Below are 62,589 nucleotides of genomic sequence, written 5' to 3' on the forward strand. Positions count from 1 at the left end.
AAAATGGAATCTTATAATGATTGTGTGTAAGAGTAATGATTGAGTGTAAGAGAAAGTACTAAAGTAGTGAAGGAAAGTAATAGAGAAATGAAGGATAGAGAAGGTATTTTTAATAAAGTAATAAAATATCATAAAAGTGGGGTTGGGTGGGTGAATGAAGAAATGTGAATGAATTAAATAAGGGATGGTGGATAAATTTATGGTAAAAAGTCATGTCCAAAAATAGAAACGGGAAGAACATTTAGGAACGCCCGAAATAGAAATGGGAAGAACAAAAAGGAATGAAGGGAGTAGTTTGGTTATTGAATACTCTATTTGTCCCGTAATACTCGCATCGTTTTGACTTTTTGCATTATTCACATAAGTCACTTTGACTCTATTTTATTTCTACTATATGGAAACAAATGTTAGTATATAATATATTGTTGGCTTCATCTTAATACTCCCTCCGTATTTTTTTAAGAGATACACTTGCCTTTTCCGGCCGTATTTTTTTAAGAGATACACTTACCATTTTTGGTAACTTATCAACCCCACCATCTAATTAAATAATATATCTACTACACTTTATGACCCACCATCCAATTAAAAAATAATTTTACAACTACACCCACCCCACCCCCCCTCCACTTGTTCAAATGGTCCCCAATGTACTTATTTATTAAAATATCTACCCCAACCCCACTTCTTTTATTCTTCTTAAAACCCGTGCCCAACCAAGTGTATCTTTTAAAAAAATACGGAGGGAGTATATATTCTCAAATATTAATATTTTATAAGTTTTTATAATATATTGTTAAAGATATTGATGGTCAAAGTTGTGCAATGGCAAACGTGTCCAATCAAAACGGTGCGTGTATTCCGGGACGGAGGGAGTATGACCTTTAGCTGGATTTCGAGCAAACAATAAAGACTTATATTTTAATATATGTTCTTTGGATTTGAACTATATGTTCATTTACTATGTTCTTTATATTTGAACTAAATGTTCATTTAAAAACAGGATGCACAGTGAATGAGCATTGTACACTCAGGTACATAAACCACATTTTGACTTACGCATGATGGTACTATAAGATCAAAAACAAAGAAAACAACAGCTTGTACACTGTAATACCAGCATAACTCATACCAGAATATATTACATTGTTTACATTGTAATGTTGCTCCATCCAAATTTCCCAAAGAGTTACCTACCTCTGCCTGGTATCGGTCTCAAATATGTCAACTGATGCATGAATTTTGTCATCTCTACTTACAGTCTTGACCAAAAGAATCTTCAGAGATCGACTTGATGGTCTTTGTGCGCAGCACTACATTGAGAGACTTTGATGGTCTCAGACAATCAGTTTACATTTTACAACACATGTGGCCAGATATATTTACACACAAACACAGCCATCTACCTACCCTCCTAGTGTTGCATAGCAGGTAGCAGCCCGTGAAGCAACTGATATCGGTCATCTAAATGACAAGTTCAGACTTTAGAAACTTCAAATATGAAAACCCTTCACTAAACTGTCTGGTTTCCTTCACATAAATTGACTTCTCTTTATTCACTTTGAGTTTAATTAAACAAATACTACACATTTAAGCAAGCCCCTTTAATACACGACGATTAGATTGTGCAAAACTTAGTGTAGTTATGTTAAAGTTAATCAATCGTTCACTTAGTTAAAGTGAAAAGAACCAGAATAAATTGCCATTGCTTATCCATTTGCCTTGATGTCACCAACAAAATCACGAAGCAGCTTCTAAAATTGAACTCCATCAAGATGTAATCAGGAAATAATGATGCAGAACAAGTACTTATTACTAATGAAATTTATTAAATAGAAACCTAAATCAAAACCTTTCTGTCAACTTCTGCCAAAAATTTACACAAGAATATGTTCAATGTGAAATTGTGACTTGCAAATGAATAACCTTATTCTTATTGTCCTGCTAATATTATCATGTAAAGTATGAGAGAAAATCAGTACCTCATCTTCAAGTCTTCAACCCCATTTTCTTTTTCTGGCGGGCCTTAGTCCCTTGGATTCAGTCGTTTCAACTAATTTATCAACTTCAGGTTTAGAATCACAATCCTTATCCTCTTTCACAAGCATGGGTTCCTTACACGGCTCCTTAAAGCGCTCCCTTCTCTTCTCCATCTTTGCCTTCGTCTCAAGTATTCGACTCTCATCATATGCACATCCACCATTCTGACTCTTAAGTTTCTGACTATGTGGTATTGTTTCATTCATAATGTCTCTCTTTACCTTGACAAATTCAGTTTTGGGTTGTTCTGTTGGTATTTGACCGTCTTCTAGATCAGCAGCATTGCCCTGGTGGTTTATGAAAGGTAGCTTATCCGGCAATGCTTCAGTATTTACAGCTTTGTTCTCCATCTTATTTTCAGGGAAAGCTTCAGATATTTCTTGTTGCCTTTTGCACTGCTTCTGGAACCTCCCGGCAACATGTACACAAGCATCATCATTTGGTAGACTTCTTCCAGCTTTTGAAAACACTCCAGTTGACTGCAGGGTTTAGCATAAGGTAAAAATGTCACAAGATCAGGTATGTATTACCCCTTCACTGTCGAATGGGGCTATTAAAAACATGCATCATAAAAATGCAAAAGAAGCAGCTAGCAACAGATGGTGAAAAACACATCTGGTGATTGATCTTAAAATGAAGGACAGAGGAAGACTAGCTCATATGAGTTATACTTCCAATCTGCAAGCAACAGCAAAAACATTTAGACAGTGAAAAACACTAAAAGCTACTTCAACTAGCCTAATATCCAAACATATTCTTTGACAATAAAAGCTTGTCTGTGAACCTATTTCAACGTAAATTTCTCCATCTCCATGACACTTGCCAGTCTCAACCTTTCCAGCCCTATAACTGCTCCACAAATAAGAAACACAGGCTGCTGTATACCACTTACCAATTGAAAAGGGAGGGGGGCCGAAATAGATTATCTCGATTTCCATCTATGCTAGCTATCCTCTTGACATATATCCTGAATTTAGTATACATACCTGATACTTATAAAATCCCACCACCACAAGGTTCAACATGCCATCCCCCTCCACAACCAACCCAAAGAGGAATCAACAGGAGGGAGAAAATATCAAAATAGGGGAAAAGGAGTAAGTTAAGCATCTTCACAGCCCAACAACAGGGAAGAATAAATACATAAAAAGACAAGACATTCTGGGTTTTCCAAGAATGAAAGATATGTGCGGCTGCTAATGATAATAGCATTACACAACCGTCTTTGCTACAGCTCAACCTCATCAGCAAATGAGAAAAAACCATATACCAACTAGGGCATCTACTACCTAACCAATAAAATGTCAAGCATCATTACTAAATATTATAATATCACAAGGCTAACCTCCATGCTAGGAACTCCATTAGCAGACACTTTGACGCAGTGGCAAGAACATGCATGCATAATTACAATTACAAGGAGACAATGACCAACAAAACCAATCAAAGGAATCATACAAACAAATTTAAGACCAAGGTAGCCGATTATCTCACACCAAACAAATCCTTTCGAATTATAACTGACAGGAAGCTACAGACAGAATATGAGAACATAATGCGATCTAAGATTCTTGGAAATCAACCTACAGAAGACACTGTAAATTAGCTGAACCTCCAGCAGAAACATATTTCAAGTCAACAAATCACCTCCTGAATGTGGATGGGCATCTTACTTAATTTAACAAAGCAATTATCATTTCAACACCGTACAGCATTAATAAAAACAATTAAAACCTGAAAGCAGGGCCAACCCCAAAGAAACAAAAACTACATTTATATATAAGGATCCACAGTCTTCCAGGCCCTTTGCAAATTGAAGCAAAAGTCTTGCAAAATAGAAATGCTAAATTACGAATAACACATAATATTATAAAAAAAGTATTAAGAAAAATATGCACACAAATCCTCTTTTTTATCTGATTCTCCCACTCTAATAGCTCTTTTCTACCTAAACCCTTCAAGAGTAGTTAATACCAAAGTGTTCCAAACTCCAAAGAAGAGTTACTTTTACATATATCACTTCAAGAAGCCTGGTAATGAAACGTTAGAAATGCAAGATTCAATTTGTGTACAAAATATGGGAAAGGCCTATACGAATAGTCTTCGTGGTAGGTATTTAAGAATCACTACAAGGTATATTATGAATTTTCTCTACCACTGAGCTGCTGAGAAACAGGAGATTTCAACTCATAGATTCCATTCAGTTTTTGGACCATCAACGATATGCGCTCATGTTGCAGAAACTGCTAGCAGTATATACGTTTCAGATTAAATCTTACATACAGCTCTAGTATGAGAGGCAATCTTCAATTTCACATTTCTATCTGGCATAAAATTGCATGAAATGGAGACAGCATTTGACAGGAATCCTAAAGCCATCATCCTCAACAAAGTTCCTATTTTTAGAAAATAAAGCATGAAATGGAGATAGCATTCGACCCAGTGACTTCCCCCTTATTCTAACAACCAGCAATACAAAAAGTCTAAGAAAAGGAAATTTTCAAGTAATAATCTAGTTTTTATAGCAGGGAGCATCGTCGCCAGCTTTTTCAGATCTTCACTTCATTGCATTTATACAGACAAATAATGAGCAAGCATGCATCAACTTTTTGATGAGCATAGCACGATAAAGCAGACTAAAGAAAAGTTCTGATGACACTTATCCTAACACTATCACAAAAGACAAGATAATCAAACATTCATGGTCACAGAAATCTCAAATAGCTCAGTAATGAAGTTGTAAAAACCAGATGCACCTGAGCAATTCTACAGCAAGACTAAACAAAGTTCTTAATTGGGAAGGAAGTTATTGCTCTAAATTAACAACTTTTATCAAACAGGAAATAGCGAGCAATAAATATTCAATTGGAATTATCATGAGTATAAAAGAAAATCCAATTAAACTTCAGCAAATGCTGCAGGGAAACTTCAAACACCACCTTTCATAGTCAGACTAGTGACCTAGCAAGCAATGAAGACTTCTGTTGGTACTATAAGATAGAAAACAATGGAAAAAATGACATTTGAGTAGCTTGTACGTTTATACCAACATAAAACGAACTGCAAAGGTACATTTAGTGTTATGCTCATAAATCTGATAACGAGAAAGCACAATAGAAAAGTTAAAATCAAAGATGCAGTTAAAACTTTACTCAAACCAGTTCACATCACGTATTAACATGATATTATCCTTGCATCTTTGACACAATTTTAGACAAAGGCTAAAAATCAAAACGTTACCTAAGTTCCCTGCCTTAATAACAGCAAGAGACAAGCAATCCATACACTATCATCAGACCATCAGAGCAACAAGTTGCAGTAACATTGAGTTTGGTTTAGTGAATTATCTTACACTGTCAAATTTCCAAGGGGGGAAAGTACACAAGTTTTTCATTAAAAAAAAAAGGATTTTAGGGTCAAAATGTATCATGTCAATCAGAAGATCTAAAACAAAACTTGAACCATCGGTGAAAATACAAATATACATGAAGTTATATACAAACTAAAGGGAAGATATTGAGGCTCTGCTCTCCTCACCTAATTTTCACTTATTCCAAGTCTAATAAGTTAATATAAGTTCAATGCTAATAAGTTCGGATAAGATAGGTTTAGGGATAATAAGTTTGGATAAGATGAGTTCAAATCTAATAAGTTCAAATAGATATGTTCTGTCTAATAAGTTCAGATAATAGAAGTTCATGACTTATATGTTCAGATAAGATAAGTGAAATTTAGATGAAGAGAACAATACCTTAATGGTCTATGTAACTTACCCGTGTTGGAAACTTTGACAGCTCCGAAAAAGATATGGAACACTAACTTGACACTTCAATTTTCATAGACACTACCAATTTTGAGCCACATTTTCATAGAGACACTTGGGTGACTAATCTGACTATCATCTAAAGAGCACTTCCTCGTTAGAAAATATGAAGTACCCTACACGGTGGTTTCTTTTTGAAAGCCTCAATTATAAGAATGAGTAAGCCTTACGCAAAGGCCCCTCAAACTTTCCTCGTTAGCCATAAAAATGTCCAGATCTCCCTAAATCAAGGTACTTTTTCCACAGTTGTGATTATTAACTCGCCAGCATTCTTATCTTGGTATGTTATAAACTTATAACTATGATTTAGGTTAAGGTCTTCACAAAAACCACCTAAGTATTAGTCAATTCGAGAGTGTGCAAGTTGTAACGTACTCCTCAGTACCTAAAAAAGGTTACAGGTGTATATAACTAACTGGTGAAGTCACAAGCATAAAGTTTTCACTCCAACATAAGTCAATACAGAAGAACTATGCTTTAAATGAAACATAAAAAGACATACTTCTCTTATACTGGGATAAACATCAGCAGAAGGGAAGTCAGATATCATTCAGGATAAAATAATCCTATACATGCCTGACCTTGAATACTATATACTCTGTAGTTCTTTTAATTCGTACAACCAAATTTAATAATTTGATCACTGGAAGAAAAAAAATGTATAGCTAAAGCTAAGAGGGAACTCCAAATGCATTTCACCTATAGTGAGATAGCACAATCTAATGCATAGTGCACTTAAAGAGATGTCCATAGTTCTAAATGGTCCTTTGGAGGACTCTTATATTATAGAAAAGTCTGCCAAGTTCCATTTCATCCAACTAAGACCCTAAATTTGTCCTCAGTGCACAAAATAGAAGGAATTGGTGAGGGGGCTGTGTGCTAAATTTTCAAAACAGAATAATTGATGCATGTTGACAAAGAAATTATGGGCAACATCAAAACATGAGAAAGATTGGACAAGCAAATACAGAAACATGTCCAATTAGCACCATATAAGTGGATATTACTCACCTCATAAAACACAACACTAAGATCCAAGAACGATATTTTGAGCCATGCTTGTGATGATAGAAAAAATAATGGCACTATTAACCGTGACAGAACACATGAAAAAACGCTCAGAAAAAGAAATTCTCCAATTCAACATGTGCAATTCACTAAAGTACCCGAAGATATTATCTTAGTCCATGCATGAATACAACAAACATCCATGGAAATGTCCTGGTGACACAGAGAAATCGTTGGCAATACAAAACATGTGAAAGAATCTCAATCAAAGCATCGGTCAAGAACCTATGAAGAATGGATTGTTTTGGTGTGTGCACTAATGGTGTGTGCAACTTGAAGTGAGGTGCACTTAAAAATTGTGTGCCTCATTGAAATTGCTTTGCCTATACAAGAAAACCCTCAGCGCCTAGGGGCACATTTTTAACACGGGTGTGCACTTGGTTAGATGGAACAGAACTAAGAGACAGATCCTTGAGCATCAGAAAATAAATCTAAAAGAAGTTGTCACAGGCTAATCAGGAAGAAATCCTGAATAACCAGTTACATGGAAATTGAGAACATGAAAATCCACAGTTCAAAACAACCTTAAGGCATCTAAACAAATCATCCACGGTAGCAAACTTATCCCTGACACAACTCAGGTTAAAAGTAGAGATATGAGAGAATAGAGCTCAACTACATAATGTAAGTATGTAACAATGTTACAAAGAACCATGAGTTCAAAACGATTATCAAGAAATCCAGCCATCAGAATATTGCAAATAGTTACATTCCTACGTTTACAAGAAGCTTCAAATGGGAAAAACTACATTTATAACTGACCTTATATGCAAACACACCGTAAGACTATAGGGAAACAAATAAATAACAAAGAAGAAGGTAACAGATGCTAATAGCAGGAAAAAAAAAATGTTTCCCCAAATATATAAGCACTGACTTGCACAACAAAAGGCAACACTTGGTCGTTTGCTTTTGAGACTCCAAATAAGAACACATTTAAAAGTTGGGAGTATAATCAATATAAGAAACAAAATAAGGAATGTAGTTAATCCAAGCGAAAAACAAAACTGGTGACAAAGAATATATCAATAAGCACTTGATTAAAAGCAGTTCATTTATTTTCATTTTTTAAAAAAAGTAAAGAACCTTGTTACAGAGCTTTGAACAAAATTTTAACTAATATTCATCAATGAAGAAATGGTATCTAAAGTTTGTTTCCACTTTCGTCGACAAGGCAATACATTCAAAATTGAGAATCTTGCACTGTTCGCATGCCCAAGAAAACAATACTCTGAACTTTCTACACTGTAATAAAATCCGTCCCTTATTGTTTGCCTCGGTTTCCTTTTTGGGTGATACCTTTGACTTTGCCCCATACTACTATCATAGGGATCACTACATTTGGTGCCACTACTTTTATCACTCATCCACTCCTCCCAACCAAAAATTAAAAAAGTGACTTCACTCCAATGGAGCAACCGGGGACCGGGGGGAGTCTTCAGGTATGTTTGACAATGGACAAGAACGGGCAGGTACCAATAGGTGAAGACAAGAAATCGGAAATCTATATAGGTCTTTTTAGATTCCAACAGTTTAATCAAGTTTATTTATTTGCATAGAATTTGTTTTCCAATTTTCTTCTACAGTGGTGCTGCCGCCAGTCCACCATAGCATAGACGGAACAAGAATATGAACACACTTTAATTTTTCATTTAAAGAGATCATGAAGAAGAAAATACAAGATAAAAAGCAATTGAAAAAAGGCATGCAAAATGCATTAACAAAAATGATTCGCCCCAAACTTAGGGGAGATATCACCGGTACAAGTACACCAATATAGAATATTAACCATAGTTTCCCCAACTTTACCTTTCTTTTCCTAACAGTATTGTGCATTTCCAACGAATTCCTGCCCCATAGCCCGTTCTCCTCGTGTTTACCTTTTGTTGACATCTTGGAATAATATTTACCGCCTACATCACTTGCAACTGCAAGTCTACCTTTCATCATCTGTGAATGCATAGTCATTCTACCAGGCACATTATTATGCATAACCCCGTGCCATTTATGTCTTGGAATAACTTCAAAAGAATCAATGTTAACACCGCAAAGATCATCATCAAAACGTTCATCAAAAAGTGTATCTTCTGCCCCACTACAACCCTTAGACTGGAAAGCATTTTGCCTTTCCTCGACATAGTCATCCTCATCAAGATATTTGGCAGCTTCCTGTCTATTGTAAAAATCACTGTGATCATAAATCTGCCTACTATCTGTGCCCTTGTCGGCCAAAACAGACCTACTATGCCTTTCATATCTCTGATACATTTGAGGATCATCCATATCATCTCTACAGAGGATGTGGTGATGTCTTCTTTCACCATAAGTACGAAATTCATCTTGATAGTCGTGAGTAGATGTGGAAGTTTTTCCATTCCTACATTCATCAACATCATGATATCGCGGATAATCCACATCAAATGGACTTTCAAAATATTCATCCTCTCTGCCAGATGTTGCTACTTCTACTCCAGGATGCCATCTGTGTCTTTCATGTCTAATCTCCGAATCTAAATACTTGCTTTGCCTATCATCCAAGGGACTGGACCTCATATATCTATTGTGCTCAGTTCCATCAGAATATCTGTATTGTAATGACCGGTAATGTTTACTTTTTCCATCAAAGTGGGGCTCGTCATATTCCCTTTGTTGTTCAAACAAATTAAATTCATGGGAAGAAGAAAACTCTGACAGTAAGTGCTGCTGGTTACGAAAAGAAGGTTTTTCATCCCTGATTAAACATTCTCTTTCCTGAAGATGCCAATCGTTTTGAACAATTACACCTCTCATTCTCCTCATTCTCCTCATTCTTCTGTCAGAAAACCATTGCTCTTCATCCCACTCTCTTTGAGAATTCAAATCCACTTCACCTCTTGATCCCCAATGATCTCGTCGATCAAATTTTCTTTTGCCTTTTTCTTGGAATCTGTTTTCAGTCAATCTTTTATCATAACAGCCAAAGGAGGATTCATTCTCCCTATAACTACACCAATATTCATCATCAGAAGCAGAGGTAAGGCACCATTCATCACTTCTACGATGCTCCGCCCTTGAGCGAACCACGCCGTATTTACGGTCTGCAGTGCCAATCCGGTTTTCATTATCTTTACCACTGTGGCTCTCCGAATACAAATTTCTCCGAACCCTCCGGTCATTGTGCTTCAGGTCTTCTTCAGTGGAATTTCTGACTCTGATATGATACCTACCACCACTTTCTTTCACTTTCTTATCATCCCTTTTGTTCCTCGAGCGATGATAATCAACTTTTTCCACTTGGTGGCTTTTCTTTTTGGAATCCAATGGTGATCTTCTCAAATCTCGATTTCTCCTTGAATCACAATGATCATCCTCTTTTGATGCCTCATGCCAGGCATTATTAGAATAAGATGGAGAAAGGCTAGTGCACCCATGATCATCAAATGACAAGTCTATTCCTGCCACACATGGGTTTGTGTCAGCGGTATTGCTACCATTATCAACATCCTCCATTGAGCTATTGAATGTTTTGCTAGCTCTCAGATTTTCTCCAGAAGAAGTATTTGCTTCTTCAGAAGGTTGGATGTCCAACTCTGAGTTCTGATCTTTTCCTGGGCCGTTAGAATCCTGAAGCATATGACTGGATACTGCTGCAGACTTGTATGATCTGATCAGACACATATGACGGCATAAATGCTTTAGACTGGATTTGTAGTAGGCAAATTTGCGAAAAACAACCTTTTATAACCACTTTTTTGCGAAAGACAACCTTTTATAATTTTTTTTGCGAAAACAGACCTTAAACTAAATTAAATTTGCGAAAGACAACCTAAATGGATTTTCAGGCGTTGACCCAACATTTACCGGCTTGACTTGCCCGGTTTTGCTATTTACACCCTCTTTCCCTCCCTTTTTCCACTTTAAAAATAACTTAGAGCCAAAAATCAAAAAAAATCCCCCAAAGTTTCTTTCTCTTCTGTGTTCTTCCTTCCCCAAATTTCTTTTCGCCCAATCTTCCTGCTGAATAATTGGGATGAAATTACTGCAATTGCTTCTCAATTAACTGTTTTTCGACACTCTACAACTACATTTCGGTAAGTTTTGTTCATTAATTTTGATGAAGAAAAGTTAGGGTTTTTTCCCCAAATTTGTGAATTGTTGGAAAAAAGTGGCGTTGGGCTCTAAGCATATGTCATTTTTCAATGGAAGTACTGATATAAACAGCACCATGTTCATTTTCAATGATATTACAGATATTCATGATGGTCTGTATTTTTCTTCATTGAAGCTTCTGTTCTTGTGAAACCAACATCAGCAAATAGTCAAAACTTCCCCAAAACATCTCCACTATTTCACACAAAAGACAGGTTGCTTAATTTTACTAATTCTAGAAAAAAAAATTGGTTGAACTTTTGGGGGTGAAAAATTGGAAAATTTTGGGTTACTGTTACAAAATAGTGAATAAATTTGGAGGGTTTTGTGATAGATTGAAAATTGTGGGTACCCATTTGGAGATCTTTGCATGAAATTGCAAAATTATTAAGGGTTTATTTCAAGTGAAGTGAATATTGTTGAGTAGAGAGAACTGAGAAGTGGGGTTTTTAATTAAGGAGAGAGAAAATGAGTGGGCAACAACAGAAAAGAGAGAAGAGTGAAAAGAGTTCATCTGTAGGTGTTGAGAAGGTAATGGTTGTTGTGAAAGCTTCAAAGGAAATCCCAAAGGCAGCTCTTGTTCGGGCTTTGAGTCATTTTGTTCAACCTGGTGATTGCATCACTCTCATTGTGGTTCTCCCTCCTCCCAGTTCAGATCTGAATTCCCAAACTCGTTTTTACTTTAATATTTTTGTTTTTGTTTCAGGTATGTGGAAGATTGGGCCAAAAAAATTTGGGGGAAGGAAGAACATAGATAAGCAATAAATTTTGGGGATTCTTTTTTGATTTTTGGCTCCAAGTTAGTTTTAAGTGGGAAAGAGGGTGTAAGTAGCAAAACCGGACAAGTCAAGCCGGAAAATGTTGGGTCAACGCCTGAAAACCCATTTAGGTTGTCTTTCGCAAATTTAATTTAGTTTAAGGTCTGTTTTCGCAAAAAAAATTATAAAAGGTTGTCTTTCGCAAAAAAGTGGTTATAAAAGGTTGTCTTTTGCAAATTTGCCTTTGTAGTAAGAGAAAGTTGCATAGATACACAACAAAGCTTAACACGAGAATATAAGTATCAAAGTCAGTGCAGGGATATGGATCCTGGTGAAGAGGAATGTGAGACAAGAATGAAATTTTGCAATTCGTAGAAAAAACAGATACGTTAAAGAGAGCCAACACAATAGCTTATCAATAGTTGAAGAATTTAAGAATGTTTAGTGTCAGATAAGATGAAAACCTTTTGTAATCAGACGACAAACTCGAACTTCGAAAGTTTTCCTCCGCCGAATTTTTTCCCATTTCATATGCTTTGGAGCCATCAGATTCCTCAGCTTCAACAATCCCATGGCCTTTTTCAGACATTACACATTGAGTTTCAAGAGTATTCTCTGTCTCCCTATTGCCAGAACTAGAGGGTTCTTCTGGATCTTGCACAGTTATCTACCCAAAAACAATTTAATTAAAATGCTCTAATGAGAAATTAATTGTTATATATGTAAAACATTTACCTGTATAACAACGTCAGAATCATGATAACGTGGATGCCTTGTACCCATAGACGGCTGACGCTCAATATTGCTATCTTTTACACAGATGGCTTGACCAATTTGCTGCACAAAGAATATGAGTGAGCCAACAATGGATAAGCACAAGATGGGAAACAATATTCCAAAACAAATAGTACAGGGTAAAAAGCATATAGATGAACATCAATTTTCCCAGTAACAAAAACAACAATATGGGTAAAGTATATTTAGGAGTTTAGGAAAAAAAACCTTTTTGAACTGCCTTGTAGCAAAATCTGACTCATGAGAAGTTATTTTTCTGAGCCCACCAGGGTTCTCTGCATCAACATATCCTTCAGTCTCTAGTTTCTTAGTATCTCCAGCTTCTGTTTCCTGTTTACAAGCAGGATAAAAACCAATCTCGCTCAGAGGTGGTTCAAAATCATCATAAAACCTTACCATAAAAATTATTAATTATAAAAATTTTAAAAAAAATCATCATAAAACCTACCAGCTTCAAGCACTCATCAACTTGGCTCCTTGACTGACCGAGCGTTTGTCGGCGTAATTGATCCTGCAAAACAAACTTAGGTTAGTGGTTCCTTCAGGAAGTCATTTAAAAAAAAAAAATTAAGGCTTCACAGACAACAATCCTGTTAGCAAAAGAATGAATTCAGGAAATAGTAAGGGTGATTCAAAAACAAAATTAAGGCCTTCAAGACAAAATCCTGTTGGCACAAGAAGGAATTCAGGAAACAGTAAGGGTACTGAAATGCATAATTCGTAATTAGATGAATGTGTGTTGGCTAATCTCAACGACATACAAGTATACAACGTAACAATTAACATGTAAATCTGTAAAAGAATACCCACCAGTGACCAACAAAAGTTTCTCCAACTTTCCTCATTAAAACCGAAATTAAAGTAGTCTGTTATATCAGCTCCAGGATGTGTCCAAGACTTCTGGGCAAATGTATCAATGTCAACATCGACAATAGTCCTGAAAACAATAAAAGTATGACCACATGTTTTTACAAACTAATACATCTTACAAGGTATCAGAAAAGGCAGTATCAAGAGAAATTAATAGGAAGAGCACGTGGTATCAGGGGCAGAAGCCCACTGCAACACATAATACTTACAATATGGAGAATATAAATAGCGTTATCCTCCCAAGTCCCAACCCAGAGAGAAAGAGAGAGACATCACCATTCATGAATCACCACCGAAAAATAGAAATACTTTGCAATTTCTTGGCACATCAGTTCAAGTTGTTGTGTTCAGCAAAACAAAGAATATTCATAAAATTATGCCATCAGCGCATACCTATACCACGGAAGCGAGAAATGTCCATTGCCAGCCAAATTCGGAACAACGCCTGACATTCTAGGTTGACCACACCAAGCATCCTCTCTGTTCAGTTCCCACGAGCTTGTAGCTCGTTGATTTCCAGCAAAGGCCGAGCTATTTTTTCTTAGATACTAAGAAAGACCAAACATGAAATTAGTTTCAAACACACAGATCAGCCGTCGACACTCGGCAGTACAAAACAAAACTAATACAACATGAATTAGGAAAAGAGGAATATAAAATGAGGCATCTAACAAAATGTAGTGCTGATAAAATCTTTCAATTCATCACCTATACCTATAATCCAAGAACAGATTTGTATCGAAAAGGAAAATAGGACTACCATGACCTGAAGATGGGCTACAAACGAGGGAAAAAACCTAAGCTCTAAGCTACCATTGTCATTACTTTCTAGTATGTAGGAGATTAACACTGAGTGTCCACATATTCAACAGCACTTGAGTGATATGAACTACAACTAACTACAGATCAATAATTAAACACAATGAAAGATGAGCATATATAAGCCAAGTAAACATCTAACTTTCATGACACTAGTTCAAACACAGGAATTGAAATCAAGTATTAATTGTTATCTATCTCGCTTTAAAATGCCACTATGGAGTACAATGTTATTTTATTTGTCACCTTAACACCATTGAAAATTTACTAACCAGCTTCAATCATCAATGTGATAATTAACAAGAAATATGTGCATAAACTTAAGATTCAACTAATATGGAGAGGGAGTATTATGTACTAATTGTAGATGAACTGATCGGCGCGCTATGTCAATTACGGATTTTTAATCAGTGACATACAAAAAGGTCAATGATCAAATTATTTAGCATTTTATATTCTGTAGATATAACCCAAAATGCAGAAATACATTATTTTCTCTTATGTATTAAAATCAGAAACTAGCATTCATGTTCAACCCAAATGACTTGAATACACAATCTCATATATCGAAGTTCACTAATCAATACTACCTTGTGTTGCGAATTGCAGGCATTCTTCCCTACATTTCCTCTCCCTACACCACCACCACCACCACCAACATTCTGCTCCAATCCATTGACATCACCCTGCATTTGATTCTTTCCCGGTAAGTTCCCCTCCGCAACCTCAGCAACCAACTCAGCCTCCATATCCTCCGCCACCTCCTCGCCAGACCTCGTTCCATCTCCACCACCATTTTTTGCCCCAAAATCCTCGTCGTTGACAACCACCTCAAAATCATCATCGCTATCACTATCACTACTGTCACTCGCATTTTCCCCTCCCACCTCATTAACCCCGTTATTACCCGTATCGGGATCCTTTTCACCTCCTCCAAGTTCGGAATCATCCTCTCTCCTCTCATCCACCCCCACCACCCCATTGTTATGCTGATATTGTTGATGTTGCTTTGCGTGCGATTGAGAAATGTCTGATACACCACTGATCGCCAAACTCGCCGGAACTTCGATATCGGCGTATAAATCGCCGAAATCATCGTCGGCGTCTTCCATTACAGAGGCAGAATTAGTGTTTGGAGATTACATAAATTGATGAAAAAGAAACTGGAAGGATGATTAGGGGTTTAGGGTTTAAGCACCTAAAACCCTTGTGTTGGGTAGAAGAGCCTGCCTCTTTTTGTAGTGCACTAGATTTAAAACCCGTACACGATTTTTTTTATTTTTTTATTTTGTTATTTTTAAATAACTCGAATTAAATTATTATCCAAAAAAAATATCACAACTACGGAGTACCAAAGTTTTGATGTTGTAGACAAATAATTTTTGTTTTTGTTTTATTTTCAAAATTAATACTCCGTAAGATCCTATCAAATACTCTGTATAAAATCCAATATTATGTATGTGTATAATTTTTTGTCATTGTATACGAAAGTGTCTTTTAACTTACATAAAATAATCTGTAATGTGTTCGTGTAACTTTTTTCTTTTGTTTTTGGTAGATCAAGAATGGTATATCTTTAATTTACGTTGTTTTTGCATGATAAGTTTAACGGCTATTAAAATTCTTGTGTAATTTGATAACATCAAGTAAATAAGATTGGAGTGGGATAGTAAGTTATGAATTATCGTAATAAATTTATAATGTGTTGATTATTTATGGTAGTAAAAAGATAATATTAGGGCAATAGCAGTAAGAGGTTTATGATTACTAAAAGTTAAATTGATCAAGACTTTAAGTCAATCTATTCTCGACCCTACCAGCTTTGCCCAGGAAGAAATAAATATAATTTTACACAGATTAAAACTTTAAATACAGCAATAGCAATTCCATTACACTTGTATTTAATTGTTAGAGTTGTAGTCGACCTGAAGTTCTAATTCTGTAGGAATACCATGGCTCTTCAAATTCAATCACCCATCTAAAAAACTATATATACAGTTCATGTCAGCTCCTTATTTTCACCCATCCATCAAAGGTCAAACACACTAGCAATAGCAATAGCAATAGCAATGGCTCGTCTATTCATCACCATCCTCTCTGTTTTAGCCATCGTTCTCCTTTTCTCAGCTTCTTCCGCCTACGCAAGCGACTCAGTTGCTGAATCTTTCGTCAGAAAAACATGCGACGACGCCACATACATTGACGTATGCTTAGATACACTCCTCCACCAAGCTGCCCGCATCAACAGCCACCCCAAAAAGTCCACCCGTCTTGCCATCATGGCAACCATAGCAGAGGTTCAAACCGTGTCAAGTAAACTCGAAAACCAAGCTAAAAAGCCTAAACTATGGACTCGTGAAGTAGCCGCCTTGAACGAGTGTGGGACCATGATTGCTGACTCCATCCTGTCGTTGAACCGCGCAATGGAAGAAAGCCAACACTTGGGGGGTGGAACCAAGAGGGATAAGCAGTCCAAGAGGGTTAGCTTGGAGAATGATGTGAAGAATGTGCAAGATGTTGCTAATAGATGTGTTAATGATATGCATGTTGCAAAGGTTAGAGATGTTTTGTTGACAAGGGTTGAGGAGATTATGGAACCTCTTGTTGAACTTGCTACTAACTCTGTTGATCTCATCCACCACATGCAGTTTTAATTTAATCTCTAGCTAGTAGGACAATAATTCATTACTTTTATTTCTTTGTTTTTATTCAATAATTAATTAGTATTACTTTAGTTTGTCATTGATTTTAATTTAAGAAATAAAGCTATTCAATAACATTACTTGATTGTGATTTTTGGATTACGATGATCGTATCGTCATATGAAAGTTCAACTTAGAAACAAATTGTGCCCTTAACTCGTGTCACATGTTGGAGAATAAGTGTCCTAAGTTGGGGCTTAGTCAGGACTAATCTGATATCCATATATGTAGATGTAAGCTCACTACAAGATACGGAGTATTCCCCAAAGTCATCTTTAACTACTCTAGTGACAAACGATATTATATGGTTCCCGGTTCTAAAAGGCTTTTTGTTTTAGCGTCAATTACCGGATGTTTTTTAACGTCAATCAAACAAACACACGACATCCAGGGAGACCGGGAATTTAAAATTATAAATAATAAATTATAAAATATAAATAATAAACATTTAAAAATTAGTAATAAATTATAAATAATAAATCTTAATAACAAATAATAATAATATTAAATACGGAGTAAATAATAAATAAATAAATAATATTAAATAAATAACAGTAATTATACTAATAATAATTAATAAATAATACTCCGTACTCCAAGAAATAAATAAAAAATAATTATAATTATAAATAAAAAATATAAATAATAAATTATAAATTATAAATTATAAATAAAAATAAAAAATAAAGTAATAAATAAAACAATAAAAATAGATTAATAAAACAATAAAAATAGAATAATAAATAATATTATTAAATAAATAAATAACAAATAATACTCTAAATAATAATAATAATAATAATGATAATACTCCAAAGAATAAATAATAAATAATAATTAATCATAATAATTAAAAATAATCATAATAATGACAACAAATAATAATAATAATAAATAGTAACAAATAATTATAATAGTTATAATAATAAATAATCAATAATGAAAATATTAATAAATAAAAAATATTAAATATTAATAATAAAAATATATTAACTAATAAATAATTATTATTAATAATATAATAACAATAATAATAATAATAATAATAATAATAATAATAATAATAATAATAATAATAATAATAATAATAACTTACTTTCTCCGTTTTTATTTCATGACACAGTTGGATTTTTGACACTATTCACATAAGCTCTTTTGACTTCCTTTTGTGATTTATACATAAGATAAAACTTAGTCGTGTGGGATCTTATTAGATTCGTCTCAATAAATAGTTTTTTAATATCAACTTTTTATAAAAAAAAATATTCATAATGATAAATAGTAACATTTGAAATCGTGCATTAGCAATCATTTAAAAAAACAGATGAACTATTATTTAAGATGAACAGAACGCGAGGATTTCTAAACCTCAAATGGGACACAAGTGAATATCAATATATATACGGAGTATTTTAGTACCAATAATACAAAATAACTTGTATTGCTTTTAAGCAATTTTGTCTTATTGGCACTAAAATATTAGTATTAGTACTAAATTTTCTTTATTGGTATTCACTCGTTGATGCCAAGACTTCCTCAACGAACGCCCCCTGACTTGGGAAAAACCACCTTAAATTTCTTGCTAAGGAGTCGTTCATCATCCATTTAGACATGGCCTTGAGCTTATCATGCTGCACCTCACTCTACATCCATAACCAAGGTTCTTCTCTACTTATCCTCTCTCTCTCACTGCAACTACTTCCCTCAATTCTTATCTCAAAGCTCTAGGTTTTTCTTTTTCTTTTTCTTTTTTGCAGTGAGATTGAGTAATCATGTCAACATCAAAAACAACCTTAAAATTGTCAAAAACCTCGTACACTCAGCTGGTGTTCCTTCAATTGCAATACCACCTCAAGAATCCCTTCAAAAGGGCAACTGGGTCAAGCTCATTTGTGGCGCCAGCTTTGAGGTACTAATCAATTTCTTCTCTTCTTAAACCCTCCCAAAAACCCCATCTTTCTATTTTTAGAAATGGAAAAACAAACAGAATTTGATCAATTTCTTGTCTGTAGGATGTTGTTGACATAAGGAATCTGTCTTTAGTTTATACTCTTGCTGGAGGTACACATATTTTACTGTAGTTTAAAATATGTGTAATTAGTAAATTAGTATTTTGGATAAGCTGGGATTTTGCTTAATTATGTGTTTTTTCTTGGGGGGTGTTGTGATTGTAGTTGATTGTATTGATTGTGCCGCGGATGCGTCCGTTGTGAGTGCGGTTAATGAAGGAATTGAAGCAGCAATGAACATAGTACCGATTCGCCGGCCATGGGTTATGATTAGTGTTAATGATGATGAAGACCTCCATTTTCGGAAAGCTGGTGATTTGCAATGCTTTTGTTTTATCTTCAACTGCTTACATATACACTGTTTATAAGTTGCCTATTTGGTCCTTGATTGAGGGGAGTTAGCTAGTTTAGAAACAATCTGATTCCTAATTCTAACTAACTGGAAGAATGTGTTGGATAAGCTAGTGTATATACTGTAGTTTACAACAAGGATGAATGCTGTCAATATACAAAAATCAATACTGAAACCATTAGACTGTCCAAGTTGTAATCATACTCGTAAACAATAGAAGTACCGCTAAAAAACACTCTTTAGCGAGGTCTTAAGGCTGGCGATTGATATTTTTCATGTAGACTATTTGTCATATGTTGTGTTAAGTGGACTGTTCATTACACCTTAAGTATCTAGGTTGGATCTTTCTTTCTTTTTTGTTGCTGTTGAGAATTTGAGATGGGTGATAGTAGTTGGGATGACCACTTATACTCTATTCGGAAAATGGTCGAATCCCATACCTAAACCATGCCTAGGTTTGATTCTTTTAGCCTAGTCAATTTCACAAAGCTCGTGTAGGATTGATGAATTTGGGGTTATCCCGATTGTAGTAGTTTTACACAGTGGCCCTATGCTTCTCTCCCATTTAAGACTGTATGTTCTTATCGATTGGGGCGGGGTTTGACAGCCCTAATTTGAAGTCATTCTTGATTTCAGCCTAGATAGTAATGCAAATATTGAAGTCCTCATATGTGTTGGTCACTTTGTCAAAGCTAAAGCTACTTATTTTTCTTCTTCTCTATGTTACAGTGTTACACTACCGCTATTGAGAGTGGTTTGAATCATCAGTTTTGCACTTGTTAGCATTTGAGATTTACAGTAAAGCTGTATTCCCCTTTACAGCCTTTGATCCATTGGATTGTCCACTTGATTGCTCAAGACCATGCGAGGCAGTTTGTCCTGCCAATGCTATTGTATTAAACAAAGGGGATTCCTTGGAGGTATGTCCTTATGCCTAACAATACTTAGTAGAAGTTTGCCTTGCCTTTTCAATATTGACTGCAGCTTTTTATCTCAACCTTTCAAATATCAATCTACGTGCAGGGAGGAGTGATTAATGAGCGGTGCTATGGGTGTGGACGTTGCCTTCCTGTATGCCCATACGATAAAATAAGTGAGTAATATTCCATTAGCACTTGCTCGCACCTGTTATGAAACTTATTTATGATTCTGCTGCATGTTTACGTTCATCGTCCTTTAGTTAAGATGTACATGATGTTTACAGATGCAGTTACGTACTTGAGAGATGCTGTTACTACCGCTCAACTAGTCAGAAGAAATGATGTTGATGCTATTGAAATCCACACAAATGGAAGGTGAGCTCTGATTCTGTTGCCGCCAAATGATTTAGTTTTGTGTACAAACTTCTATTTGGAGAAACATATTCTTAATAAGATTTGAAAATGGCAAGATGGCTAAAGTTTCAATTGTTGGAATATCTGAATTTAACAAGAAATAACAATAAAACGTATCCTCTTCTTAGATGTTTTCAGAATAATTGCTTTCAGCAAAGTGTGTTTATGGTCAATTTTCTGTTGGCTGTTTTTTGTTTTTTGTTTTCTATCTTCTTTTCTTTCTATCGTTTGTTTAACCTGCAGTGGTTTTCGTCAGGCAGACTGATTCCTTTGAAGAATTCTGGAGTGGAATGGGAGATTCTGTTAGCAACCTCAGATTAGTGGCAGTAAGACTGAAAATACTTTTTTAGACAGTATACACAATGAGGTCAACTTGTTATGTTTGGTATCTAATAATCTGCATTTTTACCTTCATTCATCAAGATAAGCGTACCAGATGTGGGTAAAGCAACGACAACTGTAATGAACACGATGTTCTCAATCATGAGACCAAATCTAAGTTGTTACAATCTGTGGCAGGTTTGTCTTCTCTCTTTCCATCTAACATTAATGTTTAATGTAACAATAATCTCATCTATTGTAATACCATATTTTGTTTCCCCCTTTCTGTTGTTCCAGCAAACCAATAATTTATGGTTAATTTTGGCATCAGTTAGATGGACGCCCAATGAGCGGAGACATTGGACGAGGGGCCACCAGGGAAGTACTTGCCTTTGCTGTTCATTTGGCAGCTACAGAGGATAGACCCCCTGGTTTGTTGTGAATTTTCTACTTTTTTACTCATTTTTCTGTCTGTCTTAGGCCCTGTTCACCTTATTTCCACTTATTTCAGGAAAATAAGTTCAGAGTTCAGGAAAAATAAGGGTCAGCCAAGTATAATTTATAACTAAAATAAGTTTTGATAAGTTCAGATAAGTACAAATAAGTTCGGATAAGATAGGTTAAGGAAAAATAAGTGAAAATCAGGTGAATAGAACGCACCCTTAGTAGCTAATAGTTAGCTTTCACAGGATTTCTTCAATTGGCTGGTGGCACAAATGCTCAGACAGTAAAAGGGTTGAAGGAACACGGACTTTTTCAAACCAGGAGTAATATTCTGAGACTTCCTATTATGTTTGAGTCCATTGGTCTTGTTTTGTCTTTAACCCTTTATTAAACCCATTTTGTAGGGAACCCGGACGATGGGATCTTGACCGGAGAAATATCTAATTCATGCAATTCTTTAATCGGCGGTATAGCATATGGTGGCTATGCTAGGAAGGTATAACTGTATTCCTGAAAATGTTCATAATTCCCCCTCTAGTATACATAGTACATACTTATCGGGTTTGCCATCCCTTGCTTTCAGTTAAATGGAAAATAATAATTTACTAGATATTTCTTTCCAGATTGTTGGAAGGATATTGAGATCCATGCAATCACAGCATGGACTTGCTTATATTGAGGATTGTCCCGCGTATCTAAGTGAGGCACTTAGAGAAGCCCTTGCTCTGGTTGGATCAGTTAAATGCTATGTTCACCCTGGCATCCATCAGGAATAATCAAGGTTTGAGTTATCTTTGTGTAGTTTTGTCATTTCTCAGATTAAAAAATACAGATTCATGATACTCAATGCGGTTTTAAACTTGATTACTGTCAAAAGATTTTGTTCTGATTAAATTATGCCCAAATTTTCACAGTTCATCAAGCTGCTATTGTCACCTTTGCTTTGGTTTAAGCGTGGGAAACTATGATCCTTGGAATTGGATATGAGTAATCAGACTAAGGTATGGTATCAGAATCTGAGATGGGAAATTTTTATCTCGAAGGTACTAAAATGAATCTTTGTTATACATGTTGGTAACTCATTTCTCCTCGAAAATACTAACAGGATGAACAAAAGTTTTCTGCAGGATTGACTGTGTCTTGAGACTTTTTTTCTTTCTGGGTTGTATCTTTTGTATGAGAATATTGATTATCTGCAGTTGGATTATGTAATCAGATCATAGTTTAGAATAAACTTGAAATTGAAGTGGCTAACTTTGAATTGAAAACTTATTCAACTCAACAAAGATCCACCTTCTTTTATATATTTAGACTGGATGAGAGGTTGATTGTTAAATATTGGGAAAATAGTACTCCAAAAAGTCAATATGGGGATGCTTCTTTGACTGTAACTTCCGGAAATTTTATCCAGATTCACAAGCTCTTGATGATCGAGTAAAGGTGTTTATATACGGCTTCTGTCTAGAAATATTAGTCACATACACTATTTCAGTGGTACATCCAACCCCCTCCTACCCCGCTTCTTGCGGAAGCCTCTTTGAGGCAATGGGGTAATGATAATGATAATGATAATGATAATGATAATGATAATGATAATGATGAATGATACACTATTTCAGTGGCTGATGTATTACGAAATATAATTCTGTGTGTAATAACGCTATATTGTTATGTTGTCATGTTCTAGACAGTGTTGGGTCCATAGCTCAGTGGTAGAGCATTTGACTGCAGATCAAGAGGTCACCGGTTCGAACCCGGTTGGGCCCTTCCTTTTGATTTTTTTTTTAATTCGTTTCTGATATTCTGAGGAATACTACTTTTTAAACAATTAATAGTTCATAGACTCACAACATTGGGTCCATAGCTCAGTGGTAGAGCATTTGACTGCAGATCAAGAGGTCACCGGTTCGAACCCGGTTGGGCCCTTTACGTTGATTTTTTTAATTCGTTTCTGATATTACGGGAAATGCTACTGTTACTACAGGATAAAAAAATAAATAGTTAACACTTGACAAACTCGAACATTGGGTCCATAGCTCAGTGGTAGAGCATTTGACTGCAGATCAAGAGGTCACCGGTTCGAACCCGGTTGGGCCCTATCCAATATCTTTTTTTTGCTGTTCCCCTTCTCTATTCAAAACTCAAATTTTGCGAGAGAGGACCTTATATAATTCTTTTTGTGAAATCATATTTTAATATTTTTTTTGCAAGAAAAAACCATATATAATTTTTTTGTGTGAAATCACACCTTAATGCAATATTTTTTGCGAAAAACAAACAAAAATAAGTTTCCGACATTGACTGAACTTTTTCGGCCATTGACTTGCACGTGAGAAGCACGTGTGGCTTTATTTTTCTAACCACACCCAATTTTCTTTAAAATTCTAAGCTTTAAAATCTAAAGTTAGAAAAAAAATCAAGTTTGAAAATTCAAGACTTGGGAAAATCTGTGTCTTTAGCCAAGTTAAGCCACACGTGCTGCTCACGCGCAAGTCAATGGCCGTAAAAGCTCAGTTAATGCCAGAAACTTCCTCTAGATCCCTTTCCCGCAAAAAAAAATTACATTAAGATGTGATTTCACCAAAAAAATTATATAAAATCCTTTCTCGCAAAATTTGAGTTATAAAAGGTCTTTTTTGACAAATTTGCCTAAACATTATGATTTTTATCCAAATAAATATTACGAAGTGTATGGTGGAAAACAAAGAAAAACTAATTTGTTTTCAAAAGTAAAAAAAATCAAGAATACATAGAGTGGTATGAGAAAAATGTTATTAGATCATTTCATGGTAATGTATATAACTATACAATTGCACGGGTATTAAGCTAATGATATAATATTTTAGTAAAATATATTGAAATTTTTTACATAAATAAATAGTATTGAAATTAATAAATAAGCAAATAAGAAAAAAGGGAAAATAAACATTTAGGCTTGAAATTTTTTAACCAGAAATTGACATGTGTCATTTATTGTGTCTCTTTTAATACTTCGTTAAAGTTATATAAATAGCTTAGCCATTTATCAAAATTGGATGAAGAGTATGCACGCTTTTAATTCGTATAAATTAGTATAAAAAATCAAATGATGCGTTGAACAGGTTTGAAACAAGTCATGTACTCCTCATAAAATAAACATTGGATATATTATAATGCACTCTATATTTTACGATTTTAAGCGTTAATTTAACCAAGCACTTAATCAACCACTACATTGACAACTAACCATTACTCACTCTCTGCGGTCGCTGGTAGCTACCTGCTACTCTTGATTTCGCGAACATGGCCTATAAATAGCCTTCAAATGGTGAATTACAATGTATGATCGTTTATTGTACATATATGTACACAACCTTAGTAAGATATTCTCTTACACTATTTACTCGACAAATTTAGGTATCGGAGTAGTATTTCTCGGATCCACCCTCAAAGTCAGTTAACATAATCATGTGCAGGTATTCCGAAGCTCAATACACAAGTATACTCAAACAAGTTCTTCCTAATACAAATATAAAGGCCTCATTCGAAGCAACTGTTTCATACCCGAAACATGAGCTAGTAAAACAAAATGGACAGTAAATTTAGAGAAATCACAATATGGAATTTATCACTTCGTATTTACTGAAATGAATGAATATGTGCATTATTTTGCAAAAAGACGGCAGCAAATTGCAGCATGTGAGACGCGAGGGTGGGTGTTATCAGTTAAGTGGAGCATGAGGCACACGAGGGGATCCAACAACTACTCTCCCAACTCCCAAGTCTTTGTAGACAGACAACTAGACTGCTAATTATATCATCATTTACATATTCTTGCTCGTGTTAGTCGTGTTTTGGTTTATTGTTTTCATTTTTCTCGGTTGTCGTTGTTGTTAAAATATAGGAGCATCTTGAATCGGTTTACTCCTCTTTTGAAAAATCTAAAACTGGGATCTCGTTGCTTGGCCAGTGAGACGGCGTCTAGAGGCGACTCTGTGGTTTAGGTTTGAAGGTTCGGGGATGCAAGTGGTTCCCTTCGGGAGCGTTGTCTCCGAAATTTACGTTATCTGTTATTCTGCATCTATTTAGAAATAATCTATAATAGTACTAAAAGAGAGGCCCTAAATGAAAATTTGACAATTGTCGCTCTCACATTAAATATCTTCCCGCTCATTTTACTTCCCTTAAATAAATAAATTGATTATGTAAAATAAAAGTTTTATTGAAAATAGTTTGCCAAATTGCCTAAATAAAGGTAACTAATATGGAATTAATACATAGAAGATCATAGAAGATCTTATGAGGCACTTTAAAAAAAAAAATATTATACTTATAAACTAAAAGGTGTGTAAACTTACTTTTTTTTGGTACTATATAAAAATATGGTTACTTATGATATATAATTACATGGTTAATAAATTTGAATACTTCGTATATAATCTTTATTAATTATAAATATTACTGTAAGGCTATATTATACTAGAGTTCTTATTATGATACTGCGAATGACCATCTAAAACCGTTACTAATATAAGAGCTTAAACTATACTTAAGCACACTTAATTAGAAAATCTAAAAGTATTATCAAAAATAAAAAATAAAAATAGAAAATCTAAGATTTGACCATACTGGCCATTCGTATTAGGATCAAGTGATAATCCTTATAATTAATATATAATTATTAATGATATCAATTATACTTATCATAAATTGATCCTAAATTTAGGATATATTAGGATCAATTACCAATTAGTTGTACATTGATCCTAAACTTGACCATGTAATTATAATTTTATAATTTTATAATTAAAATTTAAAACAGAGGTCTCTAGAACCTAAAATGACATGTGTCACTTTGTACTTAAATATTTTCCGCTCTTTTCTCTTTGTTTAATTAAACAGAATAATTATGTATACTTTAGTTAACTTAAGACAGCAAAATATTATGACTTAATTGTTACCTAAAAGTAAGCATATTGAATAATTAAATATGTTTAAATGGGGAAACTCATATAATACACTGAAAATATTCTTCCTCAATCCAAAAAATATATTTACGTACAACTGAAATAAAGAAACTATAGGTAAGAATTCAAATATTATGAGTCTGCGTGATAAGGCTCTAATACTCTATTAAACCAAGAAAAAAGTTATAGTTTTATTAGAATAGATTATCACAACTTAATTTTCCAATAACTAAACAATTTGTTAATATAACATACGTATGTGCAAAAATTGGGAGCAATAATCAAAAAGTAAACTCTAAACCATCATCATTATCGTTATTTTAATACTACAATCAATTACTTATATTTTCACTAATAACAATCAATAATGCTCCCTCCGAATCTAAATGTTATTCCCGTTTGTTATTTTACGCGGTTATTAAGGAAAAAGAAACATTATAAGATTAACTGTTATTAATGTAGTTTTATGGGGAATTGTTGCTTTTTGATTCCATTTTCACAAAAAAACAAAATAGTTGAACCAATAGAATTGAAGGAATAAAAATGTCAACTCATTAATCCATCCAAACTTAAACCAACCAATGAAACTACAAGATTTTTTATTGATAAACCAATAGAGTTACAAAGTTAAAATTCCAAGGAAGAGATTAAAAAGGAAATAAAAGAAATGGGAACATTATTTTGGGACACTAAAAAAGGAAACGGGAATAACATTTAGATTCGGAGGGAGTACAAAATTTGTAGAAAAAATTTCATAAGAAAACATATAAGATTAGCCGCATAATTACTAAAATATTTGAATTAAATCATTAATATAATAATTACTTGTATAGAAAATACTAGTTTAAGTTGATAAGTAACCAATCAAGCAATAAAAAAAAGTTACTTTGTAGCATGATGTCACTATAATACTTAATCTTTAAAATGTGTGCATGCTTAAATTTGTGTATCGCATTTATTGCACATAACCAGAGCTGTCAAAACAGGTCATCGGGTCGGGTTTGGGTCGGGTCATCTCGGGTCTCGGGTCATGATCAGGTCGGGTCATGTCGGGTCAATATTCCATTCGGGTTTAGTTCGGGTTCGGTCGGGTCGATTTCAGGTCGGGTCATATCGGGTTTTTTCCTATCCCGAGTCAGGTCGGGTTCGGGTCGGGTCACATTTCGGTCAGGTTTGATTTCGGGTTCGGGTCTTATCGGGTCGGGTTTAAGTCGGTTTGTAGCAGATAATTTCGGATTCGGGTCTTATCGAGTCGGGTTTAAGTCGGTTTGCAACACAGTTATTTTCGGGTTCGGGTCTTAGTTTGGATCGGATAATAATCAGATCAAATAGAATTCAGGTCGGGTCACTCTCAGGGACAGGTCAAACTCGGGTCTGATAATTAACCTATACATTTTAATTATTTTATATTCTAAAAAATTTTGTTTAACTTATTTTAGAGTTAAAATTTTCAATATCTAGCAATAAATAATTAAAATAGATTTATCAATGAAGTTAATATTTGGTCGTGTCATTGATAACTCGGGTAAATCCGGTAGCGGGTTGTCACAGGTCGGGTCAATAGCAGGTTTCATCGAGTTACAATCGGTTTCGGGTTGACATCGGGTCGGGTATCGAATCGGGTTCGGGTCATTGTTCGGTCGGGTCAGTTCGGTTATCGGTCATTTTCGGGTCGGGTGTCGGGTCCGGGTTCGGGTGTTACAACATCGGGTTAAAATCGGTTACCGGTTTTTTGGGGTCGGGTACAGGTCGGGTTTCGGGTTTCCTGTTTTACCGTAATTTCGGGTCATGGTCGGTTACGGGTTCGGTCGGTTCAGGTCGGGTTTTCAGGTCGGGTCAGTTTTTGACAGCTCTACACATAACTATAAAGGGAAAAATAATACAAGTATTGTATTATATGTGTAGTCATGCAAATACCATAATTAAAATTTATAAGTGTATTCCTACAAATGCCATTTTTTTTTTTTTGAAATCAAAAATTTCATGAAGAACGATTTATTATGTCAACGCTATCTTATTATTCTATATAATAACACATAAGAATGTAAATTAACTTAAAATTGCATGAACATCTTAAGAAAAATATGTGACATGCTAATATAATCTTTATCATCTATATATTATACTAAAAGAGAGGAAATCAATGTGGTGATGACAAGTGTCACTCATTGATTTGCCTCTCTTTTAATTTAAAAAATAAATAAAATACATAATCTAAATTTACTTTATCTTATTTAAGGAAAAATATGCTCCATGAAAATATTATTCACTGCTCTTAACGATTCTGTTAATAATAAATATCCTAAAATATTTATGTAAAAGTTTAAATTACCAATATAGTATCATTCCTAAACATTTAAATATTATGTTAAATGTTTTATACCTTATTTACCGAAATAAAAACTAAAAGTGTGGTCATATCTCTGCTATATCTTATTTACCAAATACAAACTAAAAGTGCGGCCATCAAAATGTGTGGCCATATCTTTGCTATTATTTCCTAAAACTAATAATCTGTCTAATTTATGTGTTACTCCATTTGTTGAAAACATGGAATAATTATTACGTAAAAATAAACATATTCCTTTTATTATGACGTGTGAGTAGTGTGAATGTATTAATTATTTTGAAACAAAAAAATGCTGTTTATTTATTTACAAGGACTAACAGATTTATCTAATTCAATTTACATTTTTTGTAATAATTACGTAAAAGTTTAAATTACCAATATAGTATCATTCCAAAATATTTAAATATTATGTTAAATATTTTATACTCCGGACGTTATTTACCAAAATAAAAACTAAAAGTGTGGCCATCAAAATATGTGGCCATATCTTTGCTATTATTTCCTAAAACAAATAGTCTTACTAATTTATGTGTTACTCCATTTATTGAAAAAATGGAATAATTATTACGGAAAAATAAACATACTCCTTTTATTATGACGTGTGAGTAGTGTGACTGTATCAATTATTTTGAAACAAATAACTGTTGTTTATTTATTTACAAGGACTAACATATTTATCTAATTCAATTTACATTTTCCTTAAATCAATATACTCGGTATACTTTTAATTGAATTTGACATATTTCGCTCCGCCCCCCAAATGATTTTTACGTTAACTATAAATAAATGAAGTATTTTTATTTACAAGGGCCAATAGATTTATCTAATTCAATTTTTCCTTAAATAAATATACTCCATATACTTTTAATTGAATTTGACATACTTCGTATTTCTACCTCATTCCCAAATGATCTTTACGTTAACTATATGCACCATGATTAAGTAACATTGGTGAATATGTGATGATGCGGGTGACAATTAGGTAATCTATCTATATCTACATCTATCTATATATTATAATAAAAGAGAGGAAATCAATGTGGTGATGACAAATGTCACTCAATGATTTGCCTCTCTTTTAATTTTAAAAATTAATTAAAATAAGTAATCTAAATTTATTTTATTTTATTTAAGGAAAAATATGCACCATGAAAATATTATTCACTTCTCTTAACGATTATGTTAATAAATATCCTAAAAAATATACGTAAAAGTTTAAATTACCAATATAGTATCATTCCTAAACATTTCAATGTTATGTTAAATATTCTATACCTTATTTACCAAAATAAAAACTAAAAGTGTGGTCATATCTCTGCTATATCTTATTTACCAAATAAAAACTAAAAGTGTGGCCATCAAAATGTGTGGCCATATCTTTGCTATTATTTCTTAAAACTAATAGTCTGACTAATTTATGTGTTACTCCATTTATTGAAAAAATGGAATTATTATGACGTGTGAGTAGTGTGACTGTATCAATTATTCTAAAACAAATAAATAGTGTTTCTTTATTTACAAGGACTAACAGATTTATCTAATTCAATTTACATTTTCCTTAAATCAATATACTCAGTATACTTTTAATTGAATTTGACATATTTCGTATTCCTACTTCCGCCACGAATAAGTTTAGATAAATTCAGGTAAGATAAGTGTAGACAAAATAAGTCGAATAAGACGTACTAAGCCTAAATTGTCCAACAATGCAAGGGGTTGAAAACTGAAAAGTAATGTTAAGATATTATGAGTAAATAAGTTGTGGTTGACTCCTATAATAAAATATTGTAAGTTGTATGTTGTAGTGGGAAAAATGAGGGTATAAATATAAAATTTATATGCCTAAATGGAAAAAGCAAAGTGTAAAGAACTTTTAGGAAATGACTAAAATAGAAAGCGGGAGAGATCTTAAGTTCATGAACGAAGGAGTTGTAGAAATGACGAGTTTAGAGAGTGTTTGTCACATCTATGCTAGCTAGATGGGCAACAGAGAAATATAGGGATAAAATGTTAGTCAATATAATTATAAAGAAGGATTGATTTTAAGGTTCCAAACTCACATACGACACATATTTACTCATACTAAATATTAATTTAATTTGTAATTTAAGAATAATTATTAAATAGCTAATTTAATGTATATATACATATTCTCAAAATCATAAAGGGTTAATGTAGAATTAAAAGGTGGTTTTCATAAATAAATGTTTTTAAAAAAAAGGTGGTGAGTAAGATGAACCTTTGGTCGAAAAGGTGAGCGGACATTTTAATGATATGTCTATGAATATATCAGGTTTAGGGGGTGGGGCAATGATAATTTTGAATTTTCTAACTCCATAAGTTATATACTTTATAATGGTTATATCTAATAAAGGTTTATATTGGAGTATTAATTTAATAATATAATAAGTTTATATTATTATATTTGCAACACAAAATTATAGATAATATATGTGATGTCAAGGAATAAAGGATTGCAATATCACTTATACATAAAATTTTGTGCAAATTTATTTTGATATGTAAATTGTGCATCACAACTTGGTGAAAGGGCATGTTTCGATTTATTAGAATTGGAAACATTCGCCCCATCCTATAAATGAACCCGTGCGATGAAAAATATTTTTATCAATATTGTGATTAATAATAAAATCAATTTTAATTATAAATTTATGTCGTTATATATATTTAAAATCAAAAGTTAGCTAAAAGATAAAGTCGGTTTTAACCAAATAAAGGGATATCATATTGTCAATGGGTAGAGCTTTTGGGAGACGTCTCCCCTACCAACTCCGCCCCAGCCAAGTGGGGGGGAATTGAATGGAGAAAAGTGTTTGGTGATGAGTATAAATTATTCTATATATCTGCCTCGGGTGATGGAGAGATTATAATAGAATTTACATGTAATGGACATGCCCTTCATCTATCCTTCATCTAATTGATTGTGGATATATCAACATTTTTATCACTATTAACCTATATATTATAATTTTTTTCTTTACTCGATCACCCTAATTAGACAAACCAATTGTCAAATACTCTAGAATAAAGTTTTACAAATGAACTTCTTTCTTACCCAAAAAAATACCGTCTCTAGGGATAAATATGAGGCGGGTGTGGATTCACGGGTGGGTAACGGAGTGGGAATAACATTTATTAGGCGGGGAGCGGGATGCGGATTGTACCTATTGTGGTGAATAGGACGAGGATGAAAATTTTAAGCGGGTACAGGGGTGGAGGGACGATCCTCCACACTAGCCCCAACCTGACTCAAAGTTATCGATCTCTAACCGAATAAAGTATATGATGGGGGTAGTGTTAAGTAATTAGGAAATAATGTAGATGGTGGGCGAGTATTACATGGGTATGACTATTGAAGTATAGGGCGGGTGAGAATAATTTTGTGTTTGACACTTGATAAAAGTGAAGAAAATAAATCTATCTATGTTCTCTTTTCTAAAATAATGAAAAAAATAAATAAGACACAAACTGATCTATCTCGCTCCATTTCAATGGTAATTGCCTGTAATAATAGTTTAGATGTCATGCATATTTGATATTCATATTATGAAAGTCGTGCATCGCACGGGTACTAAAGTATTATTATTAATTTATCCAAGAAAAAGAAAAAGATAAAATAGATGATTGACTAATAAATATATGGTGTTGGTGGGTGGGTATAAGAATAACATGTACCCACCTATGTCATAGAACGGGTTTGGATTTATTGGATTTGGAACACTTACCTCATCCTAAAAATATATAGTCGCATTTAAATATATTTTTATCAATAATATGGTTATTGGTGTTAATAATAAATTCAATTTTAATAATAAATGTATGTCAAATTACTCAAAATTTAGCTAAAAGGTGAGGTCAATTTTTACCAAATATAGGAAAGATTGTATGTGGGTCGGGATTTTGGGAGCCCCCATCTATTGATAGATTTTAGATATATTGGATATGCCCTCCACTTGTCATTCATCTAATTGATTGTGGATATGTCAACATTTTTATCACTATTAACCTACGTATTATAAAGTTTTTTTGTTTACTCGATTACCCTAATATATATAGTTGAATAAAGTAAATGGTGGGGGTAAGTGTTAAATTATCGGATAATGATGTAGATGATGCGTGGGAGAATATTAAGTGGGTATGACTATTGAAGTAAAGAACGTATGAGAATTATTTTATGTTTGAAACAGGTAATGGGAGGGGAAGAATTGAAAGTAAATTTATTTACGTACCCGTATATTTTTTTCAAATTTTTAAATAAATAACACACGAAATGGGGCAGTAACATATCTATATATTATTATTTTAATAACAAAATTATCGATAAGATCTATGTTAATAATAGTTGTCTATAACTGTAGTTTAGATATGCAAATTTAATATTCATATCATAACTTGTGCATCGCACGGGTACTATACTAGTTTCCTACTAAAACCTTTCTTATATTAAACGAAGAATTTTTGGTTATATAATCATTTAAATAAATAATTTATATTGATATATAAAAAAGACGTACCTCTATAATTATAAATTGTTATGTTGCAATATAGTCAAACAGAAGTATGTTTTCAGTGTAATGTAATTGAGGTGCATATTAAACTACTAATACAAGCTACACTAGCTCTTACAAACCAAGTTAAACCAAATCAACATAAGCTTGTAATCTGCACCCTCGCCGAACATTGGTTGTTGGAGCCCTTTTTTTTTTCTACAATAGCTAATCACATTATATATTAAGCAGTAAACAAATTACAAGCTTATGTTGCTTTTAACAAATTTATATAATATTTGTTTTTGATATATTCATCAAATATATGTTTGTAAAAAAAAAAATCTTCCTCCACTTCATAAGGGGAAGTTATAGCCAGGGGCGGATCTTTGTTGTGGCTGGGGTGGGCCTGGCCCCCCGGCCGGAAAATTTTGTAGTGTATTTTTAGTTACGGCCCCCCCAAAATTTGTGTATAATTGTATAATTACATAGTATATTGCTTAATTTTTTTCTACCGGCCCCCCTCGTAAAACCGTTCAAGGTCCGCCACTGGTTATAGCAATATTTTTTTAAGAATTAAGAGAGATGTTGTAGTTGTGCGAGAATGCGGGATTGAATAAGGTTAGCAAGTGATCGAATAGGGTATAAACCTTGACAAAACAAGGATTAAAGAAAAAATGGAAGAACTTGAAGGAACGGGCTTAAACGAAAAGAGGGATGAAAATAGTGCATTCTCTAAATAATAATAACAATGTTATAAAGGGTTAAATAATATAGATTATTAAGTATTACGATAGAAATTGTTGTTCAACACTTAATATTTTAACATAGTTATGTTATGCAAACACTCTAACAATATTGTTGCCCAATTTAAAATATTTCTATTATAAAATTAATTAGTACCAGAAAAAATCCCTAAGATTTAAGAGCAGAAACATATTTAGGGGTGATTAAGAGCCAAGAAGACTCAATATGTACGCTTAATTAACTTTTCAAACTTTTTAAAAAAAAGTTGGTAGGTAATGTATGTATTAATCTGGACTATACGGTAAGTCGAGAAAATAAGGTTGGTGGAGAAGTGGGTGTCGGGTATGAGTTAGGCGGGTGGAGCTTGAGAGTGTTTCAAGTGGGGTTTGAGATTTTAAGAGTAAGGTACGTTTTAATAAAAGTTAGCAAAAATAAAAATAAAGTAGAAGTGTAACCAACTAAAAAGAATGGGATGAAATAAATAAAAAGTGTAACAAAAAAATCCGATGGAGTATTTGCTTATCTTATATAATTCATTCCCTTATACAAAGTATATTTTGTAATTATTACATATAACAAAAAATAAAACATACTTTGTATGTAGTAGTATACTAGTACGGTTCAGGGGCGAACATATTGATGATCCCTCTTGGATCGACAAATTAAGTACGAGTATTTTAGGTTTTGTTCAAATTTAGAATTGTAAACCCATGAATGTACCGATTTGCATATTAATTTTAAAACATGATCCTCAATGACTTTTTTGTTTTTATTTCGGTAAATTCTATAATTTTAAAAAACTCAATTTGTCAAATAAGATGTCAAACATAAACTAAATACGCACAAATTGGATGTATATCTATACTACTATATTAAAAGGCGTTGAGAAAAATGTATATGTGCCACGTAGTACTCTTCCCTTTGCGCCACATCACTCACTTACCAAATGATATGTCATATCGTAGACAACCAAAAATCAATACGTACAATGCAGTTCAAACTCCAGACCTCAAGTGTGGATGATAACTTTCATTACCATCTCAACCAGCAACCAATTGTGATTTATCTCTTCACATTAATTTATATATGAAAGTTAACATGAAGTCTAAAACAACTAAATTGTTATGTGACTTTTTATTTTCTATTTACTATTTTGGAGAAAAAAAAATTAAAGAATTAGGACAACGTAACCATGAATAAACATGACGTCATAAGTCTCATAAGCATCAACTACAAAAATGATTTTCATGGCTGCATATATATATCTAATTTAGTGTTTATTAATTTGAATCACTTAGTTCCACTAGAAAACAAATTATACAAATTGTAAGACGATGTAATTGAAAAATTATTTCTCATGATAAACGACGTGGTGTGTTTTTGTAGTTGACGAACTTGATGGATGCTTTTCACTTTATGGTATACGTTCATGTATTTCTATCAAATATTGAGCTCAAGAAAAATCAAAAAGTTTGACTACAATGTAGCAATCAGGGCATCGCTCGGGCCACACACTAGTTACTAAATAAAAACTAAAATTTAACGCAATCACATCCTTTCGAGTTCTACAATATTGTTATGCGAATAGTTATATTATATGTCATACGGTCCATGTATACTAAACGATTATGATGATTAGTTTCGTAATGTGCATAGTAATGTAACTTAATGAAGTGAAATTTTGTGTTATGACAAATTCTAAATATTAAAGCGTAAAACTTTCACATCTATTTATAATATGTAATTATATAAATATAAATGTATGAGTTTTATATCATCACTTAATGAATATATTTATAAATTTAAATTAGCAAGAGCTTAATATTTGAATTTTATAAATCGTGCAATTGCACGGGTACTATACTAGTTTATATAAATTCTCTAAATCATAACTTAACTGTATTTTTTGTACTATATAATATCTATTCCTCAAGATTAATAAAATTTTCCTTTCCTAGATCTACATATAGATGTAGCTAACAGCCTATGTTAAGATCTGACTCATGAAACATCACGTGTGAGAGTCCCACATTGACAAAAGAGAAGAGAGTTAATCACTTAATAAGGTCAAGGGGCTACTCCCCTTATTGCCATATGGTTTTAAGGTGGAACCTCCTTTGGACTTGTTAAGTGAACTCTCTCTCTTGATGACGGGTGCGACCCAGACCCATATTTAACATGGTATCAGAGCCAGGCCCACAGCTGAAACCTTGGATTGTTTATTCTGGGCCAAATTAAAATGGCACGTGTGAGGGAGAGTGTCGAGAAACACACTCTGGCCCACGAAACATCACATGTGACCGAACTAAAAAATGGACCTCACACGTGAGGGGAAGTGTTAAGATCTGACCCACAAAACATCACGTGTGAGAGTCCCACATTGACAAAAGAGAAGAGAGTTAATCACTTAATAAGGTCAAGGGGCTACTCCCCTTATTGCCATATGGTTTTAAGGTGGAACCTCCTTTGAACTTGTTAAGTGAACTCTCTCTCTTGATGACGGGTGCGGCCCAGACCCATATTTAACATGGTATCAGAGCCTGGCCCACGACTTGGACCTTGGACCGTTAATATTCTGGGCCAAATTAAAATGGCACGTGTGAGGGGGAGTGTTGAAGAAAACCTTCCCAAAGAACACATGTGAGTGTCCCACATTGAGAAGAGATGAGAGAGTTAATCACTTAATAAGGCTAAGGGGCTACTCCCCTTATTGCCATATGGTTTTAAGGTGGAACCTCCTACGGTCTTGTTAAGTGGACTCTCTCTCTCTTGGTGACGGGTGCGACCCAGGCCCGTATTTAACAGCCTAATATATTATTTATGAACCACGTTAACTTATGTGTTCTTTATTTACGTTTTTAAAATGTCTTTCATATATCCGTTATAACAGTTGCAACAAGGGCCTAAATTTCCAAGATAAACAAAATGATTTTGGATATGTCGTGCGGCTCGTGCCCATGGTACACCTAACTCTTGTTTGAGTTGTATTCAAAATTAAATGATTTGGATTGACTTAAGAACTGAAATCTTCATGACCTGAAGTGATCTAACCCAATGAATGAATAGAACCAAATTTCTTACTCCTCCGATTTTTAATACTCGCAACGTTTGTGATTTCTACACTATTTATATATTATACTTTGATCATTGTTGGTGATTTATACGTAAGGTAAAACATAGTCATGTGGGATCTTGTTAGATTCGTCTTAATGTGTATTGTCAAAATATTAACTTTTATAATTTTTGCTTAAAGAGAATTAAATATATTAATGATCAAAGTTGTGCATTGCGTAAATGTGACAAACGTTGCGAGTAAAAACGAACAAAGGAAATATGTTTTACGTAGTACATAATAGTGTACGATTTTCAAAAGATGAGCTACATCGAACAAGACATCTAAGGAGTACTTGTCAACATTTTCCAATATTTTGGGATCTCTTCAATGTTGATGTTGAAAGAGTGAGGATTTTTTTTTTCATATATCTGAGAGTTTAACTTAAGAAATTTTGTGTAACACTACCTTAAATTTTGGACGTTTTGTAAACTACTACCTTATAATTTATTTATTTTTTGATTTTGCCACTTTATAAGTTTGTTTAGTTTGAGTAACACTATCTTGTAACAGTTTTCGTCAATTTTCTCCGTTTGTGGGCCCCACCTCCAACGGTTATATTCAACTGCCTTAACTCCTTCCCCCCCCCCCTATTTAAACTTCCAGTAAACCTTTGTCAACCACATTCAACCATTTTTTCGAAAAAAATCAAGAAATCTAGGTAATTTATTTTTTCTCAAGGCAAGTTTCGCAATTTGGTGGAGGAATCGAGTAACCAAAAGGTGAGTGCATTAATTTCGTTCTTCATCTTCAATTTCAGGGTTTATTTTTTCAATTTAGGGTTTTTGTTCTTGTTGAATTTTATTAAATTCGAATCATTTTGCTAAATTAAGCGCTTGAAACCTTTGAATTGACATGTGATATGAAAACAACTGGATTGCAATATTGGGTTCTGGAATTGGCTATATGTAATGCAGGTACTCCAAACTTACAAACTAGGATGGTGATTTAGTCAAACTAGGAGACCCACATTTTTAAACTTACAAACTATTCTAAATCACCATTGGTGAATTAAATTTTGAGCTGAAGGTTCGATCGAAGATGTGAGAGGACTGAGTGGATCGAAAATTTCCAAGAGTGTTCCAAGAAGAGAAAAGCAATAGAGAGGATTTGGAGGAGGAGAAAGAAAATGGATTGAAGAGAGAGAAAGAAAATCTGAAAATCGGGAAGAAAGGGGAGGTCATTCAAGACATTGAAAGTTACCATATTACCCTTATTTTTTGATTTGATCGGGCGAGATGAGGGCCGTTGATTGAATTGATCTGAGGGCTGAGATTAGTTCTCAGTTCTCTTCTTATGGGATGGTTCTCACCAGATTCAGATTACTATATATACTCTCTCCGTATTTATTTAAGGGATACACTTGCCTTTTCTGGCCATATTTATTTAAGAGATACACTTGCCATTTTTAGCAACTTATTAACCCCACCATTTAATTAAATATTCTAATTTACCCTATGATCCACCATCCTATTAAACAAATAATTTCATAAACCCACCTCACCTCCCACCCCACCCCACCAAAATGACATGGTCCCCGCTTCTTTACTTAATAAAATATCTACCCAACGCCACTTATTTTATTATTTTATTTCATTCAATTCTTATATTTAATACTCGTACCCGACTAAGTGTATCTCTTAAATAAATACGGATGGAGTATATGTATAGTAGTATACTCCCTCCGTCCCGGAATACTTGACCTGTTTTCCTTATCGGACCGTCCCTTAATACTTGACCTGTTTCTAAAAATGGAAATATTTTAACAATATTATATTATTTCTCACTCCACCCCTATTAACCCACCTACCCCCTACTCCATACAAAAACTAATTAAAAATTCAACCCCTACTCTCCCCCAACCCCACCTTTTAACCCACATCCCACTAACTACATTAAAATAATACCCCACTATCAACTACTACCTATTAAATTAAATAAGTCAATTCAAGTCCGTTAAACTCTGTGCCGGTCAAACCGGGTCGAGTATTCCGGGACGGAGGGAGTAATAAAATAACTGGTTTCTCCTCTTATATCATTTGACACTTAATTAAATGTCAAACAATGTCAAAAAAAATCGCACATTTTATAATTAATCTCAACCTTCAAATTCACCTACCCCTACTCCTAGTCCCCTACCAGCGCACACCAAATTTCCTTTCCCGACTTCTGACAAAATGAGGCAACCAATCTTTCTGTTCACAAACTTGTGAGCTAACTACTACTTGCCACGTCATCATATATTCTCTTACATTTAATTTACGGATTTTTCATGAAATTGCCCCTGAGGTTTGAAAGAATGCACCAAATACCCTCGCGTCTTTTGAATCACATAATATACCCCTATTTTTGCCTAAGTTTGCACCAAATACCCCTAAGCCGACCTTCCGTTAGTCCTCCGTTAAGTCATGTTTATAATTCACATAATTCCCCTATTTATAAACTTATTGAACAATATACACCTATTTGTAAACTAAGTTGCACCAAATAACCAAACTGCTTTAATTTTAAACTTCAGAATTCACCCGGTGTGTTCATTGCTGCTTATAAATCGAAAGAATGAAGTAATGAAGCTATGAGGGCGTGGGGTTTTTCATCTTTATGTAAGCAAACCACAAATCACCCCTCTTATATAAATTAGTTAAACTATACACACTTTTTTTTAACACAAAATGAGCTTAATATATATTAATAATCAGGGCGTAAGCCCAATGTTACGATTACAGCAAAATATACTTATACACAAAAACATTACATCCCAAAACCCAGAAGCACCAAACAACCCGAAGACAGACCATTACTCCAACATCCACGTTGTTGGTATGAACCATCCCCTGTCATTACTCTCTGTTCGTATTTTTGTAGCTGCTACTGGACCATAGACTCCTGCTATCGTTACCGAAGTTGAACCCACATAGAGTTGAGTTCACTAGATTCTCTGAAACCGCAACTGTAGATCTTCTTTCATCATCAATATTTGTTGCATTGTTGTTCACCTCTGTGCTGCACTCTTGGTCAAACCGTAATCAACAAACTTGGTCAATCAATTACAGTTTAGCTAGACTTGTTGACCAACATCACAAGTTGAAGGTGTCACTGCCACCCCTCGAGGAAGCATAATCGGAGCCATCATCAGAATCTGAATTACACCTCCAGAGCTAGAAACAAGATGCAATACAATTATACCATTTGCGCAGTAATTATACAACATGCTACAATTACGAAAAAAAAGTAATTTCAATAAAAAAAAATCAGTCGCAATCCAGCAACAAACCTACCTAAGACTGCCTGTAATTTTCAAAATGAAGTAGCAACATCCTATACAGCCAAATCAACTTATTCCATCCCATAATTGAAATATTGTAAATGTGAACTTACTGCGCAATACATTAAATTCTAAGTTCAGTAGTTTGGAACCCATAAAATCAGACCGAGCTGTCATTGCTATAAAAACAAGATCAGTCAGTTACCTGAGCAAAAATTAACCAACCACCAAAAATATTGACACCCAAAAACAAGCAAAATTCTTATATTTACACACACACACGAGTAGTGCAGCAACTTACCAACAACTCGGTTGTTAAACACCAAATAAATGATAAGCTTACACTAAAATCTGAACTTTTATCTAACAATTTATTGGTTAAATAAATTTAATTCAGAAAATCATTCAAACTATGAGAATCATGGTTTCATATTACTCCATAGAAAACAATCTAATATAGAATTTTAACATACCCAGATACAAATGTTGATAAAAAAAAATTCTAAAAGGGTCTAATTAAAAGAAGAAAAGCATTCAAATTATGGGTAATTAACAAGGTCAGAAACAATCGAATCTATTTGTTCTTCAATTATACGCGGATAACACAAGCTTCTTCAAATTAGAAGATTAACTACACAAAGAAACCCATAAAATTCAAAGTATGGGAAAAAGAAGTACTTGTTCGTATTCTAGGCAAGGCGGCTGAGGATACGACTGATGGTTGTGAGGTTTCCGTTGACATCATCGTCGTCGTCTTCGGGGAAAGTGATGACGAGGTGGGGATGGTGAATCCATACGTAGCGCCACCGGTGAATAAGCTGACGGAAATGGCCACTGCCGATTTGAATGGCCGAGTGAGAGGATTTTGGAAGAAACGTCGACGGAAATGGAGGAGACCAGAGATCGGAGATCAGACTCCGCCGGCGAACAGAGAGCGGAGATCGACCGTCGCCGGCGACCAGAGAGCAGGAGGAAGAACAAGGGAGAGGAGAGAGAAAGAGAAGAAGTTTGAGTTTTTTTTTTTTTTTTTGAATTTATGTCGAAAAACATGCATTAAGGGGAAAATGGTAAACTGCAACTAACGAAGGACTAACGTCCGTTAACTCCAAGTGCATCTCATGAACACTACGGAAAAATAGGGGTATATTATGTGATTCAAAAGACGAGAGGGTATTTGGTGCATTCTTGCAAACCTCAGGGGCATTTTATGAAAAAACCGTTTAATTTAGTAAAAATTTGCACGATATATTTTTAGGGTGATGATAAAGGTCGCAAGTTGCGACAACATTTAGTTGTCACAATCTTACGTGTCGCAGTTTAATTGGTACATATAGGCGCCACGTAGGCTATGTGTCATCAGGATATTTTTACTATCAATTCAATATTTTTACTATGAAAATATGTAAATAGATTAATCGATATAAAAAAGGAAACAAATTAGAATATTAAAATTTTCTTACCTTTTTTGAATCATGTATAATGGATTATATAAATTAAATATTTTAGTTTCCAATTTAAATCATGACACATAAGCATGTCATGTCATCATTGTGACACAGCTTAAAGGTCGCGTGTTGCGACCTTTATCATTTTCGATATTTTTATAGCTTTAATTACTTGAATCTCCGATTAGTCTATAATAAAGTCCATTCATGACTTCAACATAAACTATGTTGATTATACGTAGATTAAGGTTCAAATATTGCATATGTAAGTGAATAATCCAAATCAAATATACTTGTAATCAACAACGGATTGTTTTTGACATTCACTAAATTTGACTTAGTAATTAATACACTCCATAGCATGCAATGCATGCATTTGTATGATGAATCATATACTTGGGTATTTGGTTATTAGAAGTTTGTAGAAGAGATAGTTTCGTAAGGTGAATTAGATGTTTGATCTTTTCGAAAAAAGACTAATGAGAATGTTTGCTTAGGAGAAGTTTATAATAGATTTTTTGGGATGATAAAGCTAATTTTGAAATTTTTGGATTAGATGTTTGAAAAAGTAGGTTTAAAACGATAATTTTGTCTGAATATTATCTAAAATCACAAACCTTACTAACCTACATTCATTTTACGTATTAAACATCTACCAATTGATTTATCAAACACTTACACAACAACTAATTATTTAAATCAGCTAGTCAGACCAACTAATACGAACAGGTAACAACTAACAACTACTTTATCAAACACTTACACAAACAACTAATTCAACCAGCTAGTCAGACCAACTAATACGAACAGGTAACAACTAACAACTAATTTATCAAACACTTTACACAAACAACTAGCTAACTGAACAAGCTAGTTAAACTGGCTAATAGAAACAACTAATTTGTCGAACACTTTACACAAATAGCTAATTGAACAAAGTAGTTAAATTGGTTAATACAAACAACTAATAAAACATGTAACATCTAGCACTATTGGTGGGTTTTATGTCTCTCGCCACGTCATCTGCTCGTTGTTTGCCGCGTGAATTGCCACTCGAGCTTTTATTGCCAGACCTGCCACGTCACTTAGAGGATATTCCCCCCCACCCCTTAACACTATGCGTGCCTGTAATCTAAAAACGCACATATAATAATACTTAAATGGTGATAAACTGATAACTTTTTGCTCTTTATTAAAACTTTTTTCTAATTATTTTTAATATTGGTAGTTTAGGTAATATTTGTAGTTTAGGATATTTAGTATGTTGTAATATTTTTTTGCATTTAATTTTTTTTATTTTTCTGATTCAACAAATACTTTTTTAGTGCAACTTTAAAATTTCTTTATATAATAGAAATTTACTTATTTAAACCTGTTCTTAACCCTCTTATTTTCTAGGGTTTACTTTCTTGGCCGCCGTAGGCCGGAAATAGTCTAATTTCTTCGGAAGTAGTTAGACTATTTTCGACCCTTTTCCTTTAATTCAGTTATTTTCTCTTAAATTCAATAAGTTTTCACCATATGGGCGGAGTTTGTCCTTGTTCGTTAGTCTCCCTATGGTGGAGTTAGTATTAGTATGTTTGGTTTGTCGTTCAGTTGGTTTATGTAGAATTGGTTCGTTGGTAAAGTTTTATGCGGGATCGCAAAAGATATTAACTTTTCGACTACATTCAGATGAATCAAGTGGAAATCATCCTCGCGGCTACAACAAATCGTTAGGCCCTCTCTCTGAAAAAGTTGCATGTTCCAGCGTTATATACGGAGACGTTCTACAGTGCAAGATTCATTCAACGACCGTAGTTTTGATGAAGGAAACCTTTATTTGATTCAATTTGTAGTTTTGATGAAGGAAACCTTTATTTGATTCAATTTGTCATGTATTTGTTAGATCTATATTTCTCTTGTAGATGTCGTATGACTCTTTATTAATGAATTAATTTTCCTTTCGCAGGGAAAGTAACATTTACCAATCGAACAATCAAACCAAATCGTAAATAGTACGTACAAAAGACAACTTTCCTACGAAAGTGTAACCACTGTAATTAATTAAGGGACACCAAATCTTGAACACAAAGAAATAAAAAGAAAAGAAATCATATTTCCCTCGTTCTCCCCCTTCATCATCGTCTCCTTCTTCCAGTCTCTCTCTCTCCTGGTCGCTGGTCAGAAAAATTAACCAATCTAATTCTTTCTCTCTCCTCTTCTCTTTCCTATAAAACTAATCTTCCATTCTCATTTTTCCACCAACACTACTTCGTTTTCTCCCCAATTTTCTCTCTCCTCTTTTTTATCCATTGATCAAAGGTTTGATTATTCTCAATTCAAATTCAATTGTTGTAAATTGCGCTTTTTTTTATTTGATTACGTTTACAGCTCACCTAATTGTATGATCTAATCTCAGATCTGGGATTTCGTTTTTGTTGCTGGTTGTTAGTTAGGTCACATTTATGATTGTTTTTTGCTGATTTTGTTAGCGTAATTCTTGAATGTGAGTAGTTGGAGATCTGTTATGTGTTTGTTCACCTACATTTTGCTTCAATTTTAATGTGTTATACTTACTTACAATTGATCTGCTTCGATTTGTTTAAAGTTAGCTCATTGATTTCTGCTTGAACCTTTGTCGAAGAGTAAGTTCCGAGTTTGTTTGTGTTATTGTGTAGAGAGAGCTTGTAATGTTAGTGATGTAGGCGGGATTTGATCTTAGTTTTGGAGTTAGACTCCTGGAGTTTTTAGCATTAACCGATTAAGTTGGTTGACATCTAGTCTTAATGTGTGGTAAGGTAGTAGTTGTGATCATGATCATACATTTTACTGTACGTTTTGTCAAGATCTTATAGTATTGTTAGCTGCCATGTGTTTATGAAGTTGCTGGGTAATGTTTAGTAGGAACATTTTGGAGCTTATGTTTTCATAAGTTGTTCTTTTGATTGTCCTTTGTCGATTTTGGGTGATACGATTCAAGATTTCGATCTATGAGATTATGTTCTTCGTAGATTAACCTTGTTGGGAGTCTTGAAATTGTAGAAGTATACCAATACTTAGTTCGATTTTTGAACGTCTCATGATTATATGACATGTAATTTTTCAGAAAGGAGGGCATTGCACCCGAAAGTTTCAAGTAAAATTCTGATTTTCAAGACAAATTACACTTTTTAAGAAATTGGGATATTAGATTTGTCGTAGAGGGAATGCAAATTTTAAATTTTGAGTGGTAGTAGGGTCTGTTTAACTTTTAAACATTGTTGTATTTAATATGGGCATCTTTTGATAGTCTGAAGTATGAGTGAATGTTGATATTCATTATCGATCTCGTGACTGCTCTTTGTTTTACATGTTTTCTTAAGCACCCTTCTATTTTGTAGACTGTAGAGTATTTATGTGTAACAGTTATATTATTGTTGAAATCAGTAGGAACTGCTGTGTTAATGACCCTGTATTTTTCAGGCCTGGTTGAATCTGCAACATGGCCACCGGGCAGCTCTTCTCGAAGACTACTCAAGCATTATTTTATAATTATAAACAACTTCCTATTCAGCGGATGCTTGATTTTGATTTCCTATGCGGTATGTTTATCCTCTTCCTTTTTTTATTTAATTTTGTAGAGGAAGAGATCAAGTTTTGAATAATGGTTCTAATACATTTATTTGCTCTACATAGGGAGAGAAACACCATCAGTTGCTGGAATCATCACTCCTGGTGCTGAGGGATTTCAAAAATTGTTCTTCGGCCAGGAAGAAATTGCCATCCCAGTACATTCCACGTATGTATTCTTGGCACTTACAGTCACACACACATACACTATTGGAATTAAAAAGTTACAAAACTTTGTATTTTATCTTCATAGCTCTATACTGCTGAAATTTTGTGATCACTATATTTTAAAGTATATGTTGGTTGAAGGATGGTTTGTAGTCACACCCTTGAAATTAGTTGAAAATGAAAGTTTAGTGAATTTAACGTGGAAGAATTCAAGGGTGTAACAGCTTCATGGGGAAACATCCTTTAGTAAAAAAATCTGGTCAATTATGCTTCTATTCTAGTTTTAATTAATGATTATGATCATGATTTTGATTTTTACAGCTCCCTTTTCCTACGAACTACAATTCTGACATTTTAGGCTTCTGTCATCTGTACCCTTGTTTTATGCTCATGGTAACACGACATTGTATAGACTAGCAATTATTTACTTGTCAGCCTACTTTGTATTGGACATGAATCTTATTTAAGTTGTCCCATTATAATCTAAGATCTTGGATTTAGATTATTGATCAGGATCATAAGTTGGTTATTACTCCGTATTAGACCTACATATAGTCTATGGGTTAATTCATGGACTTGGATTTTTATATGGTGATTGATTCTTAAACTTGGATCCAGGAACATGTTAGTTGGTGAATTCATTAGTAGCATCATACTTCCTCTGTTCTGAAATAGCTGCAACGTTTCATGTTCACCTTGATTTTTCTATTGCAAGTGGTTACAAGGGAATTTACGTATTTTCCCCCACTTTTAGATAATGAGTAGTGCAAGTGGGTAGGTTAGTGAAAACAAATGAAGGTATTTTGGTAAGTTTGGGTAGGAAAAGTTACCAAAAATAGAAAGGTTGCAATTAATAAGAAACGGACAAAAAAAAAACGTTGCAACTAAAAGAGAGCGGAGGAATTATGGGCTATGAATCATTGTTCTTCTCCAATATTTGAGGAATTTTGTCTGTTATTCACATGTTTCTCTCTGTTTTAGTAGTCAATTGACACAGGCCCTACAAATTGGGTATATCATCAATTTCAATTTATAGTGAGAATTTCTGAGATTGTGACTTGTTGACTTGAATGGAAGACCCCAAAATTTCTTTTCCCTATGCTGGTTCATTTGACATTTCCTTTTTTTCTTTGTTTTTGCAGCATCGAAGCAGCTTGTGCTGCGCATCCCACTGCCGATGTCTTTATCAACTTTGCTTCTTACAGAAGGTAAGTTTCAGCTCCTTTGTGTTTCCTCGGTTATTTACTGTATGAGTTGTAGTCTCACTTTCTCTTTTGAACTGTAGTGCGGCTGCTTCTTCCATGGCGGCATTGAAACAACCAACCATTAGAGTGATTGCCATAATAGCCGAAGGTGTTCCTGAGTCGGACACCAAACAGTTGATTGCATTTGCCCGAGCAAACAATAAGGTAAGAATCATAATTTTGGGGCTACTTTAGTTGATCGTTTCTCTGCTTTTGTCATCATTGTGCATAAGATTCAGCTACTGATATGTTTTGTTTATAATTTGGGATTTAAGGTTGTTATTGGTCCTGCTACTGTTGGAGGTATCCAAGCTGGAGCCTTCAAGATTGGTGACACTGCTGGGACTATCGACAACATTATCCAGTGCAAGCTTTACAGGCCTGGATCTGTTGGATTTGTTTCTAAATCCGTAAGTGGCCTTGAGAAGCTTCATCTGCTTAATTCTAGGGTTCTTGATGGTGCTATAGACTTTTTGTTCTGGCCCTAAAATTCCATATTCATTTTCACTGTTGCAGGGTGGCATGTCCAATGAATTGTATAATACGGTTGCACGTGTAACCGATGGGCTATACGAGGGTATTTAATCTTCTAATATAGCATGTTCATTCCGTTGCTCCTCCACTTCTTCAACTAAATGTCTTTAAAAATAATAATCAGGTATTGCAATTGGAGGAGATGTCTTTCCTGGATCAACTCTCTCAGACCATGTGTTGAGGTTTAACAACATTCCACAGGTACCTTCATAACCTATAGATTCTTCTTTATGTTAAACGTTGCATCCTAGGGTTATTTGCTGGTAGGGTTGATTCATCCCCTACCGATGACGATTCGAGCTGAGCTTGAGCTTGGCATAGCTTAGCTTCGCTCGCAGTAGTCCTGACTTAGTTCAAGTCAAGCTCGATCTAGTCGAGTTTGTAATAGTTAGGCTCTGCTTTTGGCCTCTTGCAACTCGGACTTCAGCTCAACTAATAGATTACAGCCAATCATATACTATTTCAGATTGCCACATTACCTATTAATGATTTTTTGCCATAATCTTCATAACCTTAAAAGCAGTTTGTGGTTTTTTATTCTTTTATTATATTAACCCATTTATTCTTTGATAAAATTCATGCCGCTCCTGACGTTTTCAAGCCAAAATTAGGTTTGCTTAGCTCAATTTGTTATGGGTCTGCATTTATCTTAAGCTGGAGCTGTATTCACTTAACAATGCTTTGCCAAGCCAAACTTGAGTAATTGATTAATTGATAATAGGAATGGGGTAATTGTCGTACACGAGTAGGCTTGTAGAGATCAGGTTAAGGCAGATGTTGGATAGGGTAAGGTTGGAGGGGGAATCATTAATAATGATTCTAGAGTGGAAACTTAGACTTGTGTAAAGACATTGTGGGAAGCTGAAGAGAGTCAGATGAGGGGAGATTAGTCCATATTTTGTTGGTAAATAGTAAGTAATAAGTTTACTAGTTTAATGATGTTAAGTTTAATTTGTTCAACCCCTGGAAGCAACAAACTGCTGCTTCACTGTAGTCCGCAGGTAACTTCTACCTGAGCCCACCTAAAAAATTGAATCATTGAAGAACTCATGTTGACCTTCTAGGATATGTCTCTTGTGCCTCCGCATCATGTAAAGGGAAAGTTTTGTGGAACCCACACAGTTACGAAATTTCTCATCATAGCTCTCTGCTGATCTGCTTCAAAAGATAATAAGTAAAGGCGTAGAAGAAAAGGAGAGCTGCACTCCTTTTCTACTTTAGAAGTTTAAATTGCAATTAAAAGTTGTTCAGGACTAGATTGTCTGGCTACATAATGTTTACTTTACCTCACTGATTTAGCAACTTTACAACACATGCCATTTTCTATGTCCTGTATCTCATGTGGGCACATTCTCCAGTTTTGTACAATAAATAGCGTGCACTTATGTGCATTTTAGAGACCCGGCACCGCACGAGCACGCTAATTGTGTCTGGCATATCTAGTAAGCCACACAATTGTATCAGTTCACTGAAGAGGCAGCTCTGTGGTAACCTAAGTACCTAACCATCTGAAAGTTTTTGCCAAAACTCCTTACCTGGAATGCAAGAGGCACAATCACAAGTTTCCTGATTACTTGTTGAGTGCACATTCTCACAGCAAGGAGTGCACGTTCTCACAACAAGGATTACATTAGAAACCGATCTTCTGTAACCTTCCTTTTGTACTTTCTACTTAGTGCATGTTTGGTATGAATCTAGGAAAGGAAATGGATTGGAAACATTTAAGAAGAAGAAATGGTTGTGTTAAGTGTTATCTTTATTTGTTGTTTGATATACCTAAGGAAAGCAATCCCTTGTATCAAATTAGGGATTGAAGAGGGTAACACTTTGTTACCACAAGGTTAGGAGAGGTAACAAAGTGGTGGTAATCGTTACCCTTTGGAAATGGAGTGTCAGAGTGTGTTACCCATCTCTCATACCAAACAATAGGTAATGGAATTTGTTAATTGATTCCCTTTCCAACACTTGAAAAGTGCTATACCAAACATGCTCTTTGCCTACCACTCTACCAGGCTACCCCACAACACAAGCCACCAAATAAATCTGGCCCTTGGAGCTGCTCTATTTCCATGTATATATTAGACCTCTAACTCTTAAGGCACATTATTCACTTCCCCTTGTAATCTTTTTTGTATTCTTACTCTCTCTGAGCGGTAATACTCCGAAGTCCAACAGATTGCAAGTGCTCTCTAGGATCCTAGCATTTAAAATCTTACTCACACCCCATGATAAACTATTAGGCACCCTCATTTGATACACGTACTGATTCTTTATATTACACTTGGATCCACATGATCCATAAATTGTCTTTCTTCGTTGAGAAACCCCAGATGAGTTTCAACATAGTTGCTTGATTCCAATAACCCAAAAGCATAAAGTTTAATTCTCCAATAGGCTTTGTATATGTCATAGTTTATATTTCATAGTACTTCACGGAAATTTTGCTCATGAGAGTCTCCACAACGATGATGTTTCTAACACATGTCCTTGTTCTTGTATCTATTTAATGTGAATTCTAAATCGTATGTGCTGCCTGCCCTTTTCTAGTCTAATATACTTCCCATACGATGCAGGTTAAGATGATTGTTGTACTTGGAGAGTTGGGTGGACGAGATGAATACTCCCTTGTTGAAGCCCTGAAGCAGGGAAAAATAAGTAAGCCAGTTGTTGCTTGGGTCAGTGGAACCTGTGCAAGGCTCTTTAAATCAGAAGTGCAATTTGGCCATGCTGTGAGTTCCTCTCTGAATATTTAACTTACCAAACAAGATATAAGAGAAGCAAAAAAAACACAGCTAGATTAATTTAATTTGCTTTGTTCAAATTAGGGTGCAAAAAGTGGTGGTGAAATGGAGTCCGCCCAAGCAAAAAATCAAGCATTGAGAGACGCGGGAGCTGTTGTTCCTGACTCTTACGAAGCATTTGAGGGTGCCATCAAGCAGGCCTTTGACCAATTGGTTAGATTTCCACATTTAAAAAAAATAAAAATAAAAATCTGTTGTAAAGGTGCCTTCATCTCCATGTTATTCTTCCTGTACTTACTTGGAGAGTACTGTGTTTGTTATCCTTCTGATAGGCTGAAGAGGGAAAGATCCCACCAGTGAAAGAATTCACACCTCCACAAATACCCGAGGATCTCAACTCAGCAATTAAGAGCGGAAAAGTTCGTGCTCCAACTCACATCATATCTACCATCTCTGATGACCGAGGTCTGTCACATCTCTTAAATTTTAACCTAGTATTGAGATATATTTTTCTGTAGTTTGGCAAAACTCAATTGCACTTGAGTTTTGATTTTCTATATTGTTTGATCTTTCTTTTCCCAGGTGAGGAACCATGCTATGCTGGGGTTCCAATGTCATCCATCATTGAGCAGGGCTATGGTGTTGGTGATGTTATTTCTCTGTTGTGGTTCAAGCGTAGTCTTCCCCGTTACTGTACACAATTTATCGAGGTCAGTTTATGAATTTTATTCATATGGTCCTTTAGGATTTGTGACATAAAATGCCACAAGTCACATCTTGTAAAGTACACTTGTTTTTTAAAGGATTATTTCAAGCCTGTTTTTTAATGAATGTGAATTCCCATTGTGTGTCTTACTACGTGTTTTTTCTCTCTTTAGATTTGTATCATGTTGTGTGCCGACCATGGTCCATGTGTGTCTGGTGCTCACAACACAATAGTAACAGCAAGAGCTGGAAAAGACCTTGTTTCTAGTCTTGTTGCAGGTAATATAATCTGCTTTTATATGGTTATCAGTTGATTTGAATAAGTTGAGAACAGCATTACATAGCAATTAGATACTGAATTACTGAAATTAAATTCCACTACCAGGTTTGCTTACCATCGGACCACGATTTGGTGGGGCCATTGATGATGCAGCACGATACTTCAAGGATGCATACGACCGGGTAGGTTTTCTTAGGAGTTTGTAGCTGCGTTAGTCTAATCTTGTTTTAACTCTGAAGTTTGAATATGAGATTGTTTTTGTTGTTTGTTACCAGAATTTGACAGCTTATGAGTTTGTCGAGAGCATGAAGAAGAAGGGAGTTCGTGTTCCAGGAATTGGACACAGGTAAAGCCAGTTTTCCATTTGAGAGCCATTGCTTCATCTTCTAATTGTTATTTTATCATCCATATATAAATTACAAAATATCTGTGCTGTTTTGGGACAGGATCAAGAGAGGGGACAACAGAGATAAGAGAGTAGAGCTGTTGCAGGAATTTGCCAGAACACATTTTCCCTCAGTGAAATACATGGAATATGCTGTTCAAGTTGAGACTTACACTCTTTCAAAGGCAAACAACTTGGTTCTTAATGTTGATGGTGCTATTGGGTCCCTCTTTCTGGATCTCCTATCTGGCAGTGGAATGTTCTCAAAACCAGAGATTGATGAGATCGTTGAGATTGGTTATCTCAACGGACTCTTTGTGTTGGCGCGTTCCATTGGTCTCATCGGGTAAGTTATTTTGTTTCCTGTAGAAAGGTATCATTAGAATTTGTGTTCGTTGCATCTGTTAGTTTCAATGTCTTATACTTGTGGCGATTATCACTAAATGGGTTTGCATTAGTTCATAAGTATTACCATTATTTATAATTGGTACATGAATTACATAATATTGACGGAGTAATTGGAAATTCAGGCACACCTTTGACCAAAAGAGATTGAAGCAGCCACTATACCGTCACCCATGGGAGGACGTTCTCTACACAAAGTAAAAGGTTTTCTGATGGCATGGTGGATGCCGACCTGCTTTCTTCAAGCATTCTTTTCCATAATTTGGGGTGATTTTAGGTTTTGTATTTCAGGAAATTTACTTTTTTGCCAAAGTTAGTGTTGTACTTGTATGTACTGATTATTCCCTGATTTTGGACGTTTCACTTGTAAGCCTCAACCCTCAAGGGACTCACTCGGTTCTTAGGTTGTAAGCCGGTCCAACATTCTTTTGAATTGAGTCCCTTCTCTTAATATACACCCTTTTCAAGATATACTTAGGGTTCGTTCAATTTCATTTCGGATTTTCGGTTTTTAGTTCCCAATTTTTTTTATAACTGAATAACAACTTAATCATTCTACTCTTGCCAACTCTGTACCTTGTAGTAATTGTTTTTTGTTTCACTTTCTTGCTTGTTTCATACTTGCTTGTTCTAGTCCACCTTTGTACCCTGCTCAGCCACAGTGAGAGTACTTTACATCTCCTTACTATATTATTTAGAGGGTTGAAGCCTCAGAGCAGACAGTAGTGCTATATTTCTGCTGTTTTTGACTTTGTGGACAAATTTGATAGACGAGCTAGCATTGTTAATTTGTTAGTAGCTACAAACTGATCCCAGTTTTTATTCTTGGCGTATAAAGCATGTACTCATCTCACCAATAGGGTTACCCTGGTTTTTAGCTATTACCCAAGCTCATTTTCCTACTACTTGGTTCCAAAGAATGAGGTTCCTAAACCCCAACCCTCGGTTTTTAGGCACATATAATCTATCCCAAGCCACTGCACCGGGTCTGCCATCATCATAAGTAGGGGTGTCAAATCGGGTCATCAGTCGGTTACGGGTCGGGTATAATCGGTTCAGGTATAGTCAGGTAATGTAATTGTACGGGGCCATTATGCTTATGTGGATCGAATGTGTGTTATTTTTTCCGGGTCACTTTGGTTTTTGTCATAACTCGGTTGGATCTGGTCAGTTTTTGACAACCCTAATCATAAGCACCAAACCAAAGGAAGGACATGCACATAGCATTGATCTTATTCAGAATGGTTTAGGAAAAATGAAAGTTTGAGACTAGTATACACAAACATTGATCTTATTCACAACGAGTTGATCAATTGTGTCCTTCTGGAAAATGAAATGTTCTTTGAGCTCCAGATCATTATCTTGCCATCATTTTCTCTACTAGACTGCCACAATCACTATTTTTAAGTTCACAAAAACTGATTGGGACCCCTAGGTATTTGAAGAGGATTGACCCAAACCTGAGACAAGACAACTTAGCAAAAGTGTCGATACTAAATAGCCATATCATCAACTCCACAATAATAGATAGAAGCTCGATTTATTAGGGTTGACCATTAACCCATTTGTTTCAAAAAAAAGGTGTTGAAATCATCAAGCATTAGCTTAATGACATCTGCCTCACCCTTACAAAAAATTAAGAACTCATCAGCAAATTAAAACAAATGTGGTTCAAACCTAGTTTGTTACGCCTAGAGTGAAACTTGAAGTTAGGATGCTCCCCAACTGTAAACATGGTCCTTGAAAAATATTTTATGCACATAGTGAAAAGAAGGGGAGATCAGTGATCCACTTGTCTCAAGCCTCAACTTGGTTAATCAGATCATTTGGCACCCCCTTTAATCAAAATAGAGTCTTGGCAAGTCATAATGAGATTAATAAAATGTTGTGGAAACCCCAAAATCTTTCTTGACTTCCTCAATGAAATCCCATTCCATTGTGTCATAGGCTTTTTGTGAGATGATCTAGTTTCATAAGACAACTAGGAATATATTGACTTTTTATTTATAATTTTAATAATGTCTTGACAAAATCGCATTGTGAGATTGATCCATCGGCCGAAAACAAAAGCTCCCTGGTTATGGGAGATAACGTCAAGCATCACATAATTTAGCTTCTCATACACGAGTTTTTAGATGCAGTTGCGGATAATTTAGCAACATGCAATATGTCTAAAGTCCCCCGCATAATTGAAGCAGGAACATTAACGATAGGCGCCAAAGTGATGGAAGTGACATTTACTTCACTCTACGATTTTCCTATTGTTCAAAATTATGGCGGCATAGATATGAATCTCGATTACATCCCAAGAGGCCTTGAAAAAACTTACTGCTAAACCTATCTAACGTTGGAGCTCTGTTATTGGGAATAACACCAAGCACACTCTTAACATCAACAACAAAAAACACATGCATAATTCAGTTTAGCCCTATTCATAATTTCAAGGTGAACAAGCCTTCTCTATTCCATTTTGGTGCCAAACAAAGTTTTATAGAATTGTATAAATGCATTCTGAATCCAAACTCCATTCTCATCATGAATAAAGTGGAACTTGTTATGTTTTCTTCTCTACTTAGTACTCTGGTGAAAATATTTGGAACTTTCATCTCCATACCGAAGCTAGTGAACTTCAGATGTTTGTTGCAAGAAAGAGATGTATTTCTCATTATTTGCTTTGTAAGTTATGGAGGCTTCTTTATCTGCTGCTGCTAGCTAGCTGATGATTCTTAGAATTAGAGTGCAACGAAGCTAGTTTGTTTATGGACTTCATATCATCTTTGGTTCATTTCAACTTTTGTAAGACCCTAAAAATAAGGTACCATAAGCATGTTTACTCTAGTCTGACTCAACTAGCTCATTGAAGTTGCTATGGTCCACATATCGTAAATCCTAAAACGTTTCTTTGAGTGTCATTTATGGAACAAATAAGTACCATTGGGCAATGATCAAAATATCTCCAAGGGAAAAAGTTTCCTTTGCATTTTCATGCAAGTCACCTCGTGCTAAGTTAGCCAAAATTTTGTCTATTCTTGAAAAAATCATATCCTCGCCATCTTGTTTATTTTTTCATGTAAAGTGTCTTTTTACTGTTTATATTTCTATCAGATTGCAGTAGGCCATACAACTTCTCATTGTCTTCACTTCAAAAAGTCAAACCACATAATAATTTCTATCATCAAGGTGCATGAGAGCATAGAAATCCCCCATAGTCACCCAAGTTTCATTACTGAAATCAGCACAAGATCTGAGATGTTCCCAAAGAGGATCTCTATAGAGACCAAAATTGTGTCTCCCCTAAAACTCCAATGACGATACCACCAGCTTACTTTTAGTTGGGAGATTACGAGCGGAAACACCAATATTTCTAAGGAATAATTTCAAATCCAAGCTCCGAAAAGCTAATCTCCAAGTCCAAAATTCAATTTCTAACTCCAATTCAAAGCTAAAAAAATCCAATTAGTGATTCCGATTTCCAATTCTGGACACCAGTTCAAAGTTCCAAAGCCCAATTCCGATTTCCAAAATTCGAATCCAAATATCAATCCCAAGCCACAATTCTAATCAAATCAAGTACCAACTTGAAAAATAGGGCGCCGACCCATAAAATCTAACAAACCAAGCGCCGACCATAAAACCGAGCGAAAAGCCATTCCGAACAGTTTTTTCAAAAATAGTCTAAGACACCTTTTCCGCAAAAAAATATATAGACATTTACCTTTTCTGAAAACTTGCCAACCAAGAAAAATATTTAATACAAGCATTTAATGCAAAACCTACTAAGCCTACAAAGCACCAACATCTTATGCGACGCGCCGGCTTGATCGGAAATTTGGCAGAACCAGTGCCCAACGCAGACCCTTCCCTCGGCGTAGGTGCTTGCCATGGACGCAGGAGCTGCCAAAACCACCGCCTTAAACTCCTTAATAGTTAAATACGCCTCATTTTCAAATGCAATGGGAGGCAAATAGTCTAAGTTCAAAACATCAAAGTTCTTTCCAATTAGTGGTTCAACATAGGCACAAAAAAAATCATCAAAATATCTCAAAATCAAAGTTCTAAGTTCTAAATATTAAACAATATTGGAGCCCAAGCAAGGAAAGCACAACATAATAGATGACGTGCTTGTAATTAGCACATATTTAAGATCCAATTATGAACTATTTTGTGTACACAGTAGCGTGGTTTAGTTGCATATAGTTGCATTTAGAGCTATTCCTACTCTATTGCCTTTCTTTGCTTGTTTTCTACGGAGAGCTTCTCTCTCCCTATTTTGAGGCCAAGATAAAACGAAGTATGAACTCCCGCTAATCCAAAACAGAGAATGACCACACCAATGGGAATCAAGTGCAAGCTTCGCGACATCCTCGTCATCCCATCTCATCACTATCATCAAAGGCTCTTACGAAGGAAGAGAAGTATGAGTGAAAAACTTCCACCGAGTCGAGTCTATGTGCTTGAAGAGTGCATGACATTTGTGGATGGGAGAAGGGTAGAAGAGAAGTGAAGCATCTAGGGGAACTTCCTCGCACGAATCATGTAGCCCTTTCATTGCCTTGAAGCAGCCATTTCGGATAGCAGATGTGCACGGACCGTGCACGATACGACAGGGGACGTGCACCACCTGATGCATGTCGTGCAACATTTGGCACGGACCATGCATCACTGCAATGCCACCCTGCATGATTACATTGCACGATCCACTGCACGAGCTGTGCAACTCTTCTGGACACCGTGCGACGCATGACGGCTACCCAACTTCTTTGGCACATGTTCCCCCTTGGTATAAATAGAATTTTCCCCTAAAGACACATGTGTAGAGTGTGTATTAGTTTTTTTCGGTCATTTTGTTTTCTTTTAGGTTGCACACTTTCACCACTTTATTGCTTTCTAGTTTAACTCTTTAATTACTTTAATTTGTCTTTTGAATTCTGCACTTTTAGGAGGAAGATCTCCTCTTTCAATTCAAGTACTTTTAGTTGTGTCTTTGCTTAATTTCTTTGTTGCTCTCAATTATAGATTTCTTACAATTTTATGAGTTTTTAGTGCATGATTTGTGGTTGGCTTTCTTTTTTCCAATTTGGTAAGTACTTGGTGTTCATCCTCAAGTTCGTTTTTAGGTTGAGTTTCTTTACCCAAAATATAAATTCATGTTTTCATGTATGATTTTCTTAGATCTTCTATGTTTAAGTTTTACTATGTGTGTGTAGTTCTCTTAGACCTGACCTCTTGTAGAATTATGGCATGAAACTTTTGTCTCTATACTTTTGTATGTAACTTTGGTGTTTGTTTCACTTTGCTAGTTGTTGTGAGATTATGTCCTTTCTTGAGATGGGTGTATGAGCATGCTAGATGGACTTAGGTTGGTCTTGCTTGTTTGTTGCCATGTTCTGAACCCCAAGGAAAAGTTGTGATTCATGTGCATGCTATAGTTGTTCTCCTAGATAGGCATTAAGCACGGAACCATTGACATCGGAAACACTCCTTTTGACACAGGAAAAACGCCCATTCTTCGTATTAAACCTAGGAGCGTGATGATATATAGTGGGTGTTGAGCCTCATTTCTATTTACCTAGTTATCACCGTGACCATCGGAAACCTAGGTAGGAAATCGAAAACACAACTCTAGATTCTTGAACCACACCATAACCATCGGGTGAGAATAGTTTGTAGTAGTGCACAATGCTCCCTATACTAACTTGTAATTCATCATATGTTCATGTTTGAGTAGAGTAAGAGAGACCTTGACTTTTCATAGCTATACTTGGTCGAATCCCTCTTCCTCATACATATCCCTTAATATAGATTACCTCTAGCTCATTTGTGAAATCATGACAAGGTGTGCAAACAACTCAATCATTGATTGTGTTTGAAGTGAAGTGTGTTGGTGGTTACATGTGCTTTGCTAGTGTAGAAAACGCTTGATCCCCGAGAGTTCGACCCTTACTTACCCCTTGTCTACTATAATTGTTGTAGACTTGTAGTGTCATAGGATTGAGTCAAGTGGACTAAGTATTATCACTTGTTGGAGCCTTTGGTGTAACGACCACTCTAGGCCTCATCAACGGATCTAGGTAATTTTCGAGGGATTAATATCAATTTTAACCTTCCATCTTTCTTTAATTTCAAGTCATTTCAAAGTTTATGCAAATCCAACGATGTTTAATAAGGATTCATAACCCTCTTAAACTAGAAAAAATGATTATTTGAGGAGTAATTTTTGGAGGAACATCACACTTGAAAATTTTCTCAAAGTGATTTAATTTCAACAATCCTCTTTCAATTTCAAAGCCATTTATTTCAAAATCTTTTCAAAAATTTCATACTTTGAAGCACTTGAAAGGTATTGCAATCATGCTTGTAATGTCATTTGTAACATTTTTCTATTTGCGAATCAAGAATTTATATACTTCGTGGTTAAAATTTAAAGCTAAGAATAATTTTAAAAATAATAAATTAGTTTTATTTTTATTCAAAAAAATGAAGAGGAAATAATTTAACATAATAAACTATATGTCTAATATTATTAACAAACAAAGTATCCAACAATAAAGTATGTTAATGTCCTTAATGGTCATTTTTCATACTAAACAACTAATTTACCAAATACTTTTACTCAAACAACTAATTCAACTAACTAATCAAACCAACTAATACAAACAGCTAGTCAAACTCGCTAACATCTAATAGCTCCTAACCAAACAGGGCCAAAGTTTTTCAAAAGTTCAAGGATGTTTAAAGATGCGCAAACCCTTCTTTAAACTAGAACTAATAACTTTTCAAAGTTTCATGTTCAAGGTTTTCTATGTTCAATGAGGTTTAAAAGAGAGCAACCTCTCTTTAAACTAGAACTTATCAATATTTGGAGCACACAAAGTTGGGATCTTCAAACTTGAATCTTCCTTTCTTAGCTTCTAACATTAAGTCTCCTAATTTGTAAATTTCATGTTCACAATCAATGATGTTTTAAGTTGAGAAAATTCTCTTGAAACTAGACTATTCAAAGTTTTTGAAACATTCAAGAGAACAAATACAAGTTGTCTTAAAATTTTAAAAATCAATTAAACATGCTTTTACCTTATTTACCGAGCTTATGTGAACTTATCTAATTAGAACATCACATTGTTAAGCATTTTTCTATTAAAAGAGAAAACCGTTGTACCGAGCTTATGTGAACTTATCTAATTAGAACATCACATTGTTAAGCATTTTTCTATTAAAATAGAAAACCACAGTTCAATAAATTTTTTCTCTCCAAAATATAAAGGCTAGTGAGATTAGGACATTTGGCAAGCGATATGCGGCATGGAAGAAAAATGTTGAAATTCCTTTCTCTTTTCCACTTATTCCAAAAGTAAAAGAAAATTGAAAAGCATAGTTTGCATTAGAAGGGGAGGACTAAATTTGTTGAAGCATTATTACACGTCTTTTAGAGATATCGACCCACTGTTTGAATTCTATAGGGGCCAAAATCACATGGACGAGTTTTTTGTGATGTCGAATCAGCATCTGCAGGGGATTCTTTATATCTAAGAGTCTCTTCAAACTATGCTCTAGGCCCATCAACCAATATGCATTGGAGTTTTACGTCATATGATCCTTTTTCAGAATTGTTAATATTAGCCGGACAGTAAATCTAAATTTAAACGAAGCGTGACTAATAACACTAACCGTTTTTTTGTAAAGACTGGACAACCTGAACCTACATGGTAAGTTTATGTTATACTAACCTTTTCAATTCATGAGAAACTCTATAGATCTTAGTATAACTAGTAATTTTGAAACATTTTAGAGTAGTAAATTGAGGTTCCGTACCAGAAAAAAATGAGAAAGGACACAAACAAAAACAAAGATGGCCCAAAATGTAGTTGAACCGTCGAAGTGAAGTGGGTATAGTGAAAGTTGATTGAGCACAAAGTTAATCACGTGGGTGTTAAGAGACGTTATATAAAACTTCACGTGGATCTACGTTATCTTGTGTCCCAATATCACGTGGAGGAATACTTGCTCTTTTACCCCACTTCTAATTCTTGGCTCTCATTTTTGTGCAAACTTTTTATTTTTTTATTTTCAAATAATTCATGTTAAGTCTTTCTCATAAAATATAGCTCACGGGTAGGACCATAGATAAATTCCATAGAGAAGCTAATTGTTTGAAATCTGAAATTGATAGCACATTGCAATGGCGGATTCAGAAAGTACACGTAACGTGTTTAACCAAAATTAAGTGTGTATTTTTTTTTTTGGGTTCTACTACGAGGAGTTCCCACCGCCTTTAGCGAGTGGACTAATTTCGCGGGAGTTTGCATAGGTACCTCGATGGGCAGCATTCCTCCCAGTTGATATTTTTTTCATTTTCAAGGCTCGAACCCAAGACCTTAGTTAAGGAGCAAGAGACCCTTAACCACTCATATCAACCTCAATTGGTCAGTGTGTTTTTTTTTAACTAGCTAAGCAATGTATTTTTTTAGCCAAGTGGGTTGCACCTCCATCCGCCATGCACCGTTACTATACCTTCTTCCTCCCAACGTGATTAGTCTCAACCTGTTAGTTGTTACACTACTTTATGTCGTATTTTGCCTCGTTGCTGACTAAGCCAATGTGCTCACCCTTAGATTTCATTTATATCGTATCCTGCATCATTGCTGAATTGAGCCAATGTGCTCAACCTTCGATTTAATTTATATCGTATCTTGCATCATTGCTGACTGAGCCAATGTGCTCAACCTTCGATTTAGTTTATATCGTATCTTGCAACATTGCTGACTGAGCCAATGTGCTCAACCTTCGATTTAGTTTATATCGTATCTTGCAACATTGCTGACTGAGCCAATGTGCTCAACCTTTTATTTCGTTTTGTCGTATCTTGCAACTTGCTGACTGAGCCAATGTGCTCAACCTTTTATTTCGTTTTGTCGTATCTTGCAACATTGCTGACTGAGCCAATGTGCTCAACCTTTTATTTCGTTTTGTCGTATCTTGCAACATTGGTGACTGAGGGGGCTAGTCGTTTCCCTGTTCTTCATAATGCTGGATGCGGAAGGTGGGTAGTGCTACTTCAGCCGGTATGACTGCTTCTGATCCGAAGCATAGTTTGAAAGGGCTCTCTCCCGTTGCTTCTTTAACCGTCGTTCTGTTACCCCATAGAACCTCTGGGACTGTGTCTGCCCACTTGCCCTTGAACTCATCCAGCTTTTTCTTAAGGGCTACGAGTATTTGTTTGTTTGCAGCCTCGGCTTGTCCGTTACTCTATGGGTGGCAGACTGAAGCGTATGCGAACTTGATCCGGTAGTCTGCCAAGAATGCTCGTATAGGTTCGCAGTCGAACTGGCATCCATGGTCGAATACTATTGCTGTCGGTATTCCAAACCTTGTTATGATGTTTTTCCAGATGAACTTTCGTACCTGGTTGGCTGTTATCTTTGCTACCGGCTCGGCCTCAATCCATTTTGTGAAGTAATCGACGGCAACAATCAAGAACTTCCTGCCTCCTGAGGCTGTTGTGAAGGGTCCTACAATATCCATTCCCCACTGGGCGAATGGAATTGGATTCAGAATGGGCATCAAGTCGTTTGCTGGCATACGTATTACTGGGGCAAATAGCTGGCATTTTTCACATTTCTTGACGTAGCTCTGTGCGTCTTCGACCATGGTTGGCCAGTAGTAACCTTGTCTTTGGAAGATCAAAGCGAGTGTTTTTCCTCCTACATGGTTTCCGCATATTCCTTCATGCATTTCTTCGATTAACCTTGCGGATTCGTATGCCGTCAAACACCGCAGCAGGGGGAGGCTGAATGCTCTTTTATAGAGTTGTCCCTGATATATGACGTTGTCTTTTTTGATTTTCTTTGCCTCCCTGATATCGCCCGGGAGCACTCCAGTCGTCTTGTACGTCCAGATATCGTCGTACCACTCTTTGTTTGCCGTGATGACCATTATTTCTTTTCCTTTTTCTTCCGTACTCCTTCTGTGCATGATTTCTATCATTACTGATCGACTGAGCTCGATTGCTTTCGAACTGGCCAGTTTTGCTAGGCTGTCTGCGGCAGTGTTCAATGCTCTGGGGACCAATTTGATCTCAAAAGCCTCTAATTTCGCTGTCAACGTCTTCAGTTTTTCTTGATACCGCCGCATTGACGGCTCTTTTGTTTCATACTCTCCCGAAAACTTATTTGCCACCAACTGAGAATCTGTTGTCATTACTATCCTCTTGGCATCTGCCAACAAACATAGCTGTACCCCTGCAATGGCTGCTTCATATTCTGCTTCGTTGTTCGAAGCTGCGAAAGTGAATCTGATTGCGTATTCGAACTTATCTCCTGTCGGAGAGGTCATGACAACGCCGGCTCCCGCTCCCGACTGAGCGGCTGACCCGTCTACTGATACTTCCGAGGATTCTGCTTTGGTTTCATCCTCTTGATAGGATGCTTCAACTACGAAGTCGGTCAAGGCTTGTGCTTTTATTGCATTGCGCGGGTGAAACTCAAGATCGTACTCCGACAGCTCTATTGCCCATCGCAACAGCCTGCCGGCTGTATCCATTTTTTGCAAAGCCTCCTCTAGTGGGAAGTTCGTCAGAATTTGTATGGTATGTGCATCAAAATATGGTCTGAGCTTTCTGGCGGCTATCAGGACTGCATAGGCCACTTTCTCTATCAGCGAGTATCTCGCTTCTGCCGGATTCAAAATGTGGCTGACAAAGT

General features: G+C 35.0%; 5 protein-coding genes and 3 non-coding genes across 12 annotated transcripts in view; 6 read left to right on the forward strand and 2 right to left on the reverse strand.

Moving 5' to 3' along the window:
- Positions 1–1,726: 1,726 nt before the first annotated feature.
- Positions 1,727–15,520, reverse strand: LOC110801496 (FIP1[V]-like protein). The gene is made up of 9 exons (XM_022006863.2): positions 14,892–15,520; positions 13,876–14,030; positions 13,423–13,549; positions 13,061–13,123; positions 12,820–12,942; positions 12,553–12,654; positions 12,282–12,484; positions 8,741–10,574; positions 1,727–2,519 (listed from the first exon to the last, which is right to left on the reverse strand). The coding sequence occupies exons 1-9, from the start codon at positions 15,411–15,413 to the stop codon at positions 1,998–2,000; spliced, it is 3,651 nt and encodes a 1,216-aa protein (XP_021862555.1). The 5' UTR covers positions 15,414–15,520; the 3' UTR covers positions 1,727–1,997.
- Positions 15,521–16,370: 850 nt separating this feature from the next.
- On the forward strand, positions 16,371–16,955 carry LOC110801483 (pectinesterase inhibitor 3-like). The gene has a single exon (XM_022006851.1). It carries the CDS (start codon positions 16,371–16,373, stop codon positions 16,953–16,955), a length of 585 nt encoding a protein of 194 aa, XP_021862543.1.
- Positions 16,956–18,507: 1,552 nt separating this feature from the next.
- LOC110801470 (uncharacterized) lies at positions 18,508–22,717 on the forward strand. 4 transcript variants are annotated; one of them, XR_002536921.2, is made up of 15 exons: positions 18,508–18,663; positions 18,761–18,912; positions 19,016–19,064; positions 19,178–19,324; positions 20,187–20,284; positions 20,388–20,457; positions 20,569–20,659; positions 20,955–21,024; positions 21,122–21,217; positions 21,351–21,450; positions 21,709–21,786; positions 21,868–21,959; positions 22,087–22,244; positions 22,378–22,464; positions 22,569–22,717. XR_002536921.2 is itself a non-coding variant. In XM_022006837.2 (14 exons), the coding sequence occupies exons 1-13, from the start codon at positions 18,615–18,617 to the stop codon at positions 22,237–22,239; spliced, it is 1,245 nt and encodes a 414-aa protein (XP_021862529.1). In that variant the 5' UTR covers positions 18,508–18,614; the 3' UTR covers positions 22,240–22,244; positions 22,378–22,717. The 4 variants fall into 4 exon arrangements, 1 of the variants encoding a protein (XP_021862529.1); XR_002536922.2 differs by having other exon boundaries at positions 22,581–22,717; XR_002536923.2 differs by having other exon boundaries at positions 22,591–22,717.
- A 441-nt stretch (positions 22,718–23,158) lies between these two features.
- Positions 23,159–23,230, forward strand: TRNAC-GCA (transfer RNA cysteine (anticodon GCA)). Its single transcript has one exon. It is a non-coding gene; the product is annotated as a tRNA-Cys (tRNA).
- An 87-nt stretch (positions 23,231–23,317) lies between these two features.
- TRNAC-GCA (transfer RNA cysteine (anticodon GCA)) lies at positions 23,318–23,389 on the forward strand. Its single transcript has one exon. It is a non-coding gene; the product is annotated as a tRNA-Cys (tRNA).
- A 100-nt stretch (positions 23,390–23,489) lies between these two features.
- On the forward strand, positions 23,490–23,561 carry TRNAC-GCA (transfer RNA cysteine (anticodon GCA)). The gene has a single exon. It is a non-coding gene; the product is annotated as a tRNA-Cys (tRNA).
- A 20,384-nt stretch (positions 23,562–43,945) lies between these two features.
- LOC110801494 (ATP-citrate synthase beta chain protein 1) lies at positions 43,946–52,360 on the forward strand. 2 transcript variants are annotated; one of them, XM_022006862.2, is made up of 17 exons: positions 43,946–44,140; positions 45,281–45,399; positions 45,494–45,596; positions 46,738–46,803; positions 46,881–47,004; positions 47,115–47,249; positions 47,356–47,416; positions 47,498–47,574; positions 49,947–50,102; positions 50,199–50,327; positions 50,447–50,579; positions 50,697–50,824; positions 50,993–51,098; positions 51,205–51,281; positions 51,375–51,445; positions 51,546–51,830; positions 52,015–52,360. In XM_022006862.2, the coding sequence occupies exons 2-17, from the start codon at positions 45,300–45,302 to the stop codon at positions 52,088–52,090; spliced, it is 1,827 nt and encodes a 608-aa protein (XP_021862554.2). In that variant the 5' UTR covers positions 43,946–44,140; positions 45,281–45,299; the 3' UTR covers positions 52,091–52,360. The 2 variants fall into 2 exon arrangements, with proteins under 2 accessions (XP_021862554.2, XP_056694732.1); XM_056838754.1 differs by lacking the exon at positions 43,946–44,140 and adding an exon at positions 44,582–44,611.
- An 8,529-nt stretch (positions 52,361–60,889) lies between these two features.
- The window catches only part of LOC130469489 (uncharacterized), a 4,529-nt gene continuing 2,829 nt past the window's right edge, over positions 60,890–62,589 (reverse strand). The window contains exons 2-3 of the mRNA XM_056838830.1: positions 61,292–62,589; positions 60,890–61,135 (exon numbers count right to left, since the gene is read on the reverse strand). The exon at positions 61,292–62,589 is cut by the window's right edge and continues 2,162 nt beyond it. Coding sequence (XP_056694808.1) covers positions 60,890–61,135; positions 61,292–62,589 — 1,544 coding nt within the window. The remainder of the gene's footprint in view (positions 61,136–61,291) is intronic.

The sequence above is a fragment of the Spinacia oleracea genome, chromosome 3 (genome assembly GCF_020520425.1).
Source record: "Spinacia oleracea cultivar Varoflay chromosome 3, BTI_SOV_V1, whole genome shotgun sequence".
In the NCBI taxonomy this organism is placed as follows: domain Eukaryota; kingdom Viridiplantae; phylum Streptophyta; class Magnoliopsida; order Caryophyllales; family Amaranthaceae; genus Spinacia; species Spinacia oleracea.

Bases quoted from the DNA above. Each gene is read 5' to 3' on its own strand.
- LOC110801496 (XM_022006863.2), bottom strand. From the start codon at position 15,413: ATGGAAGACGCCGACGATGATTTCGGCGATTTATACGCCGATATCGAA. The intron at 12,655-12,819 runs GTTTTTTTTCCT...TTCTTTGTGCAG, and splicing joins CTACAAGGCAGTTCAAAAAG to CAAATTGGTCAAGCCATCTG. The intron at 2,520-8,740 runs GTAAAGTTGGGG...TAAACCCTGCAG, and splicing joins ATACTGTTAGGAAAAGAAAG to TCAACTGGAGTGTTTTCAAA.
- LOC110801483 (XM_022006851.1), top strand. From the start codon at position 16,371: ATGGCTCGTCTATTCATCACCATCCTCTCTGTTTTAGCCATCGTTCTC.
- LOC110801470 (XM_022006837.2), top strand. From the start codon at position 18,615: ATGGCCTTGAGCTTATCATGCTGCACCTCACTCTACATCCATAACCAA. The intron at 19,065-19,177 runs GTACACATATTT...TTGTGATTGTAG, and splicing joins AGTTTATACTCTTGCTGGAG to TTGATTGTATTGATTGTGCC. The intron at 20,458-20,568 runs GTGAGTAATATT...TGATGTTTACAG, and splicing joins ATGCCCATACGATAAAATAA to ATGCAGTTACGTACTTGAGA.
- LOC110801494 (XM_022006862.2), top strand. From the start codon at position 45,300: ATGGCCACCGGGCAGCTCTTCTCGAAGACTACTCAAGCATTATTTTAT. The intron at 46,804-46,880 runs GTAAGTTTCAGC...TTTGAACTGTAG, and splicing joins AACTTTGCTTCTTACAGAAG to TGCGGCTGCTTCTTCCATGG. The intron at 47,250-47,355 runs GTAAGTGGCCTT...TCACTGTTGCAG, and splicing joins TTGGATTTGTTTCTAAATCC to GGTGGCATGTCCAATGAATT.